This window comes from Vipera berus (genome assembly GCF_964194415.1).
Source record: "Vipera berus genome assembly, chromosome: 2".
Classification (NCBI taxonomy): Eukaryota; Metazoa; Chordata; class Lepidosauria; order Squamata; family Viperidae; genus Vipera; species Vipera berus.
The window spans coordinates 207266903-207333447 of record NC_138203.1 but is presented as its reverse complement, the minus strand read 5'-3'; the positions used below and the strand labels follow the sequence as shown (position 1 = coordinate 207333447).

The window sequence follows — 66545 nt, the reverse complement described above, 5'->3', positions numbered from 1 at the left end:
GGTATTTTTGCTAGTCTAAACATGAAAGATACTGTGGGAACCAAGGTCATCCCCACACCATAGTGGAGAAGGAGAGAGGTCCTGCCAGAAAGCCCGCTAAGTAGTTCTATTGGAAAATGTGATTTATGCTTAAATAGGGGGTTGGGAATTATTACATTGATTTACTCTGAACTTTTGGGAGGAATTTAGATTTGGTTTCACTTTTGACCTTGCTAACATCGTGTATCCAATAAACATGTTCTTTGAGAAATTCTCATGCCTCAGAGTTCTGATTTATTTGGTTCCATTGGTCGGAACCTTGACATTAAACCATATCTCATTTTAAAAAACCCTTTTATTTTGGGGTCCTGAGCACCAGCCACTGCCTTTGGGAGGATGGCAAAGACTCAGGGAGAATTTCAAGATGGAGAAGAAGGAGGAATTGAGCGCAATCCTCAGCACGGCTCTAGCTGCTGGAGCACAGGTTGCTGGTGAGGCAGGAAGTAGAGTGGCAGTAGCAGGGGCTCAGCCGAAGACCTGTGCAACTCAACCTGAGAAGTCAGTGCTGCAGGAAGGAACTCTGACCCTTGGAGACCTCAGTCAGAGAGGGGAAGCCCCCTAGTACAGGTATACTCCTAAAGTGACCGAGGTTGAGTTCCCATTGATTTCATCCTGCAGTCCTTTGTCACTTGCACCAAAGTGGAAGGTGATGAGGCAGCAGGATGGAATGACTCTGGGGAATTGAGGTGCTTAATAGCCCTTCATGGCCACTCAGTTGAAAGGTTGAGAGAGAAGTTCGACCAACTTGAAGTCAAGGAGTGAACCTGGTCATCTGGTATGTGATTTCAGCCAGAGGGAATCCGAAAGTGTCACCATTGGTCCGACCCCCTAATTGAAACCCAAGACCAGTGGCTATAACCTTCACAGCTTCCCCACTGCTTGGACCAGTCTTGGCCTTGAGCCTGGCACTCAGATGAAGCTCCATGTGGGACTAGCAGGCTGCAAGTCCAGGGGCCCAACAGGGAGGTTTCCAAAGGGTGGCCCAGCTGCAGCCCCAGTACCAGCAACCTGCCCAGTGCCCTGCATATTTGGCACTGCAGCCTGTAGATCCACCACCCCAATTAAACCCACATCTGATGGGGTCCTGGAGAAGTTGCCCTTCTTGTTGAACCAGGTGTGGGCTCACCTGAATCACTACACTCCCACATACCCTGATAACTCAGTGATGGTGAACGTGGTGGGGCCAACCTAGAAGGGGAAGTGACCAAGTGGGTGACCAGCCTCCATGATGAGCAGGTGCCAAAGCTGTGGGATGTGAATCTGTTCATGGAGAGTCTGAGGGCCAGATTCAAAGATGAAACCCAGGCTTTGCAGGCTGAGATAGCAATCCACAACCTGAAAAAATGAGGTCCTCCAGCTAAAGAATACATCCGGGAATTCTGAAAAATCATTGGCAGGATCCATCACTGGTCAGAGCGATTGCTGATTCATTACTTCAAAGAGGGACTAGACCATGATTTATTCCTGACCAGCTCCATGAGTGGTACCATATGACCATGACCTTGGACATTGAGTTGGCCTGTTACAAGAAGCCCAGCACTTTTGAACAGAAGCCAAAGTGAAGCCAGGAGAAACACTTGTTTGGATGACGACCATCAGCTGCTCCTGCAACCAGCACCCAAGAGCATCTGCTGGAGCTCCTATCAAGTGCTTCAGGTGTGGCCAGCAGGGTCATTGAGCTGCCAAATGCCTGGCTTCTGCCCTCCAGACCAGGACCACACCTGTCACTATCACCAAGCTGAAAAGACCCCCTCCCTCCCAGAAGGAATGAGAGAAATGGAACTGGGTGATTCAAGAGCAAGCCGTCAAGATCCTTTCTCCCTCCCTGGGAAGAGAGGGAGCTCCAGCTGAATGCTCGCAGTTGCCAGCACCCTATGATAGTGACGATAATCGTGAGGACAACCCGATGATAAGTCGAGCCGTCCCACCCTTCGCCATTGCTGCCAAACTTATAGTGCCAAAGACGGGGATCCAGACAGATTTAAATGTCCTAATAGACTGAGGCTGCACAAGGTGACTGATCAGTCTCCAACTGGGTTAAAATTGGGAATTTGGACCAAACTAATGTCCCTAGCCATGAAAGTTGAGCACGCTGATGGGTCTTTGATGGGAGGCTCCCCTGTGACTCACTTAACCAAACCAGTGCACTTGGAGATGAGAGAGTATTGGGAGATCATCCATTTTGTGATGATTCCAAAAATGACTGAGACTATAATTCTAGGGTTAGCATGGCTTGATAAGTGGCAACCTACATCTGGTGGGAAAATGGGGTGAGGATATTGAGACTAGCAATGAGGCCCATCCTGCTACCTGAGGTCACTCAAATAAAGAAGATTACAACCACAGAGGAGAGGGAAGAGCTAATCGAGCCATTGAAAGCTATCATGGAATGGGTGCCAGGGGTACAGCTGATCCCGAAGGAATACCAAGATTTAGCAGAGGCTTTCAGCGAGGAGGAATGCAATGCTACCTGGGCTAAACTTCCAAAACCCAAAATGTACTCCATGACCCCCAGAGAGATGAGTGAACTAAGGGAGTACATAGACAAAAATCTAGCCAGGGGTTTCATTGAACCAACCAAATCATGGGTAGCTGCCCCAGTGTTGTACAAAGAGAAGAAAGATGGGTCTTTGAGATTATGTGTGGATTTTAAAGATTGAATGCTGTTAGCATGGAAAATACGTATCTCCTCCCCCTGATGAAGGACATTAGCCCACCTTGCATGAGGGAAATTTTTCACTAAACTGGACCTAAGGGAGACTTATTACTGTGTGAGAATTAGGGAAGGTGATGAGTGGAAGACAGCTTTCAACTGCCCTCTGGGGAGTTTACAATTTAAAGTGATGCCTTTTGGCCTTGAGGGGCACCCCACCGTATTTATGCAGCTAATAAATCAGGTGTTGCATGATCATCTCTACAAAGGAGTCATGGTTTTTCTTGAGGACATCCTTATTTAAACCGAGACAATGGAGGAGCATGTGAAGTTAGTTCGTGAGGTGCTCAAGAATTATTAAGAGCAAACCTCTACACTAAGTTGTCTAAATGCGAGTTTCATCAATCCCGCCTGGACTATTTAGGGCAGGGCTTTTCAACCAGTGGTACGGGTACCACCTGTGGTACACTGGCACCTGGCAGGTGGTACGTGACCATCCTAGAAAAGTGGTAGTGGGGGAGGGGAATGAGCTGAACCGGTGGCAGCACCACACAAGCCTGAGCGAGAGATGGCTGGAGCTGCAGGGCTGTCAGAGCTCAGTGGAAGCGTCAGGGTCAGTGCTTCTTCAGGGCTGTCAGGGCTCAGTGGAAATGCCAGGATCAGTGCCAGGCTCCAGCTGGAGCTCGGCGCTGATCCTGGCACTTTTGAGCCCAGAAGAAGCACCAATCAGCTGGAATATTGCAGCATCTCCAGGGTCTTGCAATTTACATTCAGATGTTTGGCAACTGATTCATTTTTTCAGTGCCATTGGAACTTTGAACAGTCACTAAGCAAACTGTTGTAAGTCTAGGACTACCTGTACTTCATCACTTTTTTCTTGGTCATCAAGTTTTTGACACCTTGCTAGGTGACTGGTGGTACTCGAATGTTGCTATATCCTAAAAGTGATACAATGGGTGAAAAGGTTGAAAAGCCCTGATTTATGCCTAAATGGAGGGTGGGGTGGAAATTATTACATTGATTTACTTTAAACTTTTGGGGGGAATTTAGATATGGTTCACTTTTTACTGTGCCAAGATCATGTATCCAATATACATGTTCTTTGAGAAATTCTTGTGCCTCAGAGTTCTGATTTATTTGGTTCCTTTGGTCAAAACCCTGACACAAAGAAAGTAATAAAAATACACTCAAATCAGCTCCACCTAGCTCAGAAGGAAATACAGTCAGGATTCATAATTCTATTATTATAACCTTCATAATTCTATTATTATAACCTTTAACCTATAAGCACATACATAGCCTGTTTCCTGGTTTGATGTATCACAAATGGCTGATAGGATATGAGTACTGTTGCCAAAGAATTCCTGCTGAGCTAGCATCACTACATGGTGTCCAAGTGGAAACCTATCAAAAGACCTCCCTTATCATAGCTTCCATCTTCTGCTTTAGAAGGAACACAGAGACCAGGAAGATCCCCAATTCAGGAATCAAGAGTAACTATTACAGCCATTGTTATAGCATTGCCCAGATGCCAGCTTCACCCCAATTTCTAACTTTGGGAAAGAACTAATGCCAAAAGGCTTCTTACTATTCAACTAGACCAACTGAGGAGCATGGTGGGTCACATGGTTAGGGTGCTGGGTTGACAATTTGCAAGCTCACATTCAAAGCCCAAGTGCTGCTGTGTGATGGGATGAGCTCCTGTCATTCTGTCCAGCTCCTGCTGACCTAGCAGTTCAAAAGTGTGCAAACACAAGTAGATAAATAAGTACTACCTCAGTGGGCTCATTAATGGGGACATGAGAGGAGCCCCCAACTGGGCATCCTCTAGACAATGGTGATATCACCAGCTGATTTTTTCACCATGGAAGCGCTTCAGTGCTTCCAACATGGAAGTATAGCATAGTATACTAATTCAACTGATTTTATGGTGTTTATGTTTCTACTGGTAGGAACCTATATTAATCCAAATTTCCATATATTTAACCTGACCTGGTTTGCTATAGCCAGTCTAGTGCAGGAAGCAGACCTAGATCTGTGTTGACAGCCCATTGTCCCATCCCATGATTCTACAATTCTCTCAGCTTGATTGATCTTATAATTAAGTTTTAAAGATAAAACTTTAAAAGAACCAAGATTGCAATCTTGATCCCATTGAATTGAAACTGGCATCTTTTAAGAGGTTCATCAATAAATAAGCTACCATTTTAAACCTTCCATTTCCCCATCGTTTCAGTTCCACTGACATATCACAGTAACCTAGAGGTAACTCACAATATGATTATTTTCTGTGTTGTTTCTCACTGTTATCATAGTACACTCTGTCCTTTAACTGTCCATGTTCCAGCTCGCTGTAGCAAGGGCCAAAGTCTGCTGTCCCACGGATGCTGGAGACAAACTTTCAGGTGCCGCAAAATGTTGAAGCCGATTTTTCACTTCCATTCATAGCCTGATGACTTTATGAATGTTGCTATTTATGTTATCTCTATAGCATTTCCAGTCTGTAATCCTATAAATGCTTCTGAACAAATAAAAATTATCAAGCAGCTAAACATACTTAGCATTGCACAGTATATTAGGATAATAAGATATTCATTGTAGTTTTCATAGTCATGATTTCAGTTAGAGGGCTCAGTCTGATCTGGAATGAAAATAGGAATTGCTGATTATAGATACTGATAGTTGCATCAGAGATAAACATTAGGACTGGTTCAGTTCTAGGGACTAATCCTGTCAAAAAAAGGATTGTAAAAGGAAGGCAAGAGTATTAGATTCTACAAGCTACTTCAGTCTTAGAACTTTATGCAGAGTCTGTGCCTGAATTTGATCTTAGACTGATTGATACCGATAGCTGGCTTGCTGAAGATTATTGACTGATTGATTTAAATGTGCATGGGGTTGAATCTTCAGGGCTTGTTATAGATAAAAATTTGTGCTAGTGAGGCAAAAGAGATCTATAGTATATATTCTATGCTCTTCTGTTCTGAGTAGAATTTCCTGTTTATTGTTACAGTTGTGTAGTTGAGCAGCAAAGCACATGGTGACTGTACTCTTTGTTTGCTTTGTATGTTGCTTTATATAAACAGAATTTTTAACATAAAGCTCAGGGTGCCATAATCGAGATGGATTACCCATCTCCTAATATATGTTTTCTCCAAATATATGATGAGCCTTTTCATTGACATAGAATAGAATAGAGCTGAAAGGGGCCTTGGAGTCTTCTAGTCCAGCCCCCCACTCAATCAGGAGAACCTATACCATCTCAGACAAGCAACTGTCTAGTCTCTTCTTAAAAACCTTAAAAAAACCATCATCAATTATGTAGACTGCACACACTTCAAATTTCATTTGGAAAAATATCTTAAGGTCTTGCACAAAGACAGCATCACTCTTATGAAAAGAACTTAACCTTTCTCAGGCTGATGTGGAGCCTGGAAAAACAGTCAGACTACTTTCAGGAAGAGCAGACAGATTATGTGTTTCCATTCACGCCATAATAAAGTAATTGTTCCAAGTGAGTCAGAGGATTTATAGTTGCTTTAGGTTTATTGACATCTTTTTTTAAAAAAACATCCAACTTACATGTTTGATTATTGTCAGTTTTGAAGAAGAAGAAGAAGAAGAAGAAGAAGAAGAAGAAGAAGAAGAAGAAGAAGAAGAAGAAGAAGAAGAAGAAGAGCCTCCAGCATTGTTGTTGTTGTTAGCTGCGAAGTCGTGTCCGACCCATCGTGGCCCTATGGACAACGTTCCTCCAGGCCTTCCTGTCCTCTACCATCTTCTGAAGTCCATTTAAGGTCACACCTACTGCTTCAGTGACTCCATCCAGCCACCTCATTCTCTGTCGTCCCCTTCTTCTCTTGCCCTCAATCTTTCCCAGCATTAGGCTCTTCTCCAGTGAGTCCTTTCTTCTCATTAGCTGGCCAAAGTATTTGAGTTTCAACTTCAGGATCTGGCCTTCTAAAGAGCAGTCAGGGTTGATCTCCTCTAGGACTGACCAGTTTGATCGCCTTGCCATCCTAGGGACTTGCAGGAGTCTTCTCCAGCACCATAGTTCAAAGGCTTCAATTCTTTGGCGCTCAGCCTTTCTTATGGCCCAACTTTCACAGCCATACATTGCAATTGGGAAGACCATAGCCTTGACTATATGGACTTTTGTTGACAGGGTGATGTCTCTGCTTTTTAGTGTGCTGTGTAGATTTGCCATGGCTTTCCTCCCCAGGAGCAAGCATCTTTTAATTTCTTGGCTACAGTCCCCATCTGCAGTGATCTTGGAGCCCAGGAAAATAAAATCTGTCACTACCTCCATTTCTTACCATCTATTTGCCAGGAATTGAGAGAGCTGGATGCCCTCCAGCATTACATGGGTACTTTTCCCCAGAGTTGCTTTTGCTTTTATGTCAGTATATGTAACTGTTAATTGTATGATTTAGTTTAGTTTTTTCTTTCAATGGTTCTCATGAAATTGTCCCAAAACCTAAGTATAAAGATCAGGAGACCTTGGGCAGTGGAAGAAGGGGCATCTTTCTGTTGATTGCTTCTCCACATCACATTACAGGAAGTCCTGGACTTAACAACAGTTCATTTAATGACGTATGACCATTTTTCCACACTTATGACCTTTGCAACGTCCCCATGGTCACATGATCAAAATTCAAATGTTTGGTAACTAACTCATATTTATGACGTTTGCAGTGTCCTGCAGTCACGTGATCACCTTTTATGACCTTCTGACAAGCAAAGTCAATGTTTGTTAAGCCAGATTCATTTAACAACTGTATGACTAACTTAAGAACTGCAGTGATTCACCTAACAAATGTGGCAAGAAAGATCGTAAAATGGGGCATAATTCACTTAACAAATGTCTCACTTAGTGATAGAAATTTTGGGCTCAGTTGTGGTCGTAGGTCCAGGACTAGTGTAGGGACACATTTGTTTGACAGAGGTGCTGAACTCTGTAAATTGCATATAGATGTCTCTTTTATGAACCAGAAAAAAGTGTTGGAGCTATCCAAAACCGCTCATATTTATTCCCATGAGTATTTCTCATGTTATCACTGATTTACCACTTTAGCCTCAATTTACCTTTCTGTTCCCTGTCAGTTATGTGGGAAGGAAAATTTTTCCTCACAATACCAGCACACAATGATTTGCACATAAAATATTGGGAGGAGGAGGGTTTGAAGAGTAAATTTCCCCATATCTGATGGGCTTCATGATTTTTTGGCCTATCCAGCAGTGTCTGAAAATACAGTGCTTGAGGACTAGGCCATTAGTGAGACACTGATGATCAGATGGCTTACCTGGGACAGATGAAAAGATGGTGGGAATCATAGTAGATGCAGATGCATTTCAGCAGCTGAGTAGCAGCAAGGTGGGGGGAAGAGGACAAGAGGTTGTGAGGGTTGTTTAAAAGTCACAATGGCTGTGATGATGCAACCAGTGCCTTGCCCCCTTTTTACATTACATCTTCATCTTGACGGGCTTTTTAACACCACCACACACCATTAGCAGAAATTTCTGAAGCAGCACTACCCTACATTTTTTTTATTTTATGTATTAAGTTATTAAACCTGTCTCACTGTCTGAGGCGATTTTGTATTCATATTCCCTTCCAAACTACCAGTTTTCTAAAATCCAATTATGTTACATAATTATTATTTTTTTTTAGCATGATAGCCTCAGCTGAATTTCAGGTTTCCTTATTTAGAAGGTACCACTGAGGTTCATCAATGGAGGGATAGGCTTGGTTATTTCTTCATCCGGCATGGCCTCCTCACAAAGAGTTTCTCTGGGAAGAGCAACAGCCCTGTAGCTAAAGGCTCTTGTGAAACAGAAGGGTTAAGAGCAGGGCTTTTTTTCTCATAGAACGCTCAGAACGGAGTTCCAGCACCTTTTTTGGATGGAACCTTGTAGGGTAGGCAAGGCGGGTTGTATGACATGTGTGAGTTCCGGCACCTTTTTCTTTTACAAAAAAGCACTGGTTAAGAGAAACTCAACTGTGTACCAGGACAGTCTCACATTTCACCTCAGCGGTGAACTTATAAGGAAGCTTCCAGATAAGGCATTGCCCTGCCTCATTCAGAGACTTTTATGAGGGATCCAGATAAGGTCAACATAGATTTGTAATACTCTATTTTCCTGGCACTTCTTCTGTCTTTTCTTCCTTTTTTTAAACTTTACTATAGTATTGAAATACTGGTAAGGAAAGAAAATAACTGCAAAATGTCCAGCAGTGTGAGAAGCCATCGATTTAGAGACATTTTTAGTAACATTTTAGCCTCAGCTTTTATATCTGCAAAATAAGGATCCTGATCTATCAGGGTTTTTTTTTATTAACATGACATACTGTAATTGCAACACATACACATAGTTTAAATTAACATTCCTAATACTCAATAATTAGTTTGCAAACTATTCAATGTGTTTTCCAATCTTTACATAAAACTGCAAGAATTTACACAATGAATAGTGGCTAACGTTTTATTTTTTTTTATTTTTTTTTATTTTTATTCCATTTATATCCCGCCCTTCTCCGAAGACTCAGGGCGGCTTACAAGCTTAGCAGTAGCCTTCATTCTATGTATATGCCTGCTTATTAGGGCTTTCATACACCCCCCAAGCGGCATTATTACAAAGTCAGCTTAATTGCCCCCAACAATCTGGGTCCTCATTTTACCTACCTTGGAAGGATGGAAGGCTGAGTCAACCTTGAGCCTGGTGGGATGCGAACCTGCACTAATTGCAGGCAGCTGGTGTTACTTAAGGAGGCATTAGCCCACTGCTCCACCAAGGCTCCTTATAGAGCAACTTATAGAATAGAGTTATTTTTACAATTTCCCTCCATGTCCACTTAGCATTAATATTAATTAACAGTGCCATCACAAGCATTACGTGAGCAAGATTCTTTCTAAAAGGTCTCACTCGCTACTGTCTGAAAAAAGGTGCTCATATTTTCTAACTTAGTCTGATTGGACTGGCTTGGATGATGGAAGATGTAGTAGTCTTATATGTTTCTGTCCTATTTACCTATTCAGTCTCTCTCATTAGTGCCTATATCTCCTGCAATGACCATTCTAGAAGAAAGGCTAGCTGGATCAGGGGCATTAGTACTAAAGCTGAGCTATTGATTGACCAATATGGTGAATTGTCCATAGATGAAAATATCCAGAAAGCACATAAGTATATTACTAGAAGGAATCATGTAAGGAATTCATTAAGCTCCGGATGGCCCCCGACCTTCGCTCCTTCCGGCACGATCTAAAAACAAATTTATTTGAGCAATCTGACCTGGTCTGATGGGTTAGGGTTGGGGTTTTAATATGTTTTTAAGTATTGTTTTAAATTTTAAATTTGGGCATTATATTTAATCGTTTTTTAACTTTTGTATTCTGTTTTTATATTTATTGCCCTGTACACCGCCCTGAGTCCTTCGGGAGAAGGGCGGTATAAAAATATAATAAATAAATAAAATAAATAAATAAATAAGTAGAATTTCTACAAGAACAATAATACTATATCCCTTTCTAACTCTGATGTTGGGATTGATGGTTAAGAAAAGTAAACTTGAATTATGCAATTAAGCATTTCTGGGAAATGGCCATGTTCCTTTCTGCAACTGCCGCATAATTCATAAGAACTAGAAGGGCTTCTTGGAACTCTAGGCTACCATTATTATGGTTCTAATCTTCATAGCTTGAAACACTGAAATGGCTGCTAATTGCCTCAATGTAATATGTAGTATATTGGTGAAAATATTATGTAGTATATTGGTGAAAATATTCATTTAAGGTCAATTTGAACACAAAGCTGTGCATCTAATTCATTGTTATAGGGATAAAATGAGGGAAAACCCACACATATACCACACATGGGAAAGATAAGATATAAATGCAGTGAATAAATAATAAATCAATGTAATCTGGTTTACGTTTAGCTTTCTCTACTATATTATGCAATCAAATTGCACAAAATTATGTAATTTAAAGTAAGAAGCATTCAGATACTCTGCTTTACCACAAACAATTTACAAGTTTGTTTAGTGATCATTCGAAGTTAGAAAGGCACTGCACTGAAAAAAGTGACTTATGACCATTTTTTCACATTTATGACCATTACAGCATCCCCATGGTCGTGTCATTAAAATTCAGATGCTTGGCAACTGACTCATATTTATAACGGTTGCAGTATCCTGGGGTCATGTGATCACCTTTGGTGACCTTCTGACAACCAAAGTCAATGGGAAAGCAAATTCACTTAACAGTCATGTTACTATCTTACCAGCTTCAGTGATTCACTTACCAACTGTGGTGGGAAAGGTTGCAAAATGGGGCAAAACTCACTTAACAAATTTCTCATTTATAAATATAAATTTTGGGCTCAATTGTGGTCACAAGTTGAGGACTAAATGTACCTGTTAATTAGATAGCACAGTTAATGTCAGGGCAAACAATTATATCCACAAGCATAGAGTTCATTTAGCTGTTTTATTGCTCAAGCCTATACACATGAATCTTCTCAGACTGATGTATTGCACCTGGGTAAAACTAGATAAGGTTCAATGGCATTCAAGGGGGTATGTGTCAAACCTTGCCCTCTTGTGCCCACCTAGGGATTCCAGACTAATTTCTAACTTGACTCCTCCTCCTGGCTTGGCCAGTCTCTCTCCTATGATTATGTCTGTCCAGGCATGCAGGCATAAAATCAAAACACAAAGCATTAGTTCCTAATTATGTTGGCACTCTAGCTATCAGTTGTAGGTAAAAGCAAATATCAAAGAGATGGTTGATATCCCCATTATTCAATAAGGAAGCAATAAAAACAAAAGCCTAGAATAAACAAACAAACAAAAAAAAGAGTTCCACTTCCCCCCATTCATCCATAAGTAGTTTGGCATTCACAAACTTTACTTAATTATGCAGTCATAAATTCCCCTTCACCCATCCATCAGTTCATTCTTTCTTTCACTTCTATACATAGTCTTTCTACCCAAAGTTTAACTAGCAGCCAAAATTTAGACAAGAATGCATGTTTCAGTTCATACTTCAAAAGAATAATAGGACCTAACCTTTATTATCAAGCATTTTGTGTTATGGGTCAGCATTTTGTAAATGTGAGTTATAATATATCTAATGGCAAGACCCATGTAAGGCATTACAGTCACTGCATTGTTTTTCCTAGTCACTTGAACTTTTATGTTAGATATCACCTAACAAGAATATTGTGAAACATAGAAAAACACCCACCAATTTAACACCTTTTTTCTAGCGTGCCCAACCATTCTGTTCAACAACCACGCAAAAACCTGGCTGCTCATCAGCTATTTTTACATAACCCATCACTTTCCTCTCTACCGAACATCTGAAATCAGTGTGGTTCCTCGGCTTTCACCCAGTCAAACACAATTTGGGCAGTAAAGTACCTCTCCTTGGGCAAACAGTGTCAAGGTTAGAGCAAGTCATTAATTGTCATAATAAATCTTTATTGCAAATCCCTCTTCTTCCCATCCCCCACCATGGATGTAACTTTCCATAAACTACATTTATGGTATGCTTTATAATGATTAACTCAACGCTTGGTAGCTTGCAAAAGTTTTTGAAAAGCCTGGCCCTGGGTGAACTAAGGGTGGGCTGGAATCTGAAACAGAAAAAAGAAAGGATTCCACTTTTTCAGGGTGGTTTAACCTCTCCTTTCATTTATAAAGTTAATGGGCTGCTGGCAAATCTGATTAGGAAAGCAAAGAGTGCAGCTAGGTGCCTTTCCAATGAAATAATGTTAAGACAGCTTATTTTTCTAAGCCCTATAATGGAAAATAAAACACCGTTACACAGACTGGTTGTTAGGTTGACTAATTTTGACTGTCTCAAACTCTACCCCAGTTAGAGTTTGATATGGTGAGATATAAATGTATGACTGATCAGAAAGAAGAGTTTTCATAAAAGCACCACAATCAGATCAATTTGACACCTATTTTGCTATTTGGAGGGGACATTTCACAAAGTCTTTTATTCTTCCAGCCTTTTGAGTCCCTTCACTTGCATTTCGGCTGCCCTGTGAACATTTTAGAACATTTTATTACTATAATTTTCTTGCAGCTCCTTTTGAGCCTGCACTTTTTTTTCCATTGATGGTTAGCTTCAATTTATACTTCTTAATCATTTTGTTGTCTTGCTTTATATTTGACTGATACGCATCTAAATGTTTTATTGTACATTACCCTCATATCTGTTAATTACAGGGTGATTTATTAAGTCATGCAAGGAAAGTTAGGAATAGTTTAATTAGGCCTTTTGCGGAAAATGTCCACTGAGGAATTAAAACCTTTGTATCAGAAAGCAATACTGTACAAAGTAAATATTTTTTTTTAAAAATGAATTAGTTTTGCTTTAAATTTGTCCCCTCCAATGAGAACTGCAACTGCAGATTATTATTGAGCCACCGCGTGGCAGAACTAAAGAACAAATCATTACTGAAGGCTGTGGTCTTTCTTCATTTCATGGCTGCTCCTTAGTCCCATGGCATGTTTTCTTCTTAATAATAACATGAGACACCCACAAATAGTGCAGAGTTGAAAGAGAGCAGTTCTGTACATAAAAGGATGTAATTATTACAATTTTCACACAAGGTTGCTTCTCTTTCTTTTTGTTTTTAATCCATATTTCAAATTATTAATAAAAGCAGAGTCATTTATTTTGGTAACTCTCTTCTAGGGATGCTTCTACATAGGATTGTATTACTTTATTCATGGAATCTTACAAGGAGCTTACACTCTTAGAGACATGTAACTCTTGAGATGCTTGCATGAAGACATCATAATAGAAATATAATTGCTAGAGAAATTACAAAAGAAAATACGAAGTCCAGGAAACAATTTGTGCATTTTTAAAGAAGTCCTAAGTTTTCAGTGGGTTAGGACACTGAGCTTGTCGATCAGATGGTCGGCAGTTTGGCGGGTCAAATCCTGAATGCCATGTAACAGAGTGAGCGCCTGTTACTCGTCCCAGTTTCTGCCAACCTAGCAGTTCAAAAGCACATAAAAATGCAAGTAGAAAAATAGGGACCACTACGGTGGGAAGGTAACAGCGTTCCGTGCGCCTTTGGCGTCTAGTCATGCTGGCCACATGACCATGGAGACGTCCTCGGACAAGCACTGGCTCTTCTAGTTGGAAACGACTAGCACGCATGTGCGGGGGAACCTTTACCTTTACCTTTTAAAGTTTTTAAATATTGATTTTTTTCACCATGCTTCCACTGATTCTACTTCCTTTAGGTTTGGGAGAGAAGGGGATATGATCCTACATCTCCACTGTCCAAGTCTAATATCCTAGCCATTATTCTGTGGTAGCTATGATCTCTTTCCATCCATTGCATTGGGATGCTTGTATTAGTTGGACGTAAGGCTACTGAATGCTTTGGTTTGCCTAACCTTGTATGGAACTGAACTGCCTGCTGGCCCTGATTTACAAGAAGGAAAGGGAAAGCCATCCATCTCCATAAAGAAGGTCACATCTAAGTGTGTTTTTTTGTTATTTCTATCAGGACAGCAAGACAGGAAATCTGTTAGCTTGAAAAGAAAAGAGCTTCTTTGGGAAGTCACAGACAAGATACATTGTCTTTACACTATCTTGAATATCTATTACAAATCCAGTGGATAGTGGCATGTTGGAGCGCAGGAATTCTACATTAGATGTGGTGGCTATCAGGGAAGTCACATTTAACTATTGTGAACATTTAGAGCTATGTTATATTCTTTCTCTTTTAGCCTAGAAACAAAATAGTAATGATATCTGGGAAATGTCTGATGCTATGAACTTGCACCTGGAGTCAATTATATGCTGCCAATATAGATGTCCCATAGAACTGTTGACAAATGGAGTTTCTACCCGATGGGAAGCCTTGACATTCTGAAAAATATGTGCACTGCAAAGCTGAAAGCCTGGGTATACACAAACTGAAGCACAAATTGCTTGACTGAGGCAAAAACAAAATCAACAAAGAAATTGTTGATGCCAAAAACAAAAGTTTAAATATTTATATCCAAGGCAATTTATAATTAAATCAATTATAAAGAAGAAGGAAGGAAGGAAGGAAGGAAGGAAGGAAGGAAGGAAGGAAGGAAGGAAGGAAGGAAGGGAGGGAGGGAGGGAGGGAGGATTTTTGACATTAAATATTGAATCATATTTTTAACAGAGCTTTTCAGAAATAGAATATTATTTGGCTATTAAAACAAATAGGCATTCTCCTTAAATCTACAGTAATGATGCAGATAGATAAATATGAGGAGATCTTTATCTTCCCCCACACAAAACCTATACTCAGCATTTAAGTCTCAAATCTTCCTGAAAATACTCTTTCATACAGAATTTATCTGCATCCTCTTAAACATAGGATTTTCATTTTAACATGCTGTTCTGTTTGATGTTATTATCATTCATTGTCTCTTTTACAAAGGAGATAAGCAGAAAACATATAAGAATTTTCTTCTATTTCCAACCTTGTCCATCCAGTTAAATAACCAGAAAGGAAGGTATTGTTCTTCAGGGTATCTTTTTCCTTATATGATCTATATATGATTTCAGTTTCCTGAAAAAAGAGAGACCTGATCAGCATGGATTTAACAATCCCATAATCAGGATGGGTTAAACTATCTGAATAAATTTGGGTTGTGAATATGTATTCTTAGAACACCTGCCTCAAAGTGGGAGGAGAAAGACACAGACTAGGAATATTCTGCAATGTATGTATGAGGGGCCAGTCCTACCAGTACCATCAACATTCAAATTGCTGTCCACTCACAATTAGTACTTCAAAGCTTTCTACCTTCATTTCACAAAGCTGATATTGGTTGCAATTAAGTGAGAAAAGTTAATGTCCTCTTGACCTCTTTCTCCCCCTCCCTGTGAAAAATGTACATCCTTCTTCAACCTTTTATCCCTCCCAATAGAATCATTTTAGAAGACCTCTTCAAACATTGTTCTGCAAAAACATAAAAGTACACAGCTTGTTTAAAGTGCTGAATCTTTATGCTATGTATGTGCAAGCACTCATAATAGAATCTCTCTTTTTCTTAAACAACTTAGCAGTAAATTCCTAATTTAGCCCCAGTATCATTGAATAGGTAATAGCTATGGTTTTCTGTTTGGTCGACACTAATACAAGCATTGCAGGGATAAGTAGAAACTATTGTTTGCAATTGTACTATTTTCTTTAAAATGGTTTTAGATTGTATTTCTAGTGATACTTCTCAAGTAATTGTATTCCCGTGTCAGACATAGCTATGGAAAAAGTTTTAATTTTACTCCATTTCCTGATATTCTGAAACACAAAGTTTGGACCTTAAGGAATGTTTACAAAGAAATGAAGAGTACGTTTCTTATTCTGGCAATCAGAAGATCCATTAACCCATATAATTTGGTCTTGTTATGGTAGTCCTCAACTTACAACAGTTCATTTAGTGACCATTTGAAGTTACAACAGTAATGAATAAAGTGACTTATGATCAATTTTCACACTTATGACTGTTGCAACAGCCAATGGTCATGTGATCAAAATTCAGATGCTTGGCAACTGATTGGTATTTATGACAGTTGTAGTGTCCCTGGGTCATATGATCACCTTTTGCAATCTTCTGACAAGCAAAGTCAATGGGGGATGCCAGATTCACTTAACAGCCATGTTGCTAACTTAAAAACTGCAGTGATTCACTTAACAACTGTGGCAAGAAAGGCTGTAAAATTGGGCAAAACACATTAACTGCCTCACTTAGAAAACAGAAATTTTGAGGTCAATTGTAGTTGTAAGTCAAGGACTGACTATCTGTATAGCGTTGTTTGAACTTAAAATTATTACATATAATAGTATAATCTTGGAAAGAAATATGATAGAAGGCTCTCAATGTGATGTTAAATTATATGCCTAAAACATAGAATTTTTCATCTTGTGAAGAGCTTAGCTCTGCTGAGCATGGGTTATGGCAAAGAAGATAATTCTACATAAGTGGAAAGAAGGTTATTCTCCTGATTTTAAAAAAATGGATCCAGGATATGAGTTTGTTATCTGTTTTGAAAAATCTTTGCGTTCTAAAAATGAGAAGATGATTCAGTATGTTGCTATATGGTCTAGACCAGGGGTCGGCAACCTAAAAAAGAAAAAGAGCCACTGGGAACCGGTTCCATCACAAATTAAAAAAGAGGGAGCCGCGTGCGTGTGTCCATACACGCGCATGCGCAAAAAGGTTTTTTGCGCATGCGCGGACGCACACGGCTGCCATTTTTTAAAAAATGAGATAGAACCGGTTCCCGGTTGCCCGACGGCGACGGCCCGTCTGCAAAGCTGCCGCTTTCGGCAGCTTTGCAGACGGGCCGTGGCAGCTTCCTCAAAGAGCGGCGCCCCTGCCCATTCCGAGAGGTGCGCGCGCACCTCTCCGAACGACCGGAGGTGCGCGCGTACCTCCGCGCGAATGGGCAGTGGTGCCGCTCTTTGAGGAAGCTGCCGCGGCCCGTCTCAGCTTCCTCAAAAAGAGAGGCGCCCCTGCCCATTCCGAGAGGTGCGCGCGCACCTCTCCGAACGACCGGAGTTGCGCGCGCACCTCCCCAAACCTTTGGGGAGGTGCGCGCGTACCTCCGCGCGAAGGGGCAGCGGTGCCGCTCTTTGAGGAAGCTGCCGCGGCCCGTCTCTGAAGCTGCCGAAAGCGGCAGCTTAGCAGACGGGCCGCGGCAGCTTCCTCAAAGAGCGGCGCCCCTGCCCATTCCGAGAGGTGCACGCGCACCTCTCCGAACGACCGGAGTTGCGCGCGCACCTCCCCAAACCTTTGGGGAGGTGCGCGCGTACCTCCGTGCGAAGGGGCAGCGGCGCCGCTCTTTGAGGAAGCTTTCGGCAGCTTCAGAGACGGGCCACGGCAGCTTCCTCAAAGAGCGGCACCGCTGCCCCTTCGCGCGGAGGTACGCGCGCACCTCCCCAAAGGTTTGGGGAGGTGCGCGCGCAACTCCGGTCGTTCGGAGAGGTGCGCGCGCACCTCTCGGAATGGGCAGGGGCGCCGCTCTTTGAGGAAGCTGCCGCGGCCCGTCTGCTAAGCTGCCGCTTTCGGCAGCTTCACAGACGGGCCGCGGCAGCTTCCTGAAAGAGCGGCACCGCTGCCCATTCGCGCGGAGGTACGCGCGCACCTCTCCAAAGGTTTGGGGAGGTGCGCGCGCACCTCCGCCCATTCGGGGAGGTGCGCGTGCACCTCTCCAAACGGGCGGTGCCACTCTCCATTTGGAGAGGTGCGCGCGCACCACTGCCCGTTGGAAGAGGTGCGCGCGCACCGGGCGGCTGGGAGCCGCAAGAGACGGCTCAAAGAGCCGCATGCGGCTCCGGAGCCGCAGGTTGCCGACCTGTGGTCTAGACTGAGTTATAGGTTTAATGGTTGAAATAATGTTATTTGCTGTAGTTATTTCCAATTATTATTTGAGGAAGTTTATTGTCAGTTTTTCCCCCCTCTTATTTGCCACATTTAGTTAAAGTGCTTTTTAACGCAGTTGGAAATTATAAAGCCTAAAGTAACCACAGTTGGGGGAAAAAGCTTGTATTTCAGACTCTTGGTTTCTTCTTTGTATAAACAGAGGCATAGAATCAAGATCATGCAAGTATTATTACTGCTTTATAAAACCCTAGTAAGACCACACCTGGAATACTGCAGCCAGGTTGTTCACCAAAGCACCAGAGGGAAAGACAAGAAACAATGGTTGGAAACTGATCAAAGAGAGAAGCAACCTGGAACTAAGGAGAAACCTCTTGACAGTGAGGACAATCAACCAGTGTAACAGCTTACCTCCAGAAATCGTAGGTGCTCAATCACTGGAGATTTTTAAGATGAGATGATCTCACCTCTCTGAGATCATGTAGGTTCTCCTGCTTGAGCAGGGGCTAGACTAGAAGACCTCCAAGGTCCCTTCCAGCTCTATTCTATTCTATTCTATTCTATTCTATTCTATTCTATTCTATTCTATTCTATTCTATTCTATTCTATTCTATTCTATTCTATTCTATTCTATTCTATTCTATTCTATTCTATTCTATTCTATTCTATTCTATGAATGTGGCTGCTTATGAATGATTGCAAGGTCAGTTCCAATGTGGTTATGCTGATTGATCCAAACAAAACAGGAGGAATTCAGTAACTTGCAGCCTTCTGGAATAATCAAGGCTATTCTGTTGTCCACGGTAAGATGAATGATATCCTATTTATTTTTGCAAAGTGTTTTTTTACACATCCACAGTAATCAAGACCCAAATTATATATTCATATGCTTGACCTGTGCAAGACAATCTAAACACTGGAGAAAAAGATGTTGGGTACATTTTAGCATGGATTATTGGAATACTACATACATGAGGCAAATCAGAATAATTTATTACATACAAATTTATTCCATACAAAGAACATGACCAAAACTGTGCTCAAAGGGTCTCTTATAATCATTGACATATTGGCAAAATAGCCACCATTAGCATCCAGTTCTCTTAAAAAAAATTGCCATTAGAAATGCCAATCCATAATACAGTGTTGTTGCTAGCTGTGAAGTCATGTCTGACCCATTGTGACCCTATGGACAACCTTCCTCCAGGCCTTCCTGTCCTCTACCATCTTCTGGAGTCCATTTAAGCTCACGCCTACTGATTCAGTGACTCCATCCAGCCACCTCATTCTCTGTCGTCCCCTTCTTCTATTGCCCTCAATCTTCCCCAGCATTAAGCTCTTCTCCAGTGAGCCATAATACAGTACAACCATTCATTTGCTTACAGTATTTTACACTGCATGGAAGCGTATATATCTTTTAAAAACTAGAGAGAACAAAACATGACCATTAATAAACCAAACATCCCATTGTGGTTTGACCATCCCTATTATTCAAATATTTCTGAAATAGCTGTGAAGAAGGTTGATTGTGCTGCATTAGTAACAAGGGCTTCATTGTCAATGAAAATAGCAATATAGAATACTTTACAACACTTTATTGCATTTTTCATGTTGCATGTGTTATGTTGAGGGGTCAAAAGTATGCACAAGTTCTGTTTTGGTCTGTTTTTCTCCATCATTATCAGCAAATGTTAATATGCAAATCAGATTTTTTCCTTTAAATTGCCTTCAGTGGACAATTGCTGTTGACTCTTGTTTTTTTTTAAAAAATCTACCCCCTTACCAATATTTGAGGGAAAGTATTCATATGTGCATTCAAGTATTTTAATAGAATTTTTCCCCTACTCAGTTCATGTGAATTACTTTTATTTGCAAGTGTGAAAAAACACTGAATTTTTATTTCTTTGGATATTCAGAGGGACCATTAAGAGAGCCTATAATGCAAATGAATAGGCCAGAGATCACACATTTACACTCTGTATTATGTCTAAGACAGTTAAAAGTGCCTTGGTTTTACATACTATGGGAGTTTAAGCAGGTGGTTTAAAAAGGATGAGGAAGATAAGAAAGTACAATGTGTGTGAATTTGGCTGCACAACAGATATGAACCAATAATTATAAAGCCCATTAAAAACATAATTGTTTAGTTTTCTGTCCGGATATTAAGATAAGAAAAGGATCAGTTTGGCAGTTGAAGAGTGACAGTTAGAAAATGAAGGATACAGTTGGCCAAATCAAGGCAGTCTTTCTCAAACTTGATGTTGACATGTGGACTTCAACTCTCAGAATTCCTCAGCACCTATACAGGTAGTCCTTGACTTATGACCACAATTGAGCCCAACATTTCAATAGTAAGATCTTCATCAAGTGAATTTTAGCCCATTTTACGACTTTTCTCACCACCGTTGTTAAGTGAATCACTGCAGTTCTTAAGTTAGTAACATGGTTATTAAGTGAATCTGGCTTCCCCATTGACTTTGCTTGTCAGAACGTTGCAAAAGGGGATCACATGATGAACCTGGGACACCACAACTGTCATAAATATGAGTCGGTTGTCAAGTGTCTGAATTTTAATTACATGATCACGGGGAAGTTGCAATGGTCATAAGTGTGAAAAACAGTCATCACTCACTTTTTCCAGTGCAATTGTAACTTTGAATGGTCACTAAATGAACTGTTGTAAGTCAAGGATTACCTGTATTTAAACTAAGATTTCATCAGAGATTTTTTTTCCTGGATCTTCTGTAAAATGCTTCTTGAGGAATGATCTCATAAGAACTGACAGTACTGGCAATATCAACATTTCACGTTAGATGTTGTCTTTTATGCTGGCTGTCTTCGTGAACAATGCTAAAGTGTAAATTTGATCTTCCCTTCTACTTCTACAATGTGTGATTGTATTCCAGATAATGGTGTAAATTTTACATCCTATTAAAGGCTGATTTCAGCACAAGACAATGTCAGCATCTTATAATAAATTTTGAAACCAACTTGGTTCAATAATGAATTAAAGAGTATATTGTACCATGCAACCATTCCTTTATTATTCAGTCCTTCTAAGCAGTCTGCCAGCCAACCCATCATAACATTTCCATATTATTCCTGTTTTCCATATGGCCAACTTAAATCATCTCCACTTATGATACTATCATTCTTTAGAAAGAAAAGAAGTAATATGGATAATGCTTAGTAGACAAGGATTCTGACATCTCCAGGTGTGGATGGAGAAAGTCCCCCATTAGAATTGCTGTAGCCACTTTAACTTCATACAGGTAACAGTGATCTAGACTTAATGGTGTTCTATAAAGCAATTTCATACAGGGAAAATCACTGATGGGGGACATAATTTTTTGCATATTCAAAATCCCATGCTCTCTGAAACTTTGAATAATTGGCAGCAGTTATTTGCAAAAAAAATATGTGCTCCATCAGTGATTTTCTCAGTATGAAACTGCTTTATAGAACACCATTAAGGCACATGGAGTTACTGTATATCACCTGACAGACTCAATATAAAATAGCTTCCTACATTCACATTGACTTTAGTTTTCATACATAGTGAATATATGGACTCTGGGCATTAAAACTTCATTTGAATATCCATATACTTGAATTTGAACTCTTATTCCTGCAGTTGTCAGAGATAGACTCTACAGGTGTAAATTAACTGCTTTATAAACAGATTCCAAAGTGTCTGGTCACTGTACAAAAAAATTGTAAAAATATTGGCTGTAGTTGTTATTATTATTATTTTGTAATACTGTATATCTTCATGTGAAGGACATTTTTCAGTCAGCTTAACCTCCCTAGTGCACATATTTCTTTTACTGGCATGAATTTGTTTCCCATTCCATTTTTTTTCCTGGACTGTGTTAATCCTTGGAAAAAAGAGACCCTAAGTTAGTTATTTCTAACTTATGTATGACTATTTCAACCCAATACAAGACTGAATGCATCATACATTGAATTTTATGGTTGTCCTAGACTTAAAAATTAGACTAATTGATTTGGAATTTTAGACGTACTGTGATATTGAAGATTTTCTTGTAATTCATACACATGTTCAAGGTCTCTGACTTTCTATAAGGAATACACTTCCATAAACTACTTTCAAACTTCTGAGGCACTATGCAAAATTACCATTTACTAAGCCAGAGAAGATAGAACAATGGAAGATTTTTGAGAATTGGTCCACTGGATAAAAAACTTCTATGTTTCTATGGAACAAGGATGTTTGTGGATAAAGAAGCTATAGTTACAGAAAAATAGACTGGATCAATACAATAGGAGCTAGCATACAAATTCTTCTGAATTTGAGAAACCCATTATTGGTGACAGCAGCAAGGACAACATGGATGAGTGACCTGCATCAGGCATTAAAGCACTAAGACAAGCTCTTGTCACATTGAACAGAAACCTCAAAAACATCGGGATTTACAGCCAAATGCACTGGTATAAAGTTCTGAATAGGCCATCTTTTGCTGTATCTGGAAACAGACTGCTGATTGGACTGATGCGCCAAAGTGCAAAGTTGTGCAGAATATTCCCCACAATCTCTTTGCCTTCCATCACCTCATGTGAATAGGTAAACCTTTTCTTCATATGATAGATTCTTCTTCATCCTCTTCCATCTCTTTATCAATTTGAAAAGCTATGTTTTCATAGCTAGTTATCCCTCCATATTTTCTCATATGGACCATCAAGGGTTTAGGAGACTGGCTACCTGCCAGGGTTGCCACATACATGCCAGTTCTGTTCTCCTCCAGAGAAGGACCCCAATCCATTGTTGGTCTGCTAGCTTGCTGGATTCTCTGCAGGTAAATGAACAAATGAATTGTTGTCATTATAAGCACATCCCAATGAAATTAATTATTTTGTAGTTCATAGGTATTAACAGAACCTGCTATGTATTACTTGTGGGTTTTGATGGGATTCCAGCTAATCTAAATCAGCCCACTGTTGGCATAAGAACTGATTTCATTAATCCTTCACTAATGATTCAATTTAATCACACCATGTATAGTAATCTACAATATTTGTCCCACTGTTAACATAAGAAATGATTCCCCTATAGCAGTTCAAAAAATGGAAATTTTGCATTTCTTTTCTCCTGGAATTACTGTATGGCAGTCAAGATCTGTTCAGTCTTGGGATCTCATTAAGCCTTCTCAAGACTTGTAAGCCCTCAGATACAAAAAAAGCTTATAGTTTTGTTGCAAGATGGTTTTGAGATCTAATTACTTGACCTAATGTGGTCCTAACACTGGCACAGGTGAGGTACCAATAACTTCCACTGGTACCAACATTCTTCCTTGTTCATGTGCTTTATCTTCCACCTGCCTTTTCACACTCTGGCTTACTTAGTAAATACATTTACGGAGACCATGAAGGAAAATAATAGATCAGTTTGTTCTGCTGACTGAACATGAAGATTTGCCCCCTTAAACAAGGAAGAATGTTGATAGCAGCAGAAATGCCCAAAGGAATTATTTGCTTCCTTTTGAGTCAGTGCAAAAATAATAAAATATTTATTTCAGGTATATGCTACATAATTGCTATATGTCAATGAGTGTTTATATTATCCCAGGGTTCATATAAACTTTCACCCTTACTATTCTGAGCCTCATGGTAAAAATGTGGAAGATGAGTCCTATATGTGATTTCTAGACCAGTGGCCCCCAACCTTTTGGGCACCAGGAACCAGTTCCGTGCAGAGAGGTTTTTCCGCAGACTGGAGGGGTGGGGTGTTTTCATTTGCAGCCTGCAGCCTGCAAATGGGGCTTCACTTGTCTGCACAGCCCAGTTTCTGGCATGCCATGGACTGGTGCTGGTCCACAGACCAGGAGGTTGAGGACCCATGTTCTAGACCACAAAAACTACAATGTTTATTACTAGTTGCAGCTTTAAATTTCTTTTACATATAATAACATGAAAAAAATGAAAAACAGTCAGTTCCCAGAATACAAATCAGTAAAGAAAAATAATCAAGATAAGTATTTGTTCAACAAAAATTAATCAACTCTGATATTGCTGATGTAGTTAGGATTCAGCCTCAGGATCAGGTCTATCCCTCCTATGACCATTCAGAAAGTGGCAATAGAGAGCAGCAGCAACCAGCAACACCTGGATTACCTTGGGCATGCTGATGCCCATTGTTGCTATAAAGGTAAAGATCATGTCTGACTCTAGGGGGCGGTGCTCATCTCTGATTCTTAGCCAAGGGAACCAGTGTTGTCCAAAGACATTTCTGTGGTCATGTGGGATGATTATATGTCAAAGCACACAGAACGCTATTGCCTTCCCACCGAAGTGGTACCTATTTATTTATTCACATTTACATGCTATCGAACTACTTGGTGGGTATGAACTGAAGTAAGTAATGGGGGCTCATCTGGATGTGTGGCACTTGGGTCTAGAACCTGGGCAGTCAGCTTTCCAGTTGACAAGCCCAGCGTCTTTAACCACTGAGCCATTGCACCACCCCCTATTGTTGTTATGTGCCATAACTTTTTTCTTATTTTATGAGATCAGCTTGTAAATGGCACATGATGCAATCAACATGGAGAGGAAGCAAGGTGGATTTGACCACTTTTGGGAATAGTTTGCAAACCCATTTGGGGTGGGGAGGGTGGTATAAGGGGCCATGATGGCCTTCTAATGGTCCTGGAATCTAATAGTACAGCCCTAATCTAATAATTGTTGGCTTGGTGAAAAATGGACTCTGGAAATCAACCCAACTGGAATAAAGTTGCAGAAAGCTAATTTCTTTACATGAACCCCTGTAATACTCAGAATTCCTAAGAGAAATGACTAGCAGTACCATATGATTTCAGCATATAATGCAAAAGTGCTGAACTCTGTTCTCTTTCTAGAGACAATCCCCTTGCAATCTACTTATATACCAGTAGAGGACACCTTCTGCCTCAATATAATAGTTTGAAAAATGATCTTATTAATATAATAACATAAAATGGATATAAAGAGGAAAGAGCAAAATGTACAAAGTATTACATAAAGAAAATGCATTCCTGGAGCTATAAAACTTAGGGAGTGTCTTAGGAAATAAAAATGAAAAAGTTCTGAGCTCACATGCCATGAAGTCAGAAGCAAAATTTCTCCATGGAAAATAGGATAACCATTGAGACGGGGAGATTGTGAACTTGGAGATCTATTTTTTTTTCTAATTTAAGTTTTTGTCAAAAAATCTATTACAGGTCACCTTGACCCAAGTATCTCTGAAGAGTTCTTTTTAAGGACTAAAATTCTCATGGCAGAATGTATTTAGATTGAAAGAAAAAATTTAAAGGTCAGATTGCTTTATGTGAACAGAGCAGGCATAGAAGGCTTCCATCTTAACGCTAATAGCTTAACAATAATACACATAATTTTAGGAAACATGAAAAGAAACAGAAAGTTCTCTTTGTTTTAAATATGTGTTAGCCAGCAACTGGTTAAGAGATGAAATTTCTAGCTTTGGCTGGTTGGCATTCACAGATATTAAATGAAAGGTTAAGAAAAAAATATTTAGTATTTGCCTAAATAGTAAGAAAAATCATCAATGTTTCTGGCATAATGTATTACTTTATTTTCTTTACTCTGTTGAATAAAATACGTCAATTTTAAACCTGAACTGTATTGCAAACATGTTTTTTTAAAGGAATTCATTATCACCCTCAGAAAATTGCCCTTGTTTTTCTCCGTCTTTTCAGAGTTGGGTGAGATTTTATATCCTGGTTGACCATCTAGAGCAGTCTTTCTCAATCTTGGCAACTTTAAAATATGTGGACTTAACCCTCCAGAATTCTCCAGCCAACCTGGCTAGGGAATTCTGGGAGATGAAGTCCACACATCCTAAGCTACGAAGTTTAAGAAAGAGGGACTGCAATGCTCCTACCCCACACCTTGTCTTCAAGTCTCATTTAGTGCAATAAAGAGACTAAGGGTATTCTCAGTGCCTTGCCTTGCAAGTACCTTCTTAGCAGCCTACCAGAGGGGGTGGCGGCAATATCGTCCAAGCCAGCAGACCAACGCTCACATAGGCATGTTATCAAAAGCATGGTCTTTGGGTGTTTTGGAGACAGAAACAAGGAACAATTGCTTCTGTTTTTATGAAGGAAGGAGACAGGTCTAATTTTTTAACACACAAAACACTGGAAGCATCCAGCAATAGATTTGATGCAAGGAGAATGAGCATTCTCTGTGCTTAGTTATGGGCTTGGTTGACTGAGCAGTAATTGGCTGAAGGCGCAGTTTGAGAGTTCCAGACCCATAACAATACAGGTGATATCATTCTGAAAGCCATTTGGATTTGCAGACAAATAGGACAGAAAGGAAGAATGATGGGTTGACTTCGAGTGGGCAAAATGACTACAAGCAGTAACGCTGGGGTGTGGCCAAGCTCTTTATCTGTTCACAGTACTGCATGAATTCATAATGACCCTTCAGATGTAATGCTAAAGTTCAGACTTGTACTGAACAAATTGGAACAAATCTGGAGGAGCACTGAGCATTTCCTACCCAGCTGTAAGTTCAAAAGCTTTCAGATTTGTTTTCAGTTAACCAGAGTTATTGATACGCCTGATTCTAAATTGTGTTTAACTTTAACTATGACTTACATAATTATAGGCTATTTATAGACCAAGAAGTGCATATTTTATTAAACTACCAGTTCATACTAATTGGCTTCAATCCGAATGCTTTAGTTAACAATCAGAATGAAATTTCCAGTTTTTCTCCTTATTGCAAAAAGGAGAGAAAAGAAGACATTGCTGAGGCTTACCATACGTCACTGTACAAAACTGAAGTTAATATGTAGAAAGGAAATATATGATTGCGGATAATTGCCACTTCCTGCACTCTAATTTCCTCTCATGTGTAATTATTGTTTTCCTTTCATGCTTCATCTCTGTATAGTATTGCAAGCAACACCTTTTTAATCCTGGTCCATGAAATATGATTTGGGCCTTAACAATGCAAAATTATTGTTTGGGATTTTATTCCTGCTGCCCGATGAAAACAAACAGAAAGACCACAAAACCACATCACATCACATGGGCATTAGGACTGACTAGATGTGAAAAGGTGGTAAATAATATTCTAGTTGGCCAATCATACAATAAAATGAGGGAAAGCACAGTAGGGGTGGGCAGTCTGCAACCCTAGGCTTGCAAGCAGCTCTGATCCTCTTTCTTGGGGTCTGTCTTTGCAAAGCCTCTATTGATGAAAATGGGGGACATAATTTCATAGTGAGAGAAATGGAGGAGCCCTGGAGGTGCAGTGATTGGAATGCAGTATTGCAGGCTGATTCTGCCCACAGCCTGGAGTTCAATCTTGACTGGCTCAAGGTTAACTCAGCCTTCCATCCTTCTGAGATCAGTAAAATGAGGACCCAGATTGTTGGGGCCAATATGCTGGCTCTGTAAACTGCCTAGAGGGCGCTGTAAAGCACTATGAGGTGGTATATAAGTCTAACTGCTATTGCTATTGCTAGTATGATATGGAACGAAATCCATTACAATCCTACCACAAGTCCTATAATAGTTTTAACCTTTTAAAAAAAAAGAAACCTAAGAATCCTCCCAAATGTTCCCTTCCCCTTTGCATAACTGCTTCACTTGTTTTAGCCCAACAGGATTACGCTGCTGTTTTGGGTTGGATGGCTTTCTTCTTGTTACTTACTTGCCAGAGTGTCCCTTCTTCTCGAAGCACAGCAAACAGCATTCCCATGGGGATCATCAGGCAAGAGAAGATCCCCATTAGGATGCCCAGAGTCTCAGCCCAAAATGGAAAGCAGTAAGTCCCATTGTACTTGGAAGGCTGGTATTTGATAATGCTGTACACAAGCAGGGCCTGAAACAGAGCGTCAGAGAACCAATCAATCTGCCATAGGAGTTTTCATTTCCTTTCAAACTTAGATATTACAAGTTAATTAAGTATATTTTATACTGCTCAGCAGATGCAATATTAATCCCAGGGGGCTAGTACAGTGGCACCGTAGAAGATCGTCAAGGAAATAGCGGGGTGAACTCTTTTATCCTGAGGTACATAGAACTTTCTATTCCCCTTTAAACTGGGCGTATAAATGGTTGAGGATTAATACGGAATGAAGTTAGCATTTATTTAGTTACTAAAGGGTTATTTTTTTTGTTTTGTTCTGCCGTTGGTATGGAACACCTGTGTAGAGTAAAATGAACTTCCTCAACTTCAGTAGATGAGGTTTCGTCACCACCTTGTACAAACAAATACTCCTTAACCTTGGGATGTTCTCCTTCTTAGCAGAATAGAAAAGGCTTTCCAGGAAAAAGATAAGATAAACCTATCCTCCTTGCCCTTAGCAAATTCAAGTGAGATGAAGACACTGAAAACAGGGGTGATTTTTTTAAATTGGTTTGGAGCCCATATGAGCTGGTCAATAATCCCAGTGAGATCGAACATCAGCGCAGGCCTAACCAGGAGGCTGCTCCGTGTTTGCCAGCTGTAAAGGGATCTGTTGGCTTCATCTCTTTGGAGTCCACTGACTGGCAGAACAAGTGCAAGGTCATTCCTTTTTTCCCCCCCTTAATGTTCTTCCAATAACATCAGGTATTCTTTGATTGCTGTTTTATATCACTTTCTCACACTGCCATGCAATAAAAACTTAAGTGCTCGTAGCAATGTAATCATTATTTCTAAATTCGAAAGTACCTATGATTCAAACCTCCTGGGCTGGGGAAGGAACAATGCAACAAGGATAAAAATAAATAAATCCCTGAGTGGCAGACATAGCGGCGATAGGAAGAGCTAGAGGAAAGAACGCTTCAGACTGACTATAGTTACCATCATTGTTACCGGAGACAGGAACAACCAGCAGGCCCTAAAGTATATCCCTGGTTTGAAACCCAGCATCATGTGAATGTCACGGCAAAATCTTTTCATGCCTACGGAGAAGAAAAGGAATGGGAAACGATGATGCTGTTCAATCAGAAGTGTATAATCTGATTGAAGCAAATAAATTAACTGTTCAACTCTATGTATGTTTGCTTAAAAGTTTTTCAACATTTGGTGGGACTTTCTTCTAGGTAAGCATGCATAAGATTGTAACCCGAGAGTAAGCCCCACTGAGTACAGTGAGAATAACTTCCAGGTAAGCAGATATAACTTTGTGCAGTCCGAGACACACAGTCTGTGATTTCCAAACAAGATTTTAAAATTTCTTCAGCAGCATAAACTATTGGGAGGTAATGTGAAAGATGATGCAGTATTTAAATTCACTACGTGTGATTTCATGTGAAATGGAAATAGGGTTTCCTGCCTGAGGTTTGGACTAGAAGACCTCCAAGGTCACTTCCAGCTCTGTTATTCTGTATTCTGGTTTTTAAGAAAATGCTACTGATCCTGGATTTTGGCTACCTTTTTTCTAAACCCCAAATCTCTGCTCCACAAATGACATCTCATACATGTTGTGATTCAGGGCCAGCCTGTGGGTCCGGCAGCCGGCTCGGATGTCTCGGATGACTCAGACGAGGGGGAGGAGGAGGGTGTTGAAGACGAACTTGCTGATGATGGCTGGGAGGCTTCGCAGAGCCCCCAGCCAGGGCCCTCTTCTCAGCTGCGCGAGCCCGACAGTGCGGATGATGATGACCCACAGCTGGCCCTGTTCAAGGACGCCCGACGCAGGAGGCAGTCAAGCAGGAACAAGCAGAGAAAGCCTGTGGGACTCCTCGGAAGGAGGCACAGGGAGGCCACGCCCTGAACTCTAAATAAAGGGAGTGTTTGGGGAAGGGCTGGTTGCTGAAAGCAACCGCTCCGTTTGAGGATCACAGTTCCGGTGTTTTGTTTCTTGTTCTGTTGTTTTGCTTGTGAATTAAACTTGGCAGACGCCTTCCAGCCTCTGACGCTCTCCAGTCTCTACCGTTTGTACAGGGGTTGCCTTTCTGCAAGGCCGGTAGCAGGCTGGTACAGAACAATACATTTTTGCATTGTTCATTTCACTTTTTTTTAAAAAAAGAGGGTTTATAACAATTGCAAACATATCTTACCGTAAACACGTGTCACTACCAGACAGGTAGTTATGACCACCACCATGAGACCAAACCCAGCACTGTAGTCATCCAGAAGCACCAACCAGTACATTCCACCCTGCAGAGAAAAAAGCATAAAAGTCTATGTATGTATCTGTGTATGTATATATGTATGTATCTATCAATCAATAGAAGAGTATATTTATAGCTCAGGGTTGATCTGTCTCTTGGCTCTTTTCTTGCAGACATTGCATTACCCGACTAGGTAACATCATCAGTGCAAGTGCAAGAAAACAGCCAAACTCAGAGAGCACCAAAGACCCCACTCCATTTTGCAAGAGCTACACTTAAAAACATATTAAATGAAATATTATCTTTGTATCTGAATAAAGTTGTTTGGGCCAAGATATCATAGCTATAGGCTATATTTCATTACCTAAATATTCGAAAGGAATAAATGCCAGAATACGGCAAAATTCCAAAGACCAGGTCCTAAGAAAGCGATAAGACACTGCTCAGATTTTGAATGTTGGGGAATAAGTAGCTCCAATTAATTATTAATAGAAATTAGCCTATTGGTTGGGTAAAAAAAGATAACCCACAACTTCTGCTTTGATGATCTTCTCTTTTACTTGGGTCACATAGTTTACTAGATGCTGTGTGCAATCCTCTTCATTCCTTGCCCTTTTGTCCCTTTATCCTAACACAGTACAGGTTTTACTTGTAGCTACTCCCTGGATTACTAGCTTAAAGCTCCAGCTATTACAATCTCTTCCAATCTACTTGGCTTACTTACTTCTGTTGTGAGAATCAGCCCCATTAGAAACATTGCAACACAAATGATGCCTGAGAAAAAAGCCTTCTTTGGCCGCAGGTAATATGGGAACTCATCTGTCACTGCAGTAACAATGGTCTCTAGAAAGGCAAACTGAATACAAAAGCATGAGATCTCATCAACGGTAAGGTCCATTCATTTGAAGGTAGATGGTTAAAGCCTTTCCTCTCAGCAGGTTTTGCCCTTACCTGACTATCCAGGCCAAGAGTCAACAGCATGAAGAAAAAGAGAAAAGACCAGAAAGGAGAAAGAGGAAGCATTGTCATGGCTTGTGGATACACTACAAAAGCCAACCCTGGACCTAGAATGGGCCAAGAATGAGAAGAATTATAAATGCAATCAAGGAGACATCATTAGGGCTGGATTTCATGAGTATAAAAATGGAGTCACTGAACAAGTGAGGCTGTAGCTCACACTGAATCAGCTTGCTCACATCGTCACACAGTCTGCATTTTGATTATTGGATGTGTAGTTTTATTCATTTATTTATTGGCCTCCTGGGCAAACAAGCTGCCTGGCCCTGACTTAAAGGTATTTGCTCTCCATAGTGGGGGAGTTTCCCTTGTTCTGGTGGTCACTGTTCACTCCTGGCAACTACATGAACTAGTCCCAGCATTTTTCCTGGGGAGTGTTTTCAGATGTGGTTTGCCATTGCCTGCTTTCTAGGTCTGAAAGAGAGTGAACGCCCCAAAGTTACCCTGCCGGTTTTGTGCCTTAGGAGTTAGAACTCCTGGTTTCTAGCCCGCTGCCTTAACCGCTATGCCAAACTAGCCCTGTTCCATAGTTGGTAGCCCTTTTTATACTATGAATGGGGTGGAACTGGGTCTCTTCAGAAGTTCATATAAATAAAAAAAAATATAGCTCACATGTGATCAGTCAGGAAATATATTTCAAAACTTCCACTTAATTTGGCTCTAGACGTATCAGTTAATGCAAACACCTGCTGGATGCAAGGATACATTTTTCTTGGCAAAAGTACAAATGCAGTTAGTGATAGCCACGTTCTGGGTTACAGTGGTAATGAGATTTAAAACCCTTTATTGTTGATCACTTGTTCTCTGGTACACTTTATCACAGAGTGATGCACAAAGAAGAAAATTATTCTCAGTTTGTGGTTTATGTGATTAGTTGGATAAGCTATCATTATGTACAGTTCTTCTGTGTCTGCTGTTACCTGCTTATTCTATTGCCTTTACTCTTTCCAAGCATTGACATCAACTCCAAATACTTTTCTACCACATTATGTGTCCAAAATATTAAAATTATACAATTGGAGGAAGCACATTGTGAGGATAGCAAGATTTAGGATGCCACTACCTCCAACCAGTTTCAGGATGGAAGGACAGCACAATGAAGCAGTTGGGTGGATGTAATCTACGAGAGGGGAAACTCCAGTTCTAACCCACTCTCAACCATTGAAGTTCATTGGGAGATGCTGGGCTAGTCCCTATTTCATCAAGTAGTTCTGGGGGGGGGAAATAAGAGGAGCAAGTCCTACATGCCTCACCTCAATCCTCCGAATGAAAGGTAGCATAAAATATAATTAATTAATTAATTTAATTCCACTTTTCCAAAGGTCTGGCTTTAGCCCAGTGTTCATAGTTTTTTGTACATATCAATGATCTGGGAGTCTTCCTTGTATAGTTCTTCGTGTATTTCTACTCTTTCTTCCCCATATCTACTTTCTCATCAGATCTTGCTTCTTATTGTACCCATGTGGCATAAAAGTTTCTTTTGATTTATTTAGCTTTCTTAAATCCCCTGTCCTTTCCATTCATTTTTTTTTTGTTCTCAATTTCTTTACATTTCTTATTTAAATATATCGGCTTGACTCTTTTTGTTTTTATCTCCAATTTGGCGCTTAGTTGAATAATTTTTCATCCATCAGTGCAGTGCATATTCTCTGGCAGTCTAACAGACATTCTAACCTGCATACATACAAATATTCTTGTACAAAAGATAGAAGAAATGTTTAGGTTTTACCTGCTTTGGCAACTTCCTGAACAGGAACATCAAGTTCTTGGGACATGTATCCCAAAACAGAAAAAATGGCAAAGCCAGCCAAAATGCTGGTAACAGCATTCCCCACAGTGACTATAAATGTATCCCTAAAGAATGAAAAATAATAATAATAGGAACTCAATAATCTGATCTCAGACGATACAGAATGTCTAAGCAGATACAAGATATTGAACAAGCTGTCATACTTGCTTGCTATTAATGTAACAGTAGAGTGTAGAACTCTTCGGGCATTGAACTCTACCTGCTATCAGGCCTAGCTAACATGGCCACTGGTGACAGAGACTAAGAAGTTTTATTGTATGAATATAAACTGATTTTTGCTGAATTTCTGCAGGATGCCAAAGAAAGATGATGATGATGATGATGATGATGATGATGATGATGATGATGATGATGATGATGGTGATGATCTGTTCACAATAATGTGAAGTCACAACTGTCAGTTCTTTAGCAGGTGCTAGTCTGCTTATCCCAGATCCATGGGAAGGATTCATAGATGGATAAAAATGCCAAATCCAATCAAAACATTTGACTGACTGTGTGATAAACTATAACCATAACAATTTATTTGATTTACATGGTTGCCAAGCTCATCTAGCCTGGCCTGATGGGGATTGGTGGGGTTTTTAGTCTTGTGTTTTAATTTTAACTTGGTGTTTTAGAACTTGATTCCAACTGTTTTAATATGGGCAATTATTTAATCTTGTTTTAACGTTTGTATTTAGTATTTTATTCTGCCCTGTGAACCGCCCTGAGTTCTCAGGGAGAAGGGCGGTATATAAATATTATTTTAAAAAAAAATTAAAAATTAAAAATCTAAGTGACTCTGGGCATCTTGCAAAAATAAAAATAAATCCAATTTAAATTAAAAGCAAATATATAAACAAAAAGCATTTCAGTGACAGCCATTGTTAAAACCCGTACCATTACCACACAACTAGACACAGTGGCAGAGCTATGTCTTCAGTCCCAATTAGCCTTTCCTTTCCTTTCCTTTCCTTTCCTTTCCTTTCCTTTCCTTTCCTTTCCTTTCCTTTCCTTTCCTTTCCTTTCCTTTCCTCCTTTCCTTTCCTCCTTCCCTTCCGTTCCCTTCCCTTCCCTAATCTTAGCTGTATATCCATAATTGTCTTTCCTATCCCCTGACATCCCACCCATGATTTTGTTGAGAATACACAAAACAATAATTTGCTGTCAATCTGCTCCATCTCCATTACACATAAATTGAAAATATATACCTGTAAATATTCTGGTGGAAGGTATTATATGATGCAAAGGTGAGAAGTCCCCCAAATCCTACCCCAAGAGAATAGAAGATCTGCAAAGCTGCTTCAATCCACACCTGCATTAGAAATGGAAAACGAGAAGTTAAATAATTTCAATAAGCAAGCAAGCAAACAGTATTGCTTACTAAAGCTTTTACTCACAATCATAGGCTAAGTATCTTTTTCAATAGAATGAATATAACAATAGTTTGAAAAGGATGCATTTGAACCTTCTGCACAGGGAAAATCTGGTGCTCATTAGAAAGAGTGGTTGGACTTTCCTGGCACTTTTTTTTTCCCAGTCATAGCTTTTATAATGATGGAATTCTAAAGAAAATTGTCGCCAAATTAATGTCATCCACCAATACCTGAAATTGCTCTTAAATATATTTTATACCTCCCCTGCCATAAGTGCTCATCATAGAAAATGCTACTTCACTGATAGTAGACAAATACGAAAACTTATTCATACTTTCTTTTTTGCGCAATAATGAACTACAGTATTTGTTGATGGGCCCACTCAAGTATATTTCAGGATCATATATAAACTTGTAGTGCTTAAACTGAGAATTTTAAAAAATGTTAATGATGCCTTGATCAGTTTCTGGTGCATGCAGTTTTCTTGGTAGCATTACAGAAATGCTGTTGCCTTTTTTAAAGGATTTCTTTAAGGTCTCCAGTCTACCCAAAGGCCTGGATTTTCCAGGAAGTCCCATCCAAGAACTCTTGTTTAGTTTCTAAGATCATCCAAAACATGAGATAGTCAAAAGAGGTATATAAATCAACTCTCTTACACAATAGTATTGACACAGATCTCACCTTGGGAGACAGTAGGAGATCAAACTGGGGTGTGAGATAGAACTTGATTCCTAGCCAGGCCCCCTCGAGTGTCACCCCACGAATCAGGAGCATGATCAGAATGAGGTAAGGAAATGTGGCCGTGAAATAAACAACCTACAAAGAAACAGGGGACATTTATTTGTGGCAGCTCTAAAAAGATACCGTCTCTTTTAGACAACCCTAGGACTCTTGTAATCTTCATAAATTTACACAACCACCATATGCAAAATGCTTATCATGGTTCCATGAAAAATAATTAAGGATCCATACAGTGAAATGAGAGAAATGGAGGAAGCCCTAAAAACCTTCAACAATCTGCTTAACACAAAAAATCCAGAAACAGAATGCATTATCCTATGTTTGACGAACTCATATCTATTATCAAATACTTTGACCATCAAGATATCTCATTTAATAATCAAGTGAAATCTTTCTTCTGTTGTTTTAAACCCACTTGAATTAGTATGCAATATAACATAATATATTATAATATACTATATAATAGAACAGAACAGAACAGAATAGAACAGAATAATAGAACAGAACAGAACAGAACAAAACAGAAGAGAATAGAATAGAATACACTTGAGAAGCATTATGACAGCATTTTTACGTATATTGTCATCTTTCGCAAAACTGCTCAGAACCTATAGGTGATGCTGACTATTACATTTTCTCTGATTCCCCACAACTATTAAATTATACTGCTGAAATAAAGAAAAGTTGAAAGAATCAGGAGTAGATTTGGCATAGAAGAAATGTAAAATTCATTTCTTAGCTCAGATTTGTGAATTATAACATATGTTTTTTGCCATAGTAGACGATCTAAGAATTCATGGATGGGGGAGTTGAACCTGTGGGAAAAAATAATATTAGAAATGCTCACCCCTGTCCTAAAATACTGTATAGAACCAACATATTTTTTAAAAAATTCCTATGACAACAATAACATTTAGGAACAGTCAACCAGGATTATGTTATAATTTGAGGGTGGAAAAAAACAGATGGGTGCCCTCTGCTAATTCATACTTTACCTTGCCAGAAGATTTGACTCCCTTTAAGATGCAAAGATACACAATGAGCCAAGCTAGCAGGAGGCAGAGGCAGAGATTCCAGCGAATCCTCCCAGGGTCACCAATGCCTGAACTCCCTTGGATATGAAGGACATAGCGGCTTGGAAAAAAAAGAGAAAAAAACTTCAGTGGGTAGAATTCCCCCCCCCCAATGACATTTTCCCCATAAATATGTGTAAGCCACGCAGGGAAGCAATAGTTAAATCAGATGTATTTAATCTGATTAAATACATCCAGTTAAATTTAGGCTTTAGTTTAACTTGGGATTTGATGGTTTCCCCCTGAATAGAGATTTCTTTATATAAAGAATTTTGCAATATTGCACACATTAAGAAATGTTTTATACAGTGTTCTTTTCCTGCATACGCATTATTTCAAATAATAAATTAGTGATGAGGGCATGTGTCATGTGTGCATGATAAAATACATTTTTATGTCTGAGAGCTACAATGACACAGAAAAGCTATTTCTCTTGTTACATTAATTTGCATGGAGTTCAGCATACACTCTGCTTAATGTGTCCTTGTGAATAAGATCTTTAATCATTCCAGTCCTATTAACAAAATAGTTTATTTTGAACACAATGAAAATGCCTCCGCATGGATTCATTAAGCTGAAATAAAGCTCCAGTTCCCCCTCTTTTGCTACAGTGTAATTTAACTTTATATGGATTCCTATACAGTCTCCTTTTCATAATTCTCCTTAAAATATTATGCAGTTGGAAAAAGGTAGATCTTACGCATGTAATGAACAATATGAATTGATTCATATATTTGACAGCAAATATCACATCAACATCATGAACCATACATGAAGACTGGGGTAGGAAATGTGATGCCCTTCAGTTAGTTTGGACTACAACTCCCATACTGTGGTGCTTGAAAGTTTATCAACCCTTTTCAATTTTCAATATTTCTGCATAAATACAACCTAAAAGGTGATCTATTTGTCACATAAACCCTAACAGTAGATAGAGACAACCCAATGAAATGAAACATTGTGCTTGTTTATTTAATTGAGGAAAATGAAAGCTACGTATCACATTTTAGGTCATATTTATGCAGAAATACTGAAAATTCAAAACCAATTCACAAGCTTTTAAGCACCACTATAACTGCTGGCCTCTGACCACGCTTATGAGTGTTGAGGAATATCTGGAGAGCAATTGGCAGCTCTTAGGCTGAAGAGGGCAAATCTATCACCATAGCTTACTTTCCCTCCCACCCTTTTCTTGTCTAAGCTACTTACCTCCAATATTCCTCACTTGGACTGACAGTGTTAGAAGTGTTGAAAGGGACAGCACTGTTTCCTGTGTGTGTGACATGGTGGTCCAGGCACAGGTCTGTGTTCCACCAGTTGCCGCAGTACTGCCAAGGCAAGTTGTTGGTCAACGAGGCAAAGAGGTAGAAGAGAACATAGGCAATGATCATGTTATAGTAAATGGCCACCAAGGAGACAATCAGGATTGTGGCCATACCAATACCTAAAGAAGAGCAGAAATGATATGTAATGGCAAAAAAACACAGGCAACCCCCAAAGTTGATGGTTGTTTACTGCAGTGTTCATGATGCATTTACATGAAGCCCTGGTGGCGCAGCGATTAAGTGCCTTACTGCAGGCAACTCTGCCCGCAGCCTAAGGTTTGATCCAGATGGGCTCAAGGGTTTCTGACTCAGACTTCCATCCTTCCAAGGTTGGCAAAATGAGGACCAAATTGTTGGGAGCCATATGCAAATAATGCTTACATTGCAAGCCAAACAGAGAGTGCTGTAAAGCCCTATGAGGCAATATATACATCTAAATGTTATTGCTATAAAAGCAGTCCTGAGCTCAGTTGAGATTGCTAGCTCTTTCTAGCCACCTTGTGAGGTTACCAATAGTCCTCCGTCTTCTTCTGCATTGGATCACACATTAAATTTAGCTGTTTTTTCAAAGTCTTAAATTAGTCAGCCATTTTCCTAGGATACCCAAGTTAAAGCCCTACAGGAGTATCGGAATTATAACTCCCAGAGTTCTTAATTATTAAGCCTTGGAAATTGAATAGTTCCATTCTTTCTTAACATTTGAAATTTACTGAATTCTAGAAAACTGTTCTAACATAGTTTGTAGTGAGTTAATTTTGAAATGTGTCAGCTTTGTAAAAAAAAAGCTATCTATATTAAATCTGCCTAGTGTTAGTCCATGTGGACAGTTATGCTTCTAAAACTATGGGAGAGAGAATTCTCTTCCCAAATATTTTTTCACTTTCACAGTCACGAAAGTGAGTATAAAAGTGAATAACATTCAATAGTATATTACTACTCTCACCTATTGTGTTAAGGAAGATTCTACTTTCATCTCTACAATGCATGAGGACTAACCTGTTCCACTGTCAACCATAAGAATTTAGTCTGCAAAAGAAATGAAGACAGAAATGATGACAAAACTAGATTAGCATTGCACACAGACCTTTGAAGAGTGGGCTTATTTTCCAAACAGCCAGAGGCCCAAGGCTTGAGAACTGGCCTAACGACAGTTCCATGAAGAAGATGGGTATCCCACATATAGCCAACATAATGAAATAAGGAACAAGGAATGCCCCTGCAAGAGAGAAATTACAAACAAGTGACAGAAAGGGCACAATTGGGAAGTTGAATGTGATAATCTCAGCATGAGCCAAATGATATCCCTTCCTTATATATTAGATAGTGTTTTTGGTCCTTATAAAACTAGAATATGGACCATCTAGTAAAAGTGAGAGATGGGAGATATACAATGGAATAGATTTTTTTTCATGCAAGAAATATGGACTTTTTTACAAGGAGGTGTTCTGATGGTCACACACTTGAAAACCTTTAAGAAGATAATCTAATGCAGGCATGTCAAACTCGCGACGTCACATGACATCATGCGACGTATTGGAAGTTTTTCCCATTGCCGAAAATGGGATGGGCGCGGTTTCTCCATGACGCTCCGGCCCACGGGCTGGCAGTTTGACACCCCTGATCTAATGGAAGCTAAGACTCTCAATGATTCCCAAATTTGAAAAATAATTCCTGCATCAGGAATATTATACCATTTGCTCTGGAATGTAAGTGTGGACTAGTATTTCATTTATATCCTGCTACTACCATTATCCTCACAATTGATGTCATCCATCATCTATTATGAGGATAAAATGCTGGATCAAACAGGTTTTAATCTAATTTTGCATTTTTCCTTTTATTGTCTTATAGACTTCAATCTCATCACAAGAATTTCCAGGTGCCAAATTGACAATTTGACTCAGAACATTTTTCTTCCTCTTGCCTACATGGACTAGGTGTGAAATAGGAGAAGGAAGGAGATAATACTCTCTCCCCTTGTTACTTTCCAAATATTTTAAATCCACAACACAAAACATATAACTCTTATAACTACCTTATCTCCATAGGATTGGAATTTAGTGGTAGAATCTCTCTCCGACTGTATGTGTAGAAAGATCTAGAATCCCTCCTTAACGGTCCCAAGGACAGAATATTTCTGTGTCTTAGCATATAAGAATATTTCTCTCTATCTGTGTCAACATTGCCAGTTTCCTTTTCCCAATCCATCAGAACCAGGCTGAAGATTATGCACATTGATCATCACTACTACCAATTTTGAAACACCGAGAAGAGAAGAAGACTTCATCACATTTTCCTTTCTGTTGTCATATAGGAGAATATGAAACAAGCAAGGTTCAATGGATGCTCTGCTTTCATTGATAAATTTAATACATGCTTTGTGCATTTTCAGGAGGGGAGGCATCAGAGAGAAGTTGCAGTTAAAAGATCTATAGAGGATGGATTTCTATGTAGAGAAGTAAGATGTTGGCTGACTAATCTAGAAACTATATGGCAGGGCCAGGCAAGTCTCTACAGTAAGAAAACAGCTGGCCCTCAGGCCTTGCAGAACTTCAGTCTTGAAAAAGGAGCATTTGGCTTTTCTGCAATTCAAGTTACGCTGCAATTAATTCAGAAATAAAATGGCTTAATTGCTATGCACCGTCAAAAACATAAGATGACAGAAGTGCTCAGCTTCTTCTTCAATGATTTGAAGCATGGAACTTCCTGGAGATTTTAGAAATCTGGTACTAGTCAGTGTCGGCAACATTGCATTAGTTTTTTGACTGACAAATACCATGACCTGGTCAAAGAAGCAGAAACGTCTTAATTTATTCTTTGGCAGAGTGGAACTGAGACACAGCATGCTTCAGGAGAGTCAATAGATGATATATGTGTACCATCTTCCTTTCTTCATAGATTTTTGTGGTCAGAAAAAAGATGGAAACAATTGAAGAAAAACATGGGATGACTACGTAGATATATATTCCAACCATTGCTACTATTAATGTGGCAGGACTCCATTCAGACACATTTCTTAGAGAGTCATGAAGGCTTAATGTGTTGCAACCCAAATATTTAGGGAATAAACACTGAATGTGAAAGAAAACTGAATTTACTATTGCAGGAGTTGGCAGGCTTTAGTTTGTGGAAATAGTTATTTATTTTATCATTCTTCTTTTATTGGAATTTCAAGATCCCTCAAGTAGAACGTGATACAATATATACTTAGAATTAAGAGATCTAAATCATAAATATATTTTGGGGTAATATAAATGAGCAGGGGAGAGCCAGTTTGGTATAATGGTTAAGGAAACAGGCTAGAAACCAGGATACCATGAGTTCTAGTTCTGCCTTGGGCATGAAGCCAACTGGATGATCTTGGGTGAGTCATTCCCTACCAGCCTTAGGAAGCAAGCAGTGGCAAAATCCTTCTGAAATCATGCCAAGAAAACTGCAGGGACTTGTCTAAACAGTCACCAGCAGTAGTCAACACTGATGCAAAAGAACCAAAGGGGAGGGGGGAGTGTGTAGAGTTCACATCCTTCCATATTGAAATCTACTTCTATTTATTTAAAGTTCTCTTTATCTCAGCAATAACTTTTAAACTTGAGAGAGTTACTCTGTCATTGCTATACCTTAACAATTTGAAAGTAGAATACTTGGTCTACTGCAAATCGACCACAGATCTATTATAACATTCAGATTACTTTTTCATGCAACCCTGTTATAAATGACTTGACAAGATCATAGGATTAATGCAATCAACAATCCCATTCAAGTCTTAGCACCTTGATCATTATCATACGCAAGGAACCAGAACAACTTTGTGAGTAGACCAAAGCAGTCTCTTTATTATTGATCACCTTTATTACAAAAATCTCACTGGACTGGCTGCATTCCCTCAGGAACCAGAAAATAAAACTTCATTTGTCAGGTCTACAATGTGTCCTCTAGTATGAAGCAACTCCATACTGGCATGTCTCTTAACTCCCCTTCCAGTGTTTATTTTCCTGAACTGCAGGAAAATGCAATGAAAACATAATATTCTTTAGTAAACTCAATGGAAAAAAATAACTTGTGTAGAATCTTTTTTTTTTCTTAATTGTATCTGCATCCTGGAAGGAATATACTAATTTCTCAAGGCTGAATCTTGCAAGATCAGAAATTTGCTTTCCTCTTTTTGCTGATATTGTTGCCCAGTAGAAAACACTTCCCACAGTGTGTTGCCCTTTAGTGTGATTTATTCATGCAAGCTGAATAGCACACTGATTCAGAACGAGGAAGCCACCTACTGATTCATCAGCACGGCTCTTGGGAATACATGAAATATTTGGCAAAGGAGCTCAGCACTATGCTGAAACTGCTTCACAGGAAATAACTGACCTATTATTATGGCCAGAATATTTTAAAGGAAAAGTTGTATTGTTCACACACAATTTATACTGACATATTTATATCCCACATTTATTATTTTTATAAATAATGTAAGGCAGTGACTGTATCTAATATTCTCTCCTTCTCCTGTTTTCCTCACAAAAACCCTGTGAGGTGGGTTCAGCTGAGAGAGAGAGAGAGAGCAACTGACTCAAAGTCACTCAGCCAACCTTCATGCCGCAGGTGGGACAAGAATTCACTGTCTTCAGGTTTCTAGCCTGGTGCCTTAGCTACTAGAGGGCTAGGCAACCTCGGCTCTTTTATGACTCATGGAATTCAACTCCCAGAATTCCTGAGTCAGCTATGCTATGCTGACTCAGGAATTCTGGGAGTTGAAGTCCATGAGTCATAAAAGAGCTGAGGTTGCCTACCAAACTGGTTCTTCAGACTTGTCTTCTTCATTTACCAAAGAATCTTCTGAATTTCACATGGATCCAGAAATATTTGGAGGAGGGGAGAGGAGGAGGAGCTTTCAGCTACGCAGTTCAGATGAAAGCCATACTCATCACATATTTAAAAAGAAGAACAAGAGAAAGGGAGATAAAGTCATTTAGCAAATTATAGGTGAACATGGGTTCACCGCCCTGAGTCCTTCGGGAGAAGGGCGGTATATAAATAAAATAATAATAATAATAATAATAATAATAATAATAATAATAATAATAATAATAATAATAATAATAATAATAATAATAATAATAATAATAATAATAATAATTATTATTATTATTATTATTATTATTATTATTATTATTATTATTATTATTATTATTATTATTATTATTATTATTATTATAATATAGTGCCAGAAATATCATGCTGGAGAGGGCAGCCTTATTATTTAATAATCAGCAGAGACCAAATCAACTGGTTGTTTGTTGACAACATTTGCAGATAGGAGTGTACAGATCAAACTATATCCAGTTGTGTCCATATCACATTCATTAATCTTGCTTTTGAAGGTCACTTCTCCAAGTATAGGAAAATTTGTACGTAATTTTACAACCAAGAAATATTTTGAAATAAGACATTTGCAGACTCCTTGAATTATGTGCTGATGTACTTGAACAGAAGCCTGTGACAGATTTCTGCAGCATCTCTAGTGACAAGTAACTCTTGAAGAAATGTAGTAAATTAGTACAACAAGGGATGAGGTGAGCAAACAGCAGGTGGCAAATTGATCAGAAGGAAAAGGCACTAGTGGAGGTCATATACATAAATTATAGTCTCCAGAGTCTTTCTGTCAGCAATGAGCAGAAGTAATAGATATAATTTAGAAATGGGATGTTCATACTTGGAATGTCTGTCTGTTTGCTTTTATTGTAAGCCTTGTATCACCATTTTAATAATGTGATTGTTATGGAATACAAGGCAGAACTCTTTCATATTACTTGTATGCTTCATGATTTCTTTTTCTAATCTCTGCTCTTTATTTCTAATTCTTGCTAGTTTTAGAAGTGTAACTATGGATATGTTCAGTGGAACAAATATATAGTGTATGCATGCCAGTTTCTAACAGATCAATGTCTTCTAATTTGCAGAAAGACTGTCTCATATGTATGCTTTATCTGATACCTGTACATTAGGCTTGAGTAAGCACATGTCTATCCCTAAGAGGCTTTTGTGACTATTGAATTTGTAGCAGTATATCAGATAGTATTAGTTGATTTGATAGTGACTGTGGGACAACATAATAATTACTTGGAATCTTTCCATGCCATAACCCTGTAATTAAACTCCTAGAACGTGGAATTTAATAAATGAAGAATCTAATGTGCCTCTGATGCTACAGTTGATATTATAGCATCAGAGAACATTTATTAAATTCCACTTTATAGGAGTTTAATTACAGGAGTTATGGCATGGAAAGACTCCAAGTCATTATTTATGTCAGTGATGGTGAACCTTTTAGAGAGCAAGTGCCCAAACTGCAACCCAAAACCCACTTATGTATCATCGGGTGTCAGGTGGGTGTGGCCCATTGGGTGGGTGTGGCCAATTGGGTGGGCCTAGCCTATTGGGTGGGCGTGGCTGCGGTGGTAATGGCAGACTGGGTGGGACTAAAAAGTTCAATCATCAATTCCAACTTTGGAAGATTCTTTTTTCCCCCACAAGAAGTTGAAATTGATTGATTGATTGATTGAACCTTTTTTTTTGCAACGGTGGCAGAGGCTTAAAACAAAAAGGTTTTATAAAACCCATCTGAAGGCCTAGGATTGGGGCGATGGCACGCGTGCCCACAGAGAGGGCTCTGTGTGCCACCTGTGCCATGTGTGCCATAGGTTTGCCATCACGGATTTATGTTTTTTGTTTATTTATGCTTTAAAGTGGCATGGTGGCCTAGTGGTGAAGATTCTCACCTCCCACTCGGAAGGTTGAGAGTTAGCGGTAGTGACAGATGTTTCTCTCTTAAAGCGCAAAGAAAAAATATCTGCTGCAAACTCTGCATGTTGTCAGGAAGGGCATGTGGTCAATAAACACTCAGCTCCTATCCAGTCACCCTGACTCTGCCCTGAATTCAGAGATTACAGGATCGTAAAAAGACAGTTGTTATTTGTGCTTTAGACTCCTTTTTTAAAGTTTAATATGGACAGCACAGTCTCCATTTCAGCTAAAGCAACAATACTTACATTAAAATTTCTCTTCTCTGGGGCCCTATTCTTTTAAAGATGCTGATAACTTTTCCTGTTGCAGGTTGTCAATACAGATATATAAATCTCACTCTAAAACAATAAGAGAAACAGAAATCTTCCACACAAAGGCAAGAAACAAAGGTGGTCAAGTTCTCACCTCCCCCATTTGTATAGGCACGATATGGGAATCTCCAAACATTCCCCAGTCCAACGCAGTAGCCAATACAAGACAAAAGGAAATCCAGCTTGCCTGTCCAATTTCCTCTGTCTTCAGGATATTCGGTCTCTAGGTCACCATCTCCTTGGTCACTAGGAGTCATTAACAAGTCTGGAATGACTGGCTGATAAGGAAGAGATACAGAAATGCATAGGAAATGAAAGAGTTGCCTGAAAAAAGGGGGAGAGGAGAGGGCAAGGCCTATTTCAGAGCAAGGAGATAATGGCTTTTAACATATTTAGTATCCAACAGAAGCTAGAATGTGGAGTACAAGTCCTTACTTCATAAGTTCACTGAATCAGAGCTTTTGAGGCAAGTTGGGTAGCAAAGAAATTTAATAATAAATAAAACTGCATCCTTTGACGTTGGACTACATTGTAAATTGCATGTGTAAATCAGCCATCACAACTGAGAATTCTCAGGTAGGATTTCATATCTTTTCTTACATCCCACAAGTACTTCTTCTCTCCATAAAGTCAATTTGTATATTTCAGATGTGATTCTTGAAGTCTGCTTCACAGAGCTGACAGCCTTTACACCAAGGCCTCCAGTACCATGGAAAGCTCTTGGCAGTCCTCATAGCCCAGTTGCTTTTAAGTGGGAGTGTGGATTATGTGAACTGACATAACTACTACAGAGCTTTTAGCACAGTGCCAGAATCTGTGTAAGCACAGTGGCTTGCAAAGGAGCATGCACAATCATGTAAAGAAAAAATGGACATTATTAAATATTACATAAAATCAAGAGTCTTTCTGAGAACACTTGTATCGTCATCTCATTGAAACATTTCAAATGCTACTTTTATCCCATCAGAATAAGTTGTAAAGCCATACGGTTGACAATCCAAGAAATAGTACTGATTTACCCATTTTGATCATTTTTTAAGAATAGCAATAGTGCTAGCATTTATTTATTTATTTATTTATTTATTTATTTATTTATTTATTTATTTATTTATTTATTTATTTATTTATTTATTTATTTATTTATTTGATTTGTATACCGCCCTTCTCCCTAAGGACTCAGGGCGGTGAACAGTGACATAAATAATAGAATGCACAAATACAGATATTGAAAACAAATTAAACCCTAATTTAGCCCAAATGTAGAAGATAGTTACCTTAAATTTAGAACAGAATTTAGACTTACAGTATATACCACTCCATAGTGTTTTACAGCTCTCTCTTTACAGAGTCAGCATATTGAACCCAAAAATCTGGGTCCTCATTTTACCAACCTCGGAAGAGTGGAAGGCTGAGTCAACTTGGAGCTGTAGACAGAGTTAGCCTGCAATACTGCATTCTAACCACTGCCAGGGTTCTAGTAGAATATTTAGAAATAGTAGTTGACAACAGAAGGAAAATCTTCCAAGGACTTACCTAATAACCTAAAACAAAACGTTCCTGAATGTGAAGTCTCAAAATACGGACAACAATGCCCATAATTCTAACCTGCATACTCCATTAGGGAAGGCTTTCTGAGAATATCCCCTTTCTGGTGTTTTAAAAATGTCAGTGCATTTGTTCTATTTAAAAACAGCTCAACTAGATCTGCCTTTAAAATGCTCCTCCCTTTTCAAGGCTTTCAAGGAACTATTTCATGGGTATAATCTTTTCTCAAGGAACTATTTCATGGGTATAATCTTACAGTATTGGGAAATTGTACATATAGATTTGGGGTTTTTTTTCATTCTTGATGTGAAAACCTATCAGCACTTTCACACTGTCATTTCTACAACCTCTAGTGTTTATCTCCACTATCCTAAAAATCCTTGCTGAGTGAATCAGTGAGCCTTTGAGTGAATCAGTGAGCCAAAGAGAAGCACTTAAACACACACACAGCCCTAACCCTCAACCTATAACACCAGGGGTCTTCAAACTTGGCCCTTTTATGACTTGTGGACTTCAACAATTCTGGGAGTTGAAGTCCACAAGTCATAAAAGGGCCAAGTTTGAAGACCCCTGTATAACACCCTTAACTCTTCTGAAAAATTATTTAAAGAAAAAAGACCTATTGACAGGGGACATTTCAGTCATCCCTGCTGATTAGATGAAGCTTGATAAAGCAGTGATGTGATACCACAGCATGTTAGATTCAACAGAGACTGGGCAGAACTAAAGAGCAAGAGACAAGATGGGGCAATTTTCCACCAGTGGGATCCAATGTTAGCACTGTCATTGCATTGTTTTCACACTGAGGGGAAGCTGATGGATTTCTTGCCATAGATCAGTAATGCTGTGGGACACAGAGTATGGTTCGTTTAGGTGGAACCTAAGATGCTTGTGTAAAAATGCTCTCTGGTTACTGGGAATGACCCACTATGAAAGTTTAGCAAATAGCTAAAATCTATATATTCCAGGCTGATAATTCCAGGCTGAACTCTGGAAGTCTGGAGAGCCCTGGCCTAATTTAAGCATTTGCCCTTTTTTTCACAAGTCACTCTCTTTTCATTTACCACAGTTATAGAGGCAAAGCCTATTTTGCTCAGTTTCCATGGAGACAATGAAGAAAAACTTAACAGAGGAAACTGGCCCTAATATTGAAGCACTATTAAGGCTTTTCCCTCAGGGCTTGAATTAAGGTGGTGTCAAACCTCTTATAGGATTTTATATATTATTCTCAGTGCTTTCTCTTCTGAGTGTACATTATTCTTTTCTTTGTTTTATGGTTCCTATTATTTCTAATAACATACGCCATTCTGCATCTTTATGAAGTTCAGCAGCCTTCCTCTACTCTGTTTTTGAACTATAAATCAACAACATTTACTTTTCTTCCCCACCTCCCAAGCATTTCAAAGGCTAAATACACATTTCTGAATCTTTATGTATTATCACAGCTTTTATGACTAAATTATATGGAAATGCTTTTTAGAATACTAGCTCTATTTTTGATGAAAAAATGGGATTAGATTGATATGATACATTTTTATCTGATATATATCTCCCAACAATTTCTCATAAATGTTGAAATATTAGTCATGAACAACAAAGAATGTCTTTGTGTCCAAAAACGAAGAGGAACTGGCTGTCATGATAACTTACAAGATGACACTTAACTGCTGGTGGATCCAACCTTAAGAAAAAAAACCTTGGGTTTTTTTGCCAGCAAATTCCAGGAAAAAAAATACCATCAATTGCCAAGATGAGTTATTCTAGAGTTTTGACTTATGATGCCAGGATTTAATATGAATTTTTTGTTTGTCTGTCTGTTTGTTTGTTGTTCCTTCGAGACAGACAGTTTTAACCTTTGGCCAATGCCTCCCTGCAGTTTTCTTGGCAATATTTTTGGAGTGATTCCACGCTGCCGTCTTCCTAGGGCTGACAGTGAGTAATAATTTTAATTATTGTTATATGTTATGGGTATTATAATTAAGTTTGCATGATTATACCATTTTTTGTTTTATGATTGTTGCTCTGAGCTGCTCAGAATTGAAACTGAAGCAGCATAAAGCATATGAAATAAATAAATGTTCCTTGTATTAACATTCACATGAACCTCTTTTCATGTAACTTACAGCTATTGTTCTGAACTCTTAAACTTAATATTCTGTAATAATAAAGACTGATTCAGCTTCTAGGATTTCTGTTTCACAAACTTTCTACAGCCATGGACCACTGAATAAGTTTTCCAAATAAGTGATATCACCCAGTTAAACAATTCTTTCAAATTTAATAAAATGGGGGGTGTGGTGGGGGTTTTTCACATTTTTGGTGAATAAGGTAATGATTTTTGTTGCATTTGTATGCGTCTTCCCATCCCCTCCATTTTGAACCTAAATTTTAATCCAAGATATGAAATCCAAAAATAAGTATGTATTCGTCATTTGAATTATATTATGAGTCCTTTACCATAACAAGAATTCTTAGCATCATTTTTTCTGGTCAAGAAAACAGAAATTTCTAAGTATTAAGCTCATTGTGTGTGAGTTCAGCAGCAATATAAATTTGTTTAATAAACAAAGAATTGCAGGAGGATGGGCATCAAAGATGTCTAATGACAAAACATGTGACATGATGCTGCAACACAACTCTGTGTCTTTTCTATATAATCTGCAATGTCACAGGCGTCTCATCAAGACTTCACATGTTCATTTAGTCATTCTGGGGAACCCTCAGCTTGCTACAGATGTCCCTATATTGCACCCCTCACCTAAAAAGGGTGTCTTTTTCTTTCCCAAACACCCATTTAAAACAAAGTTCTTTTTCTTAAGGAAAATGGACTTTTCTATGCATTCCTTGGACTCTCACTTTGCACTCTTAAAACCTATCAGCACTTTGAAGTAGGCTAGGCCAAGAAACAGATATGATAGGAAATGCAGGAACACTGTAGGGTACAATCCTGAAAACCTACACGGTTTCTCTCTGCCCCCATCAAATACCAACAACATTAAGGCAGGATTATCTTGAGTTTCTTTCTAATGCTTTTCTCTTTCTCAGAACTGAGAAATCTTTTTGAAAGTTCTCCTCTGTTAGATGTTTTGTGCCAGCCATGGCAGTTACCCAAAAAGGTCATCAGATGGAAGCAAAGAGGCTTCTTTGCTTCCACTGATGAGTCAGGGGTCTCAGACCCCTGCAGCCCCATTGGAGAGAGTGTTTTATGGTTAGGGAGGGGCTGTGACCCCTCATAAATACCTCTGCTCAGGGGCTGCTCTGTTGTTCTCGTCTTTGCTTTCTCTCTTGCATGCATTCTCTCTCTATCATACAAGCATGGATGCCTCCATGCCATATAGCTCTTTCTATATAATCTATCGATGAATAAAGCTTCATAATGATTGCATCTCTGCATCCTGCCTCTTTTACTTGGAAGCACCTTAACGACCCATCGATCTCTCCTGAGAGCTGCTCACATCCTCATTGCTCATTTCTTGTCTATTGCAAAGACCATGCTGGCTGGCCTTTGGCCAAGTCACCAAGCTTGAGAAACATTGCCATAGGCAAATATACATAGTTAAAAAAACTGCGTAACACAGAACATATTTTCATGAATATTCTCTGTAGATTGTGTTTAGTTCCCACAACAGCTTCAACCCATTTGAAGATTTCTAGATCTCAAGAATGCTAAGATGAAGAAGGCTGTCAAATGGTATGGGCATGGGTATTATGAAGGATTCTTTGTGATTTTGTACAGTATTATGAAAAAGTCACAGATATTCCTCTTTTCCAAAAAACATAACCTTACATACACTTTCCAAAGGCAAGTTGCACTATAAACAGTGACCCTGAGTTCTGAGCAAACATACATAAGATTGTATTCAACAGCAGTTTGGAACACAGAGGACAGAAATTGGCAAGGAAGGAACTGGATTTTAAAGTAGATGCTAATAGATCTAGTCATTGTACTCTTTTATGAGTATGCAACAGGAAAACACAAAGAGTAAAGCCGGACAACTGGATGCACATAGTCCTTGTTTGAAAGGTCTTAATTTCATTGAAACTAAGCTCAGAAACAGTAAAGTGAAGTAGAAAAAGAAGTTACAATGACTCTCAACTGTGGATGTATATGGGCATCTATGACAATGATCAGCATACGGTCCATAGAAGCCATATGTATGGTGAAATTAAAGGTATGAATAAATAGTAAACCTTATAAAAAAATTAAAATACCCTTTAGGAATAAACTTTATTGCATAATTGTAAATGGCTTGGGGTTTATTTATTTATTTTTTACTTAATACTTGCCCAGCACTAAGTTAATCAATGCTGGTAATCTTTAGAGTAACACAATAAACTATTTCTTTTAAATCCTATTTAAAACTATATTATGAGCCAAACTAATTACGTTTAATCTTTTTATCTCTCCAAGGCTGCCTTGGTTATTCTCTCCACTTTCGGTTTTCCAATTGACTGTGGAAACACTACATACAAGGAGGGTTCCTGATAAACTCAAGATTTCAAGGCTAACTGACCTTCCACCTTTTCAGTTCATGTAAGATTTGGGGGTGGAAGAGGCAGGGAAACAATCTGACCTAGAGCATTTCAAGAAAATAAGTTCTGTGATCTCCATCTCTCCATAGTCATAAATTGCTATTTGAAAAGTCATGTAGAAGAAGCAGATTTAGGCTTAAGAAGTTTGCATCTAATCAATTTGCCACATTTAAACCAATTAAAAATAAGAGAGATAGATAACTGCTTATCAGCAGTTTCTCCAATATGGTGCCTTCCAGATGTGTTAGATTACACCTCCAAGTACCTGAATTTTGATCAATTTGTCCCTCTCACTGGAAATGCTGAGAAATAGAGTCCAACACCAGATTCCAAAAAAATAATGCACTGCATTACTTTTTATATAACTATGGTTTATTTGTTCCTGAAATTTATAAGTTTAACGCATGAAAAGTCTGAAATATATATATATATATATATATATATATATATATATATATATATATATATATATATATATATATATATATATATATATATATATATATATATATATATATATATATATATATATATATATATATATATATATATATATATATATATATATATATATATATATATATATATATATATATATATATATATATATATATATATATATATATTTATATATATATATATATATATATATATGCATCTGAGCATGGATAAACTGTGTCCTCCAAACCACAATCCATATTACAAATAATTGCAAGTAAAGACATCTGGCTTTAAGCAATTTAAACAATAATACAGGTGGATGAAATGGTCTCAATATGTCAGCAGTGTCTGAGGGGCCAGGTTTAAAAAAGGAAAGATGGCAGTCAGCACAACATGTTCCTAGTCCTGCCCTTTGGTACCGGTAGTCCTCATTTAGTGATCATTTGAATTTACAACAGCACTGGAAAAAGTGACTAATGACCATTTTCCAGACTTCATAACTTCATAATACTAAAGTTGGGAGGGACCTTGGAGGTCATCTAGTCCAACCCCCTGCTCAGGCAGGAAACCCTATACCATTTCAGACAAATGGCTGTCCAGTCTCTTCTTAAAAACTTCCAGTGTTGGAGCATTCACCACTTCTGGAGGCAGGTTGTTCCACTGGTTAATTGTTCTAACTGTCAGGAAGTTTCTCCTTAGCTCTAGGTTGCTTCTCTCCTTAATTAGTTTCCATCCATTGCTTCTTGTCCTGCCTTTGGGCACTTTGGAGAATAGCTTGACTCCCTCTTCTTTGTGGCAGCCCCTAAGATATTGGAACACTGCTATCATGTCACCCCTAGTCCTTCTCTTCATTAAGAGAACCTTAATGAAGAACCTTAATATGAACACTTACAACCATTGCAGCATCCCCACAGTCATGTGATTAAAATATGGGGGCTTGCACTGATCCGGGGTTATGTGATGACCATTTGTAACCTTCCCAGACAGCTTCCAATGAGCAAAGTCAATGGGGGAAGCCAGATTCCCTTAATGATTCACTTAACCGTTGCAGTGATTCTCCTAACAACCGTAGCAAAAAGGTCATAAAATGAAGCAAAACTCACTCAATAACTGCCTTGCTTAGCAACAGAAAGCTTGGGCTCAATTGTGGTTGTAAAGTTGAGGACAACCTGAATATGGGTTGATATTGTGCAACACAGATATTGGACAGGATGAAAGTATTGCAAATCCTTCAAATTGCTATAATAAGAGACCCTTGGGACAGTTTTTTTCCCCCACTGGCTTAGGTTACTTGACCTCCTTATCTTAATAGATTGGGAAAACGTCTCCCCAGCTCTGACTTGGAATGGAAAATGTTTTGTGCTGAAGCTATGTTGTGTTCTATACTATACATTTTTTAGAGTATCATTTAAAAATTGATCATTTTCTCCTTTTTATTTAGAATATGATTATTGTAACTATAATCCTGTATTTAGCTCTGGGAAGTGGGGGGGGAAGTGGACGGGTTTGGGGTGGGGGGGATTTGGGGATATATTGTAAAACTTTGTTTTTGTAAAACTCTTTAATAAAAAAAATTGATCATTTTCTCCCTTTAGTTTACATTAGAGGAAACCATGAGCTCCTGAAAACAAAGAATAGATCTTGAGTGATTTTTTATTTCTTACTCCATTGCATCCATTGTGAGAAATAATAATAAATCGTGAGAAGTTTTCATTGAGGGCTGTAAAGATTATATGCTACGTTTTCTTTCTTTTCGTTGGTTCTGAAGAAAGGCACAAAGGAAAACTCTCTCAAGAATAGGGCCTCTCTGCAGGGAACTTCAGAGAGTCTGTAGTTGTTCCTTGGTAATCTACAAGATCTACCTAAGTTTTCTAGAAAGACTTCCAATTGATACAGTATAAATAGGAAATGGGAAAGAAACTGTTGAAATAAAAAGAGTGGGAGAAAGTGAGAAGCACTGAGACAGATAAAATACTATATCTGGTTTGTAATTCATATGGAAGAGGACATCTGGCCCTCTCAATTCCTGGCAAATAGATGGGGAAGAAATGGAGGTAGTGACAGATTTTATTTTCCTGGGATCCAAGATCACCGCAGACTGGGACTGCAGCCAAGAAATTAAAAGACGTTTGCTCCTGGGAAGGAAAGCCATGGCAAATCTAGCAGCATACTAAAAAGCAGAGACATCACCCTGTCAACAAAAGTGCATATAGTCAAGGCTATGGTCTTCCCAATTGCAATGTATGGCTGTGAAAGTTGGACCATAAAAAAGGCTGAGCGCCAAAGAATTGAGGCCTTTGAACTATGGTGCTGGAGAAGACTCCTGCGAGTTCCTTGGACTGCAAGGCAATCAAACTGGTCAGTCCTAGAGGAGATCAACGCTGACTGCTCTTTAGAAGGCCAGATCCCGAAGCTAAAACTCAAATACTTTGGCCACCTAATGAGAAGGAAGGACTCACTGGAGAAGAGCCTAATGCTGGGAAAGATTGAGGGCAATAGAAGAAGGGGACGACAGAGAATGAGGTGGCTGGATGGAGTCACTGAAGCAGTAGGCGTGAGCTTAAATGGACTCCAGAAAATGGTAGAGGACAGGAAGGCCTGGAGGAATGTTGCAATGCAGACACAACTTTGCAACTAACAACAATAACAACAATTAATAAACTCTGCAATGCATATGCTTGACTAAGTCATAAGCAGCTTCTGATTCTGGCTGAAATTAAAGAAGGGGCAGTGCAATGTCGCATGGTCACACAGAGAGACGGACACCTTTAGCTGGGTAGTAACTTGTTTATTGAGGACAGGAACGAAGCTGGGCAACGGGGTTACCTGGCGTCTCTTTATACCTGCCCAGGTGAATTGCAACCAATAGATTCAAACCTGGGCTTCCCGCCAGTGCAGGTGACCAATGGATTTAAACCCTGGCTTCCCGCCAGAGCTGACCATGCCCCGGAGCTGTCAGGCTTGCTCCATTCAGGCTTTCCCGCCAAAAGCGGTTATAGCCTGGAGCTGTCCAGCCCCCTGCTGTGCTGACATCCTGTGTATGCTTAAGATGCATACACTACACCCCTTCCCCCATAGTGAGGGATTAGCCTCTGTCCATTCCATCCCCCATAACTATATACACTTGTTACATATATATATATATATATATATATATATATATATATATATATATATATATATATATACACACAATATTTACATTTGTTCTTCCTTAGTTGCTTTTCCACCTTTTGGGGGGCCCCCTAAGAATGCACATAGTCAGCGAGATAGCTTGGAGCCTTGTGGGGCCTGCTCGACCTCCTTGGGACTGGATCCGGTGGTGTGATGCTGTCTCCTGTCTTTCTTGCTTGCTGTGGTTGTTGTGGTGGATTGTGGGGTGTGTGTGTGTGTGTTGAGGTGCCTGGAGTTTGTGTTATTCCTTCACTTGGGTCTGGTGTTTGACTGTTTTCCCTGTCAGTTCCCTGCCTGGAGTAGGGGGGCCTCTGTGACCCTCTGGTAACCCTCCTGGATGCTTGTGTTAGTGTTGCCTCTTCCTCCTCAGCCCCCAGTGTGTCCTCAAAAACCCTTTCAGGGGCCCTTTTCCTCAGCTAGTCCAGGTGCCTTTTCCACAGGAGTCCCCCCTCCACCCTTACCGTGTAGGATAGAGGTCCTGTTTGATCTATTATTTCCCCTGGCACCCATGGGTGACCTGAGCTATAGTTCCTTGCCCAGATAGGATCCCTGGTGTTAAAAACTGTTTTGATATTGGGGGTCCCGACGTCTGCTGCTACTCTGTCTGGGTGGAGCCTGTCCAGTGTTGTTATCAGGCGTCTGCCCCATCTGAGTTCCGCTGGGCTTTTGCCTGTGGCTGAGCAGGGTGTTGAGTGTTGGTGAAGAAGGAAAGTGGCCAGTCTTTGCTTCCATTCCCCCTGAATTATGCGCTTGAGGGCGTCCTTTGTTGTTCTGACGAATCGTTCTGCCAACCCATTACTGGCCAGGTGGGAAGGGGCTGAGGTGGCGTGTCTAATCCCCAAGGTCCTCAGGAACACCTGGAAATCCGACGAAGTAAATTGTGTTCCGTTATCTGACACAATTACATCTGGCAGACCATGTGTTGCAAACAACCCCCTTAACGCCTGAATGGTTCCTGCTGAAGTCATGTTGCTTACGGGCACCACCTCCAACCACTTAGAATGGCTGTCTACCGCTACTAAGAATGTGTGTCCCTGAAATGGCCCCACATAATCTATATGCACCCTGGACCATGGGGTGTGTGTTTCCTCCCACTTGTGTACTGGTGCATGTGGTTGTTCTGGTCATGACCTTTGGCATGTGTAACACCCAGCGACTAACCCTTCAATTTCCTTGTCTAAGCCTGGCCACCACAGGTAGCTCCTTGCCAGAGCTTTCATCCTTACGACCCCTGGGTGGCCCTCAGGGAGTGATTGCAAGACCCTTCCTTTTAGGCTCTGTGGAATTATTACTCTACTCCCCCACAACAGACACCCCTTGTGTGTTGACATTTCATGCCTCCTGGAGAAAAATGCACTGAACTCTTGCCCTGGTGATTTGTCCTGCCATCCACTGCTCACCCACGATTGTACCCTGCTCAGGACTTTGTCCTTGGGAGTCTCTGTGGCCATGTCCTTAGCGTTGAGGGGGCATTCTGGCAGCTCCTGTATTGCCAATATTTGGCCAGCAGGTGCAGGGTCCGGCTCCGTGTCCCTTAAGGGGAGTCTGCTGAGGCCATCTGCGTGCCCCATCTCCCTGCCTGGCCTATGTACCAACTTGCATGTGTATGCTGACAGGAAGATGGACCAGCGTAGCGTTCTGGGTGACAGGATCTGTGGTGTCTGCTTCTCCATTGTAAACAGCCCCAACAATGGCTAATGGTCAGTATAAATTAGGAATTCCCTACCATATAGGTAGTCATGAAATTTCTTTACTCCTGCAACCACTGCCAGCGCCTCCTTATCTATCTGTGCGTAATTTCGTTCTGCAGCTGACAGGGTCCGGGAGTAGTATGCGATGGGGCTTTGAGTTCCATCCTCCTCTAAGTGGCTGAGGACTGCCCCAATCCCATAAGGGGATGCATCGCACGCAAGGCAGATTGGCTGGTCCTCTCTGAAGTGTGTGACTGTAGCATTGCCTGCTAACAAATTCTTCAGTGTGTTGAATGAGTTTGTGTGTGTGTCAGACCAGTCCCAGGATGCCTGCTTGTCTAGCAGCCTGTGTAAAGGTTCTGCAATTGTTGCTTTGTGTGGCAAGAATGTATGATAAAAGTTGAGGAGACCCAGGAATGCCTGCAACTCGGACTTGTTTTTGGGAATTGGGGTTTCTTTGATTGCCCTGACCTTGGATGCAGCTGGATGGATGCCTTGAGCATCGATCCTGAACTCTAGGAACTCTGTTTCCTTCACCCCAATCTTGCATTTTTCCCTTTTGAGTTTCAGTCCTGCAGCCCTAAATCTCTGTAGTACAGCTTTCAATCGGTCTGCCAACACACCCTCGGAGCTCCCTGCAATTAGGACGTCATCAAAATAGGGGCAAAACCCTGGTATCCCCTTGAGGGTTCTTTCCATCACCTCCTGGAAAATTCCCGGAGCCACGCTGACCCCGAACTGCAGCCGGTCTACCCGGAACGCCCCTTTGTGGGTGACTATCGTTTGCGCTTTAGCAGCCTCTGGGCCGACCAGTAGCTGCTGATAAGCTTGGGCAAGATCCAACTTTGCAAACACCACCCTGCCCTGTAGGGACGCCAGGATGCTGCTGACTGCGGGGACTGGGTAGGAATGGGCGCTCAGAGCTCGGTTAAGGGTCCCCTTATAGTCGGTGCAAATTCGGACCTCGCCGTTTGCCTTGAGAGGCGTTACGATGGGGGTCTCCCATTCCACTCCGTCGACTGGTGTTAACACCCCCTGGTCTACCAGCTTATCCAATTCCCGCTCTATCTTGTGCTTTAATGCGAATGGGACCCACCTAGCCTTCATTCTGATGGGCTGAACCTGGGGTTTTAACTTAAATGAAATTGGGGGACCGGTGTATCTTCCTAATTGTTCATCGAAAACGTCTGCGAAATCTTTGCAGACAGATTCCAGTGAATGGCAGCTCCACGTCTGGTGAATCCCCGTGATTCCAATGCCCAGCGCTTTGAACCACCCTAACCCCACGAGGCTGGTCCGCTGCCCTTCGACGACCAATACATTCAATTTGCCCATGAACCCCCTATACTGTACCATCACCGACGCCTCCCCCGAACGTTAATTGGAGAATTTTGAAAGTCAGAGAGGGTCAGTCTGGATGGCCTCAAGGGAACCCATTGGCCGCTCCACTCGCAAATTTCTTTAAACGTCCTGGCGGAGATGATTGACATGGCTGACTCTGAGTCCAGCTCCATTGTGCAGGGGATCCCTTGCAGTTTCACCCTTAGTTTTATTTTTGGGGTGAGTGTCGGGGGTCCCCCTGTTGAGCAAACGGCCGCCCGTCCCTCCGTGTGGCTGACCGTCAGTCTCTGCAATCGTTCCCCGGTACCTGTAGTAGCCTGGAACTCCGCTTCCACTTCGTGCAGGCTGTCCCGTTGCTTGCTTCTGCAGACTGACGCGATGTGCCCGGTCTTTCCACAGGCCCAGCACTTTGCCGATTTGAACCGGCAGGTAGATCGTGGATGCTGTTCTCTGCAGCTTGCACAACGGGTTGATCTGGGGCCGTTCGCGCTGCCGCCGGAACACTGGGTAGACCGGGGTTGTCCGCAGCCGCCGTGCTGGGTAGACCGGGGCCGGTCCACACTGTAACCAGGGAGTTGGGTAGCCCGGGGGGTGTTTCCTCCGCACCTGCACTCCTGGCACTTCAAGTCCGTCGCGGCTGGTCCTGGCTCCCTCGAGTTGCCTCGGGTTGTGGTGAACTGGCGAGGGGTCCGGTGTATGGGGTCCATTTCGCATGCTGACTCTTCTGCCCCGCAGCAGCCGCTCAGCTGGTAGATGGTGCCGCCCTCCCTCGTGTCGGACTCCTCTGCCACGTCCCAGGCTAGGAATTCCTCCTGGACGTCCCTCAGGGTTAGCTTCTGCTTCGCGAATATCTTCTGCCGCAGCTTCCGATCTCGCAACCCACAGACGATCCGATCACGCAGCCTGATCTCTAAATTTTCAAAATTGCAGAGACGGGCTACCTGCCTTAGGGCAGCCATGTATTGTTTGGCAGACTCACCTGGCCATTGATCCCATTTCTCGAACCGATACCTCCACGCGATCTCAGATGTCTCCGGTCTGAAGTGCTCGGTCAGCTTCATTAGCAGCTCACTGTACCCGATGGTGTGGACGTTGTTGGGTGAGCAGAGACCAACCGCCAGCTGGTACGTGTCTGTCCCGCAGCTGCAGAGTAGTGCCGCCGCTTTCTGCTGGTCATCTTTAACCCCGTTTGCCCTTAGGTAGCACTCGAGCTGTCCCACGAAGGCCTCCCACTCTTCGGGGCAATTACTATTGAAAAGGGGATACTGACCCAGTTGTGCCATCCCGCTGTCTCGGGTCGTCCTGCATTCGGATCCGGTGCTGCCGATGGGGTTTCGTCCGCAGCTAGCGATTTCCTGTGCAGGATCCCACCTTCGTCGCCAGTGCAATGTCGCATGGTCACACAGAGAGACGGACACCTTTAGCTGGGTAGTAACTTGTTTATTGAGGACAGGAACGAAGCTGGGCAACGGGGTTACCTGGCGTCTCTTTATACCTGCCCAGGTGAATTGCAACCAATAGATTCAAACCTGGGCTTCCCGCCAGTGCAGGTGACCAATGGATTTAAACCCTGGCTTCCCACCAGAGCTGACCATGCCCCGGAGCTGTCAGGCTTGCTCCATTCAGGCTTTCGCGCCAAAAGCGGTTATAGCCTGGAGCTGTCCAGCCCCCTGCTGTGCTGACATCCTGTGTATGCTTAAGACGCATACACTACAGGCAGTCCATCCAAATAAGTTTAGAAAATGAAAAATTGATCGATACCTTAAAGTATTCATTCATTCATTCATTCATTCATTCATTCATCTCATTTCTATACCACCAATCTCACCTAAGTGTTTCTGGTCAGCTTACCATAAAAATGTCACCAAATATAAAAGCATAAATATGTGCAAAGTTAAAAACTATATGAAAAGGTGGAGTTGCAGCATTAAAAATTTAAAAGGTGGAGAGAACGCCCTTATGACTCCAGCCATCCCCAGGGTTGCCTATCCTTCTTCAAAGCCCATGCAAATTGTCAGAGCCAGTTTTTAATACTTTTTCTGAAGGCCAGAAGAGCGGGGTGCATCTCACCTCTGGGGGTAAAGTGTTCCAATTACCATGGCAATTATACTTTTAGAGAATTAAAGAGAATTCTGAAGAGCCTGTCTTTCCATATGTTATTTATAATGAATAAAATAAAAGCTTTTTTAAAGTAATCTTATTTGTTTTAAAACATATTCTTACATACAACTGTATGTAAGGCAACTGTTTTCATCTCAGATCATCTACTCTTTCAAGTAATGTTTGCAACTTCTCAGCCAAGTTAAATTGGATTTATTATTTAACATAAAGCTGTAATATTACTTGTCCACAACTTACTGAACTAAACTTCTTTTACTGCTCATACACTATGTTAGTGATTCAGGAACAATGGACAGGTAAAACATGCTAATTTATTCAGCGGAGAGAAAAATTACTCCTTCCGATTACTTGTTTCAATTGGCAGAAACAAAAGACCTCTGCCAACCGCAGGGCCTTGAATTTGCATTTCTGGGTCTGGAGCATCATAACAGTGATTGTGAGCCTAAAAGACTGCAGCCTAATTGTGAGATAGTATAGGTTGCCACTAAAGACAATCCCCATGCCTGATGCCTAGAAAAAGTGGGATGTAAATGTAACAATAAACAAACCACCTGGTTCTACTTTTCTGGGAACCACGGGGAAGGCTCTATTTTTTAAAATGGGTAATAACAGGGATAGAGTTTGCAGGTAAAAGGAACCAGTTCCTGATTGACTTAGCACCTGCAGATAAGACAAAAAGAGAGAGGAAGAAATAGAAAATGGGAGCAAATATGAAAATAGTAATAGGCAATTGGTAAATACGGTATGATGGGAGACTGCAACCTGGTTGCCGCAGGGAAAAGGAAGCTGCTGGATGGCTTCCCTTTCTTATAGGCTGCAGTCTAATGAGGAAGTCAAGGTAGTAGGTGATAAGTCACAGAAACCTGACTGGAAGAAGGAGGGAGCCTATTTCTCACAGCTCTGTCTAGCAGGTTACTACATGGCACAGCAAGCTAGAACTAAAAGGCATGAAGCTGAAGTAGCCGGTTCTGTGGAAATTCCATCTTACTGAGCAGAAGCTCAAGTGAATGTCTGTCAATTTTGAGAGCATGCAGGCAAGTCTGAATGGCAAACATACCATAGAAATACTGTTGTTGCCTGCCTGCCTGCCTGCCTGCCTGCCTACCTTCCTCCCTCCCTCCCTTCCTTCCTTCATTGTGAATACTGTTGAATCTGATGATTTGCAACTTAAAATAAAGCAAGTAAACAGCCCACTATGGAACTCCATGGAACAATAAAACTAGTTCATCCTGCTGCCTTGTAGTTTGTCTTTCTTAGCTATCTGCAATGATCTTAAGCATGTTACTGATCCTGCTCAGTTTCAATCTTCATGTGGAGACCAGGAGCTGAAAAAAGTGTCATGTTCTTCATGACCACCATGAACTTGTCTCAAAAAATGGATATTGCAATTAAAGCTTAGCGGGTGCACATGAGCATTCCTAAGAGCAGCAATTTAACTTAAGTTTTATAACTAAAACAGGAGACTTATTTAGAGGAAACACATTATAGGGATCAGCAAAGCTTAGCCCCTAGCTAATCACATCCTCTCACAGGGAGAGAAGAATCAAAGAATGTTGTCCCACTGTATCCATGAAGAACAGGCCAGCATTGGGTTTCTTAACTACCTGGTATGAGGTATTTGCTTTACAATGGTGATAGAAGGGAGAGTTAAACAAAACATTGGGTCTTCCACTAAGAACAAGTTGCTTCTGTTAATAAATTCATTTGGACTCCAAGATTGGGACAAATCATAGAGATGTAGCCTCAGCAACAACTTCAGCTTGAAATGTGGTCAGCATAAGATGGCAGCTATCAACTTTTCCTTGTCCTCAAAGCTATTGGGTGAAATCAGACTAACATTAAGCCTGAGGGAAGTCACTGGTGCCTTCTTGTGGGAGGAATATAGTCTCTTTTGCACAAGGAACCCATCTGTCTGACAGGCAGAAGAAACCCTGTCTTGGCTTCTTCCAAACTATGGAAGACTCCCTTAGTTGTGCTTGGCCCTCACTGCCTCAGCCTTTGAAAAATGATTCATCTGGCTTTTAGTAGTTAGTATCATTTTAGAGTCCACCTTGCGTATTGTCTTTTGTTTTGTGTTTTTGAATATTGTTAAATGAGTTGAATGCTCATTTACTTGCTTAAAGGTAAAGGTTCCCCCGCACATGCGTGCTAGTCGTTTCTGACTCTATAGGCCGGTGCTCATCTCCGTTTCAAAGCCGAAGAGCCAGCGCTTGTCCGAGGACGTCTCCATGGTCATGTGGCCGGCATGACTAGATGCCAAAGGCGCATGGAACACTGTTACCTTCCCACCATCGTGGTCCCTATTTTTCTACTTTCATTTTTACGTGCTTTCGAACTGCTAGGTTGGCAGAAGCTGGGACGAGTAACAGGCGCTCACTCTGTTACATGGCACTCGGGATTCGACCCGCCAAACTGCCAACCTTCTGATCGACAAGCTCAGCGTCTTAAATAAAAATACCTATTAAAAATTTATTGCAAATATACTGTCAAGACTCCTAACATGTCCAAAACTTTAATGTAGCAAGATTTACTTTACCATTATCAAATTACATATATTGTTTCCACTGCATGGGGAATATATTATGTAAACATGATTATCTAACTTTCTTGGGATCACTTTAATAACTAACTTGAATATAGCATTACTGGATATTGGGAGGAGAACTAGCTCATTAGATATTCCCACCTTAGGGCTGGAATTGCATTCTTCTAATAAATATCTGGTAAATGTATTTCTTTTTTAAAAAAATAAGGGAAATAGCTACAATGCATGAGTCAATTCTTTACCTCACTAATAATGATTATTCTGTCTGTACTCCTTTCAAACAGATGGTGCTTCCAGACTAGACTTTTCTTATGCAGTTACCATTCCTTTATGGAATATTTTTATAGGCTGTCTAGATGTCACTGCCTTGCATCCTTTCTTCCATTGTTTACATTTTCGCCAAAAACAAAAGTATAAGGAGGAAAGGAGGGGAAAGTTGTACAGGGCATTTCGGTTGGCAGCACCTGGATCTCCCTGCCTAAAACCAGCCTTAGATATTAGTAAAAAAAAATTCTCGTGCTAAGGGGAAAAGAATCTATGGCACTACTGAATCACAAGGTACACTGGAAAAATCATATACTGCCTTTCACAAATCAAAAGTCTTTCCTTATCATTATGGTTTGCTGTACAGTCAACCAGATGTTTTATCCACCTTTTGAGTTCTTCCCAAAGATTTAGGATTGGCTGATGATGATGATGCTTGGTGGCATCGTTTCAGGCTGTAAGCTGTTCTAAATAATCCTGTCATTTGCAATTGACCAATGGTAATATTATCAATGCTGTTCAAGTGTGTTACAGTTGTTTTGGGATTGCATCCAAAGTGCCTATTACTATTGGTTCTACCTTTGCTTAATAGGAGACATGGGTTGCAATTCCAAAACAACTGGAGCACTACTTCAACATGAAATCATAACAGCCAGTTCTTTAGTTGGCGTTGGCTTCATACTCATCAAGTTCTTGTCATAGTATATCAGCATAGTATACGTGTGGATCCCTAGTGGGACTACTGTGGCTGTTTTATTCCATAATCTTTCAACTTTGATTTTCAGATCTTGATATTTTGTGGTCTTCTATTCTACTATCCCCCAGATAACATCTTTTATCCACAATTTCTTCTGTTCAACCACTGTTAAATCTGGTGTTTTATGAGCCAAGACTTTATTTGTGTTTGGAAATTGTTAATAATTGTTTGCATAATTTTGGAATCAGAGCAACCTATTTTATACATTATAATTAAATTTTCAATTAGAAGTAAAATAAATCAAAAGTTGTTGCCCATACAATTTCCTGCCATTGGTAGTTATTCTGTTCACACTCTGCATTATCACCCACTGCTAAGGAGAGAACAAGTTTTACATTCACAGTGAAATCAGATCACATGAATTATTTCCTCAAGCCACTTTGCTGGAAGAGGGTCATTAAAAAGGATTATGGATCCTACTGTTAAAGAGAAGAATCCCTTGTTTGAAGGGTTAGGGTTCCATTTCTGTTTTAAATAAAAGATCCACAAGAAGGTGATCTGGGGCCTTCAAGTTGCCCATCAGTAGTACCATCTGGATAACAGATTGAGCAGGCACACAGGCTACCCAAACATTGTCTCCCAATATGATGATATGCATGATTGTATTTCTATTTCTAAGACAGCAATTACTAAATTTGCATACATGCACACTTACACAAGCTTGCTTTATACAATTTTGTTTTCTTTTGTCCTCCTTGTTGGTGTGTTTTTTTTCTGTTTGTCTATGATTGATAGAGGTGCCTTAGGATATTTGATGCCTGTATCTGTGTCACCCATGCTCACCGCCAAAGCATGGAAAATTCACATTTTTTAATATCTTAAAAATCAAATGGATCATGGCCAGCTGATCTTTTCAAACTGTGCAACTGGGATTGTGGATTTTCCCATCATATTGTACTAGCCAAGTACTGTCACTGAGGAATGGCTGTGATGATTTATATTTTAATTGGGGTTTTAATTGTGTACAGGGTCAATTTAATATTTTTTAATTCGGTTTTAACTTTTGTATGTTGGATTTTTTAATTCCCTGTAAACCGCCCTGAGTCCTCAGGGAAAGGGCGGTATATAAATATAACTAAATAAACAAATAAATAAATATTCCACATTGGCTTATCCAGAAACAAGATATTCCTTTTACTGCTCTCAAATGCAAGGGGAAGACACCTGTGGAAGAGATTACCATCTTGAATGTCACTGAAAAAGAAAAAAAACCTTTCTGTTTTATCAATGCTTTAGTAAGGCTTGTCTTGGCTTTGCCTGCTGCTTACCAGCTCTGTCAGAGAGAAAAAGACAGACTTTTGACACCTATAATCTCTGTCCAAAAGGTAAGAATCAACCAAGAGATTACCTAAAAATCTAACGGATGCTAATCAATCTATCTGAGTCTTTGCATCTGGGCTGTGCTTCCTTTGGATTGTGCTTCTGGATTTCTTCTGAAGTTCACAAGAGACATGGAAATCATTAAGGAGGTAAAATTCATTTCAAGGATCAAGTAGATACACGAATTTATAACACTGTGAAATCTGCACTGGCTGTGCCCTTGCCCAGTTTTGTATGGAAATATATAGCAAACAAATTCTGTCACTCCAGAATTCCAAGGAAGTAATTAACCAATGGAAAACAATCTGGAACGAAAGAAATAAAAAACATCTATCCATATTTCTATATTTGCAGGTAACAAATTACATGAAACCAAGCTTGATTCAAGTAGAATCAGATTGAACCAATAACAGATACTGCTTCAGCCTATTATTTAATTATTCTAAGCACTTCATTCCCTTTTTAAAAAAAACTCTAAACAGTAATCTCCTCTTTTTCCTTCTCTGTCCTATACAAAATGTTTGCCCTACAATAAAACATGGGGTCTGAAATATAACACCCAGGAAAAGAATCCCCACTGCAGAACTTCATAAATCGCATTCATCCATAGTCGAACATATTCTCATTGCATAAATCCTCCCAGAAGACTTAAGGAAGAGGCAATAACTTGTAAAGTGCTAGAATCTAAGAAACTACAAAAGAGAAGTTTGAATAATATATATCCCCAAGTTTGTATTATTTTTGGTAATGGACAGAGAAAACTTCTGTTGTCCAGCAAGGAAAAGCAGAGTTTTTGTAATGAGTTTTTGAATCTTCAGCCAACAACATGTTGTAGGTTGGTTCTTGGTGGATTCAGAGCTTTTTAAGAATTTTGTGGGGTAAGGGCTAGACAACAGGAAAGATACCTCTGGATAACAAAACTCAGTGCCCACCCCCCCAAAAAGGAAAAAGCCAACCAGATAACACAGGACCTTCATGGGTGGGTGGGTGTGGGGGGGGGAGGGGAGAGGGTAGGGGCAGACTCCATAGGACTCCAAAGACCAGCCCCAATTTTTGGTCTAGCACTTCCCAAGTGTAGCAAAGCAGGCTGAGCACAACACAGTAAGCCCTTCCACCTCTCTCCCTTATTCCCTATCACAGTGTTCAGTGGCGCTTGTCACCTGTTGAATCAAGTGGAGCAAAGGGACAGTAACTGATGCAAACACTCTCTGACCCTCACCCCAAAACCCACTGATTCCAATTCTTGCCCTCCCACCCACCTGCTAATTACCCACATGAGTCACCCTTGTGGAAACACCTGCTGCCTTTTAGAAAAAACAGCTGCCTCTAGGGTTGGATGCGGCTGACTGCCTGTGAAGTGCAGGTGATGAGGGAACTTGCTAATTATAAAGGGTGAGACGAACATTTCATCATGAGGGCCACCCGCCCACCTTCATCTGCTGCTATCAATCCAGGAGCAGAAAGCTCTACCCCTTCCAAGGGCAATACAGATAAATCCTTGGGGATCCGGTTACACACAATAGACCCCTTGCCACACTTACCCAAAGCTGCTATTCTGTATCTCAACCCCTTTGATAGGAAAGAGCACCATCTGCTGCAGCTCCTCTCTGCTCCACCTCTGTGGCATCACCTGAAGTGCTTCCAATACAAATTGCAGCCTCTTACCTTTTGAGCATGATGCTCCTGGCTCTTCTGCATGGTAGAGCCTGGTTGCTATGCTCTCCCTGCCTACGAGTGTGCTCTCCCTCTTCCACTTGTTCAAGAGATGTCTTCTTTCTCTCTGCACAATGGGAAAGGCAGAAAGCAGCATCCAAAACAATAAGCAGACCAATAAATATCCTCTTGGTCGTCTTTTCTGTCTCTTTACAGATTGCTGCTTCTTGACTGAGTGTAACTGGCACAGTGAAGAAGAGATGTTAACACTCTCTAGAATAAAGCAAAATGAGAGAGAGAGAGAGAGGAGAGAGAGAGAGAGAGCTGCTGGGAAGGACGAGGAACAACACAAGCTGGCTAGCATACAGGTTTTCTTAGCATTAAATGGGTATTGCAGATTGTCAAAAAGAAAGAGAGGCTAAAGGCAAATATTCATACACTCAAATCTATGGGGAGAGAATATTTGTTGCTCAGGGTGGAAATATGGGGTTGTTGTTGCTCTATGAGCCTGGTTATTTCCTGTAGATGTTTCATTACCAAACTAGGTAATATCATCAGTGCTAGTAG

General features: G+C 40.2%; 1 protein-coding gene across 1 annotated transcript; it reads right to left on the bottom strand.

The window, feature by feature from the left end:
• Window positions 1-22684: 22684 nt before the first annotated feature.
• Window positions 22685-66023, bottom strand: SLC6A7 (solute carrier family 6 member 7; the record flags this gene model as incomplete). Its single annotated transcript, XM_081322028.1, has 14 exons — window positions 22685-22897; window positions 27765-27935; window positions 28902-29002; window positions 30104-30203; window positions 30882-31013; window positions 31109-31221; window positions 32904-33028; window positions 34178-34281; window positions 35024-35158; window positions 36079-36217; window positions 37366-37600; window positions 38566-38697; window positions 44688-44871; window positions 65991-66023. The coding sequence occupies 14 exons, from the start codon at window positions 66021-66023 to the stop codon at window positions 22685-22687; spliced, it is 1917 nt and encodes a 638-aa protein (XP_081178154.1).
• Between the last annotated feature and the right edge of the window lie 522 nt (window positions 66024-66545).